The 70,269-nt window shown below is 38.6% G+C and overlaps 6 protein-coding genes and 2 pseudogenes across 9 annotated transcripts in view; 4 read left to right on the top strand and 4 right to left on the bottom strand.

Moving 5' to 3' along the window:
* Window positions 1-1,190, bottom strand: part of LOC149391599 (synaptotagmin-4-like) — a 4,084-nt gene extending 2,894 nt beyond the window's left edge. Inside the window, exons 1-6 of the mRNA XM_089620125.1 lie at window positions 944-1,190; window positions 746-855; window positions 588-633; window positions 387-507; window positions 177-304; window positions 1-79 (exon numbers count right to left, since the gene is read on the bottom strand). The exon at window positions 1-79 is cut by the window's left edge and continues 23 nt beyond it. Coding sequence (XP_089476251.1) covers window positions 1-79; window positions 177-304; window positions 387-507; window positions 588-633; window positions 746-855; window positions 944-1,048 — 589 coding nt within the window. The 5' untranslated portion in view covers window positions 1,049-1,190. The remainder of the gene's footprint in view (window positions 80-176; window positions 305-386; window positions 508-587; window positions 634-745; window positions 856-943) is intronic.
* Window positions 1-16,822, top strand: part of LOC149391598 (putative sucrose-phosphate synthase 1) — a 64,313-nt gene extending 47,491 nt beyond the window's left edge. The window contains exons 1-13 of one of the 3 annotated variants that reach the window (XM_089619030.1): window positions 11,375-11,749; window positions 11,845-11,934; window positions 12,279-12,526; window positions 12,625-12,688; window positions 12,996-13,694; window positions 13,784-13,900; window positions 13,998-14,129; window positions 14,220-14,396; window positions 14,522-14,575; window positions 14,652-14,714; window positions 14,813-15,763; window positions 15,845-15,972; window positions 16,279-16,822. In XM_089619030.1, coding sequence (XP_089475156.1) covers window positions 11,567-11,749; window positions 11,845-11,934; window positions 12,279-12,526; window positions 12,625-12,688; window positions 12,996-13,694; window positions 13,784-13,900; window positions 13,998-14,129; window positions 14,220-14,396; window positions 14,522-14,575; window positions 14,652-14,714; window positions 14,813-15,763; window positions 15,845-15,972; window positions 16,279-16,546 — 3,174 coding nt within the window. In that variant the 5' untranslated portion in view covers window positions 11,375-11,566 and the 3' untranslated portion in view covers window positions 16,547-16,822. Of the gene's footprint in view, window positions 1-11,374; window positions 11,750-11,844; window positions 11,935-12,278; window positions 12,527-12,624; window positions 12,689-12,995; window positions 13,695-13,783; window positions 13,901-13,997; window positions 14,130-14,219; window positions 14,397-14,521; window positions 14,576-14,651; window positions 14,715-14,812; window positions 15,764-15,844; window positions 15,973-16,278 lie in introns of those variants that run through there. The other 2 variants (XM_089619031.1, XM_089619032.1) reach the window with 2 other exon arrangements.
* A 7,588-nt stretch (window positions 16,823-24,410) lies between these two features.
* LOC149391597 (putative glycosyltransferase At5g11130) lies at window positions 24,411-26,674 on the top strand. Its single transcript, XM_089620018.1, has 3 exons — window positions 24,411-24,562; window positions 25,227-25,581; window positions 26,015-26,674. Exons 2-3 carry the CDS (start codon window positions 25,240-25,242, stop codon window positions 26,672-26,674), a joined length of 1,002 nt encoding a protein of 333 aa, XP_089476144.1. The 5' UTR covers window positions 24,411-24,562; window positions 25,227-25,239.
* Window positions 26,675-27,424: 750 nt separating this feature from the next.
* LOC149391596 (putative glycosyltransferase At5g25310) lies at window positions 27,425-36,164 on the bottom strand. The gene is made up of 6 exons (XM_089620017.1): window positions 36,006-36,164; window positions 33,975-34,139; window positions 31,132-31,425; window positions 30,704-30,867; window positions 29,329-29,677; window positions 27,425-28,625 (listed from the first exon to the last, which is right to left on the bottom strand). Exons 1-6 carry the CDS (start codon window positions 36,162-36,164, stop codon window positions 27,951-27,953), a joined length of 1,806 nt encoding a protein of 601 aa, XP_089476143.1. The 3' UTR covers window positions 27,425-27,950.
* Window positions 36,165-39,873: 3,709 nt separating this feature from the next.
* On the bottom strand, window positions 39,874-47,272 carry LOC149391595 (uncharacterized). Of its 2 annotated transcripts, XM_089618979.1 has the most exons (11): window positions 45,706-47,272; window positions 44,640-45,104; window positions 44,254-44,555; window positions 43,230-43,949; window positions 42,874-43,152; window positions 42,513-42,674; window positions 41,492-42,406; window positions 41,181-41,396; window positions 40,530-40,790; window positions 40,283-40,453; window positions 39,874-39,997 (listed from the first exon to the last, which is right to left on the bottom strand). In XM_089618979.1, the coding sequence occupies exons 1-11, from the start codon at window positions 47,060-47,062 to the stop codon at window positions 39,908-39,910; spliced, it is 4,938 nt and encodes a 1,645-aa protein (XP_089475105.1). In that variant the 5' UTR covers window positions 47,063-47,272; the 3' UTR covers window positions 39,874-39,907. The 2 variants fall into 2 exon arrangements, with proteins under 2 accessions (XP_089475105.1, XP_089475104.1); XM_089618978.1 differs by having other exon boundaries at window positions 39,874-40,453; window positions 45,706-47,266.
* Window positions 47,273-53,006: 5,734 nt separating this feature from the next.
* On the top strand, window positions 53,007-55,451 carry LOC149391594 (protein FAR1-RELATED SEQUENCE 6 pseudogene; annotated as a pseudogene).
* Window positions 55,452-56,113: 662 nt separating this feature from the next.
* On the bottom strand, window positions 56,114-57,812 carry LOC149391593 (vesicle-associated membrane protein 711). Its single transcript, XM_089619438.1, has 4 exons — window positions 57,453-57,812; window positions 56,936-57,126; window positions 56,663-56,826; window positions 56,114-56,517 (listed from the first exon to the last, which is right to left on the bottom strand). Exons 1-4 carry the CDS (start codon window positions 57,667-57,669, stop codon window positions 56,430-56,432), a joined length of 660 nt encoding a protein of 219 aa, XP_089475564.1. The 5' UTR covers window positions 57,670-57,812; the 3' UTR covers window positions 56,114-56,429.
* A 9,291-nt stretch (window positions 57,813-67,103) lies between these two features.
* On the top strand, window positions 67,104-67,920 carry LOC149391592 (putative lipid-binding protein At4g00165 pseudogene; annotated as a pseudogene).
* Window positions 67,921-70,269: the final 2,349 nt, after the last annotated feature.

The raw sequence follows: 70,269 nt of genomic DNA, 5'->3' as shown, positions 1-70,269 counted from the left end.
CAGCTCCAAAACAAGGGAACTCGTCAACGAGCGGCTTGAAGATCAACCTGAAAACCCCAGTAAACCCGATATCTTTCACCTACGCAAACAAGCGAAAAATCCCAGACCAATCATCTATAAGTCTATAGCCAATCAAGAATCAGAAGATCAATTTGGCAACTCGGTGATATAAGAACCTGAATAGGCAGTCCAACACCGAATCTGGTGTTAACATCGAGCACGATACTGGGATTACCGTCCCATTGGATCTCGAGCTCCATAGTCACACCACCGCTCTCACTCTCTCCTTCGACGATCGAAACTCCTGTAAGAACATTATTAACCCTTTTTTTTGTGAGCTCTTTGTAAGTATCATTGCTTAAAATGTTCCGAGTTGGACATGTGACCTGTAAATTGAGGAGCCACGGTGCCGAGAGTGAGCTTGGAGAACTTGAGAGAAGAGAATATAACCGGTCTGTATTGTTCAAGAACCGGCTCAACGTTGCTTCTTATCAGCTCCGACGCTGCCTAATAACCAAAAACACACATAATGTATTGCTTGACACACAATCAATTTGTTGAAACTGAGCAAAGTGAATTGTGATTACCACGTTGATGTACGGCCACAATTTGTCGAGGTGGTTATTTAGCCAGTCAAGCTGCAAATCATGAATTGAACATGCATGAGTTAGTGTTATATTATATATGGTTCAAGTACTAGATATAAATATATGTGTATATACATATATTATATAAACTTAAGAGACTCAACTTTTGGCGCTTGGTAAAGACGACCCAGGGCGGGTAATACTCCTCCGGAAGGATTGCTTTCGAGTCTTTCACGGTCATCCTCGCAAAACTCGCTACAGTTTTTGCCTTAAAAACACACAAATTCATGGCATCAAAAACAGAACAGAACCACCAAATTAAATAAATTAAAAAGTGGTATATTTGGTGTTTTTACCAAATCAGAGCGACGCGCGGATCGAGCTCTCGCGGCTCGAGCATAGGCTGCGATCAAAACGACACCGATGGCTATGCCAATGACTGTTCCAATGATAAACGACATGTCGTTTTTATCACTTTCTTTCCACGCCAATAGAGGTGGCTAATAACGTTGCATATATTAGCTTGTCATTGGGTTCCGGTGAAGTGTAAGAACAGAGGCTTTGAGATGCCTGAAGAAGATTATATCAGTATTATTATTTTGCATCGTTGCATTATTGCTTTAATTTTTTATTCAATTATTAATATTAAATTGTATGGTATTATCTACAAGAAAGCTATATGTTCTTTTCTTTCGCTATCTTTTCCTTCCAAATAGTTCTTTGCTTTCTTATGGTTTTGCCTATTTATTCTTTTTATTTGTAACTACGTCCCACCGCAACAACTACTTATCACTTGAGCTTTGTTTTCAAATATCTGTCACATTATTTAAATCGATTTCTAGCCTGTATAATTTATTGACATATAACAAAAAATACAATAAATGAGCAATAACAAAATCGTATTAATCCACTATATATATATTTAGAACCTCAAACTTAAATTTATTATTACATTTCTACAGAAAGTATAACTTTTTATAAAGAGTAATTATGTCAGTAGTTCAATAACACACTTTTTTTTTTTAAAGTAACTCAAATTTGATTTTATTAAAAAAAAAAAACTTAACTATTTAATTATTAATTTACTGATAAGTTATTTTTTTCTAATAAAAAAAATTAGGGAAATAATGCAACAAATTTTTGTTTTTATTAATTTGCGAAATTGCTCTTCATACCATTAAAGCAATGGTAGTTACGTTAATGCGTACAAAGCTTGCAGAAACAAAGTTGGATGGGTTTTAGAGAGCTAATAACAAAATTCTGTAGGTAGGCCTTCAAATGAACTCAATTGAATAGCTTAATTAAATTTAAAGGCATAATCTAAAATATATTTGCTGTTGTAATGCGAAAAATTATAATATTATGATTAGTGATCAGTATTCTTTGATTTGTATGATTTAATTAATATGTGGCGTGTGGACCAACCGAATAACCTGCCGTCCCAAAACACGTTTCACGATGTGACTCGCGTCTCTTCATCACAACCCACACATGATTCTTGCTTTGCGGTGGTATTTATGTAAATCCACCTTTTCCTTTGGAAAAATAATTAGCATATACCTCGTCGTGAAATATCCAATTTAATTTTTTTTTTTTTTTTTAAATGTCGCATTTGTATATTTTGTTTATTTAAAATGACTAAACTATATTTCAAAATAGATTTGATTTTTCATTTATGTTGACTCTGATTTAAGAAATCGATCTCAACCCCAAATTAGTATCCTAACTCTCAAATTTTAAAGTTTGAAATAAAAAATGACCCTTAATCGGAATAGACTAATAAAAGTCACACCTCTCAAGAGATGACTTCTTTCCGTGTTCGAATTGCAACTCTAAGTCTTCGATTTGATGAATATCGACTGTCGATTTTTATCATTTTTCTATGTATGTGTTCTTCACGATTCATCGAGATTGTTATTTGTTTTTTTCGTTTTTAAATAAATTACATATAGGTCGCGAATGAATTAGGGTTAAATGAGTTACATATAAATATTAAAGTCAATATCAATGAAAAGTCAACAAAAGAAAGATTCGTGACATTGCTATCTATTTTAAGTATAATCTCATCATTTTAATTAAATAAAAGATATAAACTCGATATTTTGAAAAATCAAAATTAAATTTCATATTTAACTAAAATACAAAATATATACTTGTCAATTTCTCTTTTTTTTTTCTTATTCGAGTATGGACTCAGAAGTTGTTACTGTTATACTGTCATTTTTCTTATGGTAAAACGACGTCTTAATTGCTAAGACGATGTTACAATTGCAAAAAGAATAACTCACTCAAACGGGCCAAAAATATGTTTGACCAAAACCGAGGACCGGTAAACATGCTTGCAAGCTATTTCATGATGCCAAGCGACAAGCGCCAAGCGCCAAGCGCCAAGCGCCAAGCGACAAGCGCCAAGCGACAAGCCCCAAGCGACAAGCCCCAAGCGCCAAGCGCCAAGCGCCAAGCGCTAATATCCTATAAATAGCTCATTCACAATTTCCAGAAGGTAAGTCATTCTGAACTCAGACAAGTCATTCTCGACTCATAAGTTCTCTCTGAACTTGAAAAAATACGCATATCTCTCACTAGATAAATATTTCCTCTCTCTACGTACCCTCTAGAGACGAGATGAGACCCCCCACCTCTGCTAATGTTGAGCGTCAAAGTGCGCATCGGGGAAAAACCCTCCGCGCCCCCTAGTTCATGTTTCTTGATTCTCAGGTTGAAGAACGCGAAGAACACGAAGAACGCGAAGAATGCGAAGGCCGACTATTGGCGAAGTGACGATGAGCCGGAAACCACTTTCCGACGAGGCAAGGACGACGAGAATAGAAGAATTTCACCACACCTAACCTACGTGCGGTCATAGGGTCCGACCCTAGATCAAACCACAGACGGTTCTGAATGCTAATCCAAAAACGCGATTAACATTTTGGCGCTAGAAGGAGGGGTTCCCGAGAACAACCACGAGCTCTCCACCAGCAAACTTTTTTCCTCTGCGGAAAAATTTCAATACGACGAATATTGACCACAAAATTCACCGACAACAAATGGCTAACCACTTAGCCATCTCCGAGACGCAACCCCACGGGGTCAGCCTTACGAGGCCACGTCCCACGGGACTCAATCCTACGGGATCAGCCTTACGAGGCCACGTCCCACGGGACTCAATCCTACGGGATAAGCCTTACGAGGCCACGTCTTGCGAGACGCAACCCCACGGGGTCAGCCTTACGAGGCCACGTCCCACGGGACTCAATCCTACGGGATCAACCTTATGAGGCCATGTCTTACGAGACGTAGCCCCACGATACTTAATCCTACAAGATCAGTCCCACATGGTCAAATTTTGCAAAGTCGTGTCCAACGAGACATACCAGTGCAAGATACGTCTCTAATTCACAAGATCGGACAACCCAAAGACGTCGACCATCAAACTCTCGAGAAACACAAGATAAATTTCCTGCACGACAAGTCGCACAAGAAACTGGGGGGTTAATGTTATACCGTCATTTTTCTTATGGTAAAAACGACGTCTTAATTGCTAAGACGACGTTACAATTGCAAAAAGAATAACTCACTCAAACGGGCCAAAAATATGTTTGACCAAAACCGATGACCGGTAAACATGCTTGCAAGCTATTTCATGATGCCAAGCGACAAGCGCCAAGCGCCAAGCGTCAAGCAACAAGCGCCAAGCGCCAAGCGCCAAGCGCTAATATCCTATAAATAGTCCATTCACATTTCCAGAAGGTAAGTCATTCTGAACTCAGACAAATCATTCTCGACTCATAAGTTCTCTCTGAACTTGAAAAAATACGCATCTCTCTCACTAGATAAATATTTCCTCTCTCTACCCTCTAGAGACGAGATGAGACCCCCCCACCTCTGCTAATGTTGAGCGTCGGAGCGCGCGTCGGGGAAAAACCCTCCGCGCCCCCTAGTTCATGTTTCTTGATTCTCAGATTGGAGAACGCGAAGAACACGAAGAACGCGAAGAATGCGAAGGCCGACTATTGGCGAAGTGACGATGAGCCGAAAACCACTTTCCGACGAGGCAAGGACGATGAGAATAGAAGAACTTCACCACACCTAACCTACGTGCGGTCATAGGGTTCGACACTAGATCGAACTACAGACGGGTCTGAATGCTAATCCAAAAACGCGATTAACAGTCACATTTTAGATGATACGAGTGGGAAAAAAAAAGCTCTTTGTTTTGACCGTACATGCAAAAATAAATAATAAAAGTAACACTTCTTGCTCTACATATGCTATGGTATGGACCCGTCCCATCAAAAATATATTTTCAGAAAATGTCTCATAAAACTGAAAGATATCACATTAAATGGGCCAATTTAAAATAGCAATCTAGTAATTTACTCATTTTTGTTTCGTTTAAAGGAATAACAACTATATATAATTATTATTTAACACTCACCAAATAGAGTCTAATGATTTAAAATACCGCTGAGAAAAATAATTCATATTTTCAAACAATTCATATCAAAGTATATCAACAAGAAAAATGCTAACTATCCCGAGATTTTTATTAATGCTAAATTCACGAGTCAATGTGTCTCATGACATAAACCTTAATTAATTTTTTTTTTGTTTATTAGTGGAAAATCTTTTTATGTTATCAATGTTAACGGAGAATATTAAAAGTTAGGTTTCAAATTTTAGTACAACTACAAAGGGCCAATGGTCCGTGAAAAGATGACGCCAAACGATGGCTATTGTATCGCGTTCGTATTATATGGCCGGAGAAGATGAAGACCTCGCCGGAGAAGACGAAGTTGGCCCGTGAAAGGAAGCCGCCGAACGATGGCCATAATATAGCAGTTGTATTGATTTCTCACGCCCGTTGTATTTCCTAGGTCGTGTCGTCGTTTTCCGTCGAGTTAGACATCCATATCAACAACCACAATCATTTTTCATATAAATCTCTTTCATACAATATGGACGCATACATCTGAGATACAACCGGGCATTTTCAGAAGTATCTAGACCGCATACAAATATCACCACCATCCTCTGGTCACCGCCACAAACCCTGACGATGTCCTCTCCTTGCCGTCAAAGTGCCCCTCCAGGGCTCGCTCACTGTTTCATCATTGTTGTCATATATCTTGAGGATTATGGTGTAAGAAACTAAAAGATATAACAATTTTTTGTATGCAGGAACAATGTCAATGACGTTGAAGTCTCGCATTGCTTCGACAACAATGTTGAAGTCTCGCCTTGCACGCCACCGTTTCAAACACCCTAATTTTTCCTCAGAATGTTTAATTAGGTTTTTAAATGTTTCGGGGAATTTCGAAAACGAGAAGAAATTAAGTTTTTTGTTTTAAAAAAACGTCCTATGTGCATCTCACGTGTTGTTTCCGTTTATAAATTAACGATAAGGAGGCAAAAACATAAAACCATGGCGATGATTTTGCTCCTAAAAAAAGCTAAAACAAGGAGCAAATGAGTTAAAAAGCCTTTTTTAAACAGCATCAACGATTCTAATAAATGTGCCTAGCTAATTCCGTATGAGTTTATTACAAATGTGATGAAGATAACTTTTTGTTTTTTGTTTTGAAGGAGTGATGGAGCAACTATGGCTAAAAATATTCTACAACTTTATAACTCCAAAGTCCAAACGCAAAATGTACAAATAAAATAATATAACCCAAAACATCCAAGTACGTAACAAGTTGTTACCCTGCTTGTGAGCTTATTCATTGCATCTCAAGGTTCATTTGGTTGTGTGAGATTGTTGGCCATCTGGGACATGGTTGCCTTCCCCGATTGAGGACTGAAGCGAAGGTTTTTGTAAGATCCGTTCGCATGCGCATTAAACCTTTATCTTGTTCTCAACATCAGGCAATGTCTCCTTGAGCTCTGGTTTAATGCCGACTTTTGTGACTTAATAAAATGAAACTTTGGCTAGAATATTAAAAGAAACTAAGGGATTGGCTAGTTGTAACAAATTTTATTGATTTAGTATTTGTTTCTTTCTAATTTGATCTTTGTTTTTTCCTACCAGCAACCGAATCCACCGCTATATTCCGTCGGAGCTTCGTGATGATTCACAAATGATCACCGATAAATTGTCTTTTACGGTTTGGTTTCTTGATTTATGTGAGTTTCCTTTTTATTTCCTTCGGTTGGTCCTAAACTTCATAATCATTGACTTTGTTCTATCTCTCCTTCTAATTTAGCTCAGTGCATTTATATATAAAAAAGTTTGTTTTAGCTCTTCTATACCCTCCAATAATTTTCTTTTTCTTTTTTATTTATTTTTTCAGTCCAAATCAACAAGAAAATACCCATCATTTAACTCTGTTAAAAAAAGGAAAAAAAAAAGGTTATATAGCTAAATAGCCTCCCAATTTAAACGGTTTTGGATTTGGCCAACATTTGATTAAATTCGGGTTAATAGCCAGCCCCATTTATTTACATAGATCAAAATACCAAAATAACCTCTCAACTGTTCCCGCCCATTAACCTCCTGAAAATAAAATCATTTAAACCAATATATTCGGATATTAACTGCCGCGGTTATCAAGGAGCCTCATTAAGATCATTAATTAAGATCATTAAGAGAGAAGAAAGAAGAAAGAGAGCCAAGAGAGAGAGATCGAGGGAGTGAGAGCTCGAGGAGGAAGAAAACGCTCGACCGGACCACCACCAAACATCGCGTCATGAGCGGACGCAATACCCACGCGTGCTCGGACCAAACATCGTCTTCTTCTCCTTCTTCTCTTCTGCGCGCGGCCACCAGCACCAGCCCGAGCCTGAGCTTCTCTTCCTCACGCGCGCCATCCCGCTGAGACGGAGTGCCGCCGCGAGCCGCCGAGCGCGCCGCCGACGAAGAGATACCAGAGAATAGGTGGAAGGGCGCTGGAGAGTTCAATTCTACCAGAAACAATGTGAGGTTTTGTTTACCCAAATTGATTTCGAAAATTAGGGTATTGAAGATTGAGTTGGGGGTTTGAGTTCTCAAGAGGAATTCCGTGGTTTTGATGTTCTTTGATGCTTGATTATGGCTGATTAATATGATTGGATGCTCGAAATTGTACATTGAATGTGGGTTGTGGCTTCATGAAAGTGTTTGGCCGTGTCTTTGATTTTGAGTTTTGGCCGAGTGGTTTTTCTTGTATACCAAATGAAAAAAAAATTCTAGATTTGCAAGAATTGTTTGGAAGAGAGTAAAGACATTTTTTTTCGATGATGATTGTATCGTTTTTGCTTGGTTAAGCTTTGTCGTTGATTTTTTTTCTCTCGTGCTCCCTGTTAGGTCTGACGGGTTTGGATGAATTGAAGCTGTTGAATGGATTACAGTTACAGTATGTTCGTGTAAATAGAAATCATATTTACAGTATATTCGTGTAAATACGAAGCTTATTTACAGTATATTCATTGTAAATACGAAGCTTATTTACAGTATATTCATTGTAAATACGAAGCATATTTACAGTATATTCGTGTAAATAAACTGAAAAAAAATTCTTGAAATATTTTGGGCATGAAAATTCTGGAAATTATGAATATATGGAAGACAAAATAATATCAATAAATGAAGAATATATTTACAGATTTTATCCATAATGAATTGCAACGAAAATAGAAACTAATTACCTAAAGTCAACACTAAAATTTCCAAATACATAACAATTAATGGGCTGAGAACTTTCCAAATCTGCTGGAAAATTCAAATTTCAAATTTGAAAACTTCCCTATTCGGTTTCAATATTTGATTCGGAATTTAAAAAAAAAACTGCCTAATTAAAATAGCGTAAGGGCAAAAATGTAAAACTAATTCAATTAATAAGCTGCTACGTAAGCAAGATGGCTATTTACGGGACATTAACGAAAGGTTGGCTAAAACCAAATTGCTAATGTTTAAGATGGCTATGCAGCCAATTATTTGAAAAAACAAAACAAAACCCTTATCTCTAAACGCTGGTTCTCGTTCTTTCTTCGCCCTGGTCCCCAAACAACTCTTTCCTACACGCTTAAACCCCGGAAAACGCCATGGTCCATCTTCATCTCTTCAAATGACAGAGAACCCCCAAACAACATACGACTCCCACCTCCTCCACCCTCGCCAAGGCTCTTCGCCACCCCAAAGGTCATATTTTTATTATTATTATTTTTTTTTGTTACATCAATGTTGGGTATCTATGTTGGGTATCTATGTCAATGTTGCTATACATTTTTTCGGTGTAAATTTTGGCTTCAACAATGTGGGTATGTTTGACACAGAAAACTCCACGAAACTGAACGAGTCCATTGTGTGGCATCGATCAATTTTGGTATAAATTGTGGATTCAATCAGTTACATTATTATTGGGCTTGGAAAAAAAAAATCTGATTTTAGAGTCTCAAACTCGTGTACTTGATGCTTGAGTTGTGTGAGATTATTACTTGTATTTGAATTGTATGTGGGTGTGTGAACCTTGATGACAATGCGTGAATATTTTGTTAATTTGTATCGGATGGTGGATGTTTTTTTAGTTACTCTAGTGAGTTCGAGTTTTTGCCAATCCATTATAGAAGCGGAAAAATAACAAGATGAAAACGAAGAAGAACTATACATTTTTTTATTAAAAAAAAGACCTATAGTGAACTTGTAGTATTCTCAGGGAATGGCATGTACATTTCCAGCCCGCGATCAGAAATGGCCTTTGTCACGTTCTCGGGGAACTCCCACTCGGACGCGTGGAGTTCGAATCTCTGGCCACACCATTGATCGTGCCTTCCGAGGCTAGTTTCGTCTCGGGGGCGAAACACCAGACGATGAGGACAGGTACGAGGATATATGTGTTGATATATTCGTGGATCTCAAAAAGACGTCGTATGGAAATGAAAGCTAAACTCAAGACAAAGAACTCATAAGAAAAAGAGAACAAGGACGAGTGTATTAATCCGATCACAATTACAAATGTCGAGCTCAATAGTTCGTACTTGATTGGCGAGCTCATAGCTACAATTGAGAGATAGAGAGAGATATGTGTGCGGTTATAGGCAAAAGAACGTGCAAATCTTCTCTAAAAGAGAGACACGTGCTAGCGATTTCACCCTTCTTTGTGCCTCTCCATCTGTCACGTCACTCCCTTATTCGAATTGGATTGATAGAAGTCGTCAACTCTCCGGATTTCAAGGCGAGATCGCATCTCTTGTGCTGACTTCGACCTCGTCGTAATCTCTGGTGAAGGTGCGTTGAATTCGTAAATGGATTTGGGCCAAGCTCAAATGATTCTTTTAAGTGTTTAAGTCAGTGAACAATAAATGACAGATATTACGTGTCGTTTTATTGAATGAGCTTTGCTAATTATCGGGCTTGACGACCCAATGTCATTTGGTAAAAAAGGGAGCCGAATCCTACTCCCACAATATGTCGCCGCGCATATGGGCTGAGATTGGACCCTCGTCGGCCGCGAGCACTATGGCGACAACGATGAATGCATACAAAACCAAGCAGTGTCCCTCGGCGTCACGACGGGAGAGATTGGAAAATTTGATTTGAGTTTTTTTTTTTTTTTTTTTTTTTGTGTATTTTGGGCTCTCGTAAAAAAGAGAGAGAGAGTGGGATTTTAATTTTTTTTAAGAGTTATTTTTTAAGGAGCTGACGGAGAAGAGAATGGAAGAAGAGAGAAATTGAAAGAGTAGAATAGTCTTTTACAACTAATAGATGTGTCAAATTGAAAGTTTTAATTGATTTTTGATAAGGCATGCATCCAATAGGAATTGAACCTACGAATTCGCCAATTATGAGTTGGGCGTTTTAACCATTCAACCATGAATGCTTAGCGGGGATCCTCGTACATGGTGAATAATTTTATGATGTCATATATATATATATATATATATATATATATATATATATATATCTTGTTATTAGCATAATTTTGTATTTTCAAAACAAATAACAATGATATATGTAAAATACAAATAACAATTCACATACAACGGCTATGTGTGGCTCAGCTTATTAAGTTTGATTTTAGTTTTTCCTAAAACTTAAATCATATTTAAGTGTTTGTTAAAATTATTTTTTTTTAAAACTAAAAAGTGTTTTTGAATATTTTAAGTAAAAAACTAAAAACTACAATTTGAATATTTCGTAGGTAGCTTTAATTTTTAGTTTGTAGTTTTTCTCTCTTAAGTTTTTTTTTTCTCTTACATTAACTTTTAATTCTAATTATCAAATAATTTTTTTTGAAGTCACCAAAATTTATAATTTATTTTTTACAGACACGCACTTTGATATATTTTTTATATACCAAAAAATATATTATTATTATTATTAATTATATTTTATATAAATAATTATTACTTATAAATATTAATATATTTTTACGAAATATTAAATCAGTTTTTGCTAACAACTACAACTATTTTACAATAATTTATCAAAAGCTCATCTGTTTTTAAAATATAGGATTTTTCGTACAACTATTTTAAAGTCATTTTTTTAAAAGCAAATCTACGTACGCAACCAATATCTAGAATGCCTCAAAAAAAAAAAAAATCAAATCTAGAAATACTAAACGTCAGCCTCAGGTCACGAACTAGTTAAGCAAATCCACGTGTCGGGTACTCGATAAAAGGCCTACTAATTCGGGTCTACAAAAGAATCCAAAACTTTAGTTTGGCAGAAAAGTAAGCCTCGAAAAGTGCTATTTTAACAAATACGAAGAAAAATTCCCAGCGACACGTGTCAACACTGAGCACATATTCATAATTTCATATACTCCTCTCTCTCTCTCTCTCAGTCACATTAGTCGTTTAGAATCGAATGGAACAGTACAGAATCAGTCAATCCGCAACTGTCATTCCATTTCTCTCTCGACAGCACACAGTCGACATCTATCCATGTTAATTAGAAGAAAATACAATAATAAATAAAAAAGCGTATATATTCATATTTTATAAACGACGCACAGACGTGATTTCCTCTCCAAGGCAAAACAGAGCAAGAGCCAACAATGGCGGGAAACGACTGGGTGAACAGCTATCTGGAGGCGATCCTGGACGTTGGACCGAACATCGACGACGCCAAGTCGTCGCTGTTGCTGAGGGAGAGAGGCCATTTCAGTCCGACGAGATACTTCGTCGCCGAGGTCATCACCAGCTATGACGAGACCGATCTCCACCGGTCCTGGGTTCGAGTACGGACGCGATGCAGATTCAATTCACTTTCGTTTCGTTTTTTTTTTCTTTTCTCTTTCTCGATTCATTTATTTATTTCCGGTGCCGGCGATAGGCGGCGGCGACGAGGAGTCCTCAGGAGAGGAACACCAGATTGGAGAATATGTGCTGGCGAATTTGGAATTTGGCTCGCAAGAAGAAGCAGGTTTTTTTTTTCTTCTTCTGATTCTTCTTCCAATACTTTCTCGGTTGGTGTGAAAATGTGATCAATAAGCAATTTTATGGTGCTAATCTTATTTACTTCTTTAAATTTGTTACGATAATTAATATTTTTTATTTCGCTTTTATGCAAATTTATCAGTTTCGGAAGCATTTTCATGTTTTTTTTTTTGCTCTGCTAAATAGAATTGCGATTGATTGTGTGATATGTTATTATTCTGGTGCATATATGAGATTTGAGCATGTTTGGTATCTGACTTGATTTACATCTCTACAAAGGTATAATTATTATTTTTTTTTTCCATTTCTTAATCGAAATGTATGAACCAGTTTGAGGGAGAGGAATCGCAGCGGATGGCGAGGAGGCATATGGAGCGGGAACGAGGCCGCAGAGAAGCGACGGCGGACATGTCGGAGGACTTGTCGGAAGGAGAGAAAGGAGACACAGTCAGTGATGTTTCAGTCCACCAGTTCAGTGACAGCACCAGAGGAAAAATGACTAGAGTTTATTCCGTCGATGTCATGGAAAACTGGGCAAATCAGATCAAGGAAAAGAAGCTCTATATTGTCCTCATAAGGTATGGCATGCAAACGAACTTCCATCTGCTTTTCAACTTTATGTTAATTAACTAACTTTCTCAGCTTATGATTATGTTTCCTTGAACCGATGATACAGTCTTCACGGCTTGATTCGTGGCGAGAACATGGAGCTCGGACGCGATTCCGATACCGGTGGCCAGGTTTAACTTTTCTCTATTTTAGTTGTAATAAATTGATGACGATGAAACACTAGAGTACAAAAAACTAAGAACACACAGATATGCGTGGAAAATCCGAGACGAGAAAAAACCATTAGTAGATGAGAGAAATCCACTAATTAATACATTTGAAAGCGGATTGAAATGCTTGGCGAAAAAGCCGTAAACCAAGTCCTGTGATTATCAATTCTTTTTGCACCAAGTCCATGTCACCAAAACTCGGATTAATTAGTACTTTTGTAGTGATTTCCTTCTTATCTTTTGGGATCTAAGCCTGTTTTTACTGTAGGTTAAGTATGTGGTAGAGCTTGCCAGAGCATTAGGCTCGATGCCTGGCGTTTATCGAGTTGATTTGCTGACAAGGCAAGTTTCGGCTCCCGATGTGGATTGGACTTACGGCGAACCGACGGAGATGCTGAACCCTCTTTCGTCCGAGAATCCGACGCAGGAGCTCGGTGAGAGCAGCGGGGCTTACATCATCAGAATCCCATTCGGCCCAAAAGACAAATACATTCCCAAGGAGCTTCTGTGGCCTCACATCCCCGAGTTTGTTGACCGTGCGATCGGCCATGTCATGCAAATGTCCAAAGTCCTTGGCGAGCAGATCGGCGGCGGTCAGCCTGTTTGGCCCGTGGCGATCCACGGCCACTACGCAGACGCCGGAGACTCCGCGGCTCTTCTCTCCGGATCTCTGAACGTGCCGATGGTTTTCACCGGCCACTCGCTCGGGAGAGACAAGCTCGAACAGATCTTGAAGCAGGGCCGCCAATCGAGGGAGGAGATAAACACGACGTACAAAATAATGCGGAGGATCGAAGCTGAGGAGCTCGCTCTGGATGCCTCGGAGATCGTCATAACCAGCACGAGGCAGGAGATCGAGCAACAGTGGCGCTTGTACGATGGGTTTGATCCGATACTGGAGCGCAAGTTGAGGGCGAGAAACAGACGGGGTGTCAATTGCCATGGAAGGTTCATGCCACGCATGATTGTAAGTGTTTACACCTCTAACCGAAGAGAAAAAAAAAAAAAACTGATCATATTAAGCCTTGTATCTAGTTCTGATATAATCTATTTTAGGTAATTCCTCCGGGGATGGAATTTCATCATATCGTTCCACATGACGGGGACGCAGATGGTGAGGCAGAGAGAGGTGATGATCACCCGGTTTCTCCCGATCCGCCCATTTGGTCAGAGGTTAGTGACCTTTTGTTTTCTTCTTCTTCATTTTATGGTCCTTTTATTTTATGGTAGCATTACAGAGTTAACAAACAAGCAAATGAACTTTGTGCAGATAATGAGGTTCTTCTCAAATCCCCGCAAGCCTATGATACTGGCACTTGCAAGGCCAGACCCGAAGAAGAATATCACCACTCTAGTCAAGGCTTTCGGAGAGTGTCGCCCCTTGAGAGAGCTCGCTAATCTTGTATGTTATTTGTGTATTATGCCTCAGATGTCTTGTAGAATTAATTTCTTTATGTACCTTAGTCATCCTTTTATTGTTTGATCTGTGCAGACACTAATAATGGGGAACCGTGACAATATCGACGAGATGTCTGGCACAAATTCCTCTGTGCTTATGTCGATTCTTAAGCTAATTGACAAATACGACATGTACGGCCAAGTAGCTTATCCGAAACATCACAAGCAATGCGATGTACCTGAAATCTATCGCCTCGCTGCAAAAACAAAGGTACAACTTTTTAGCTTTTACTCATCCATAGTGTGAAATGTAGTTTCTCTTCGACGGCCAGTTTCAGAAGCTTCACGTTTTGACAATCCTATACTTATCATTGGAATGAACACTTTTATTTCTAGGGTGTCTTCATCAACCCAGCTTTTATCGAGCCATTCGGACTTACTTTAATTGAGGTACTTTAAGTCAAATTTTCATTGCATTTTCTTTAGTATCAATTACTACTAATTCTAATATGAGCTATTTCAACAGGCAGCGGCTTATGGTTTACCTATGGTTGCCACCAAAAACGGTGGTCCTGTCGATATTCATAAGGCGAGTTTTTCTTATACTTGTTCTTCTTTTACAGAATATATAATCTCATGTTCAGATAGGAAGTTGCTTACTTTATTATCGCGACTGAAAACTTACAGACTCTTGACAATGGTCTGCTGGTTGACCCTCACGATGAGCAAGCAATCGCCGATGCTCTTCTGAAGCTTGTTTCAGACAAGCATCTCTGGGCAAAGTGTAGGCAAAATGGTTTGAAGAACATTCACCTCTATTCATGGCTCGAGCACTGCAAGACATACCTATCCCGGATCACGAGTTGCAAGCAAAGACAGCCTCAGTGGCAGAGAAGCGAAGACGAGTACGAAAGCCCACAAGACTCGCCCAACGATTCGCTGAGAGACATCAAAGACATCTCTCTCAACTTGAAGCTCTCCATGGACGGAGAGAAGAACGAAGGAGGAAGCGGCGGTCTCGACACTCTAGACGCCGAGGATACCGAGGCCGGAAGAAAGAACTTGATAGAGAACGCGGTTTTGACTTTGTCAAAAGGCGTTCTCTGTGGATCCCCGAGGCCCACATCAGCCGAGAAAGAGGACCAGAACTCAGGCTCCAATAAATTCCCAGCGTTTCGGAGGAGGAAACACGTGTTTGTGATCGCAGCCGATAGCGATTCTGATTCGGAACTTCTCGAAATCATCAATAGAGTTTTCGAGGCCGCAGGGAAGGAAAGAGAATCCGGGTCAATCGGGGTCATGCTTTCAACTGGGTTGACCATCTCGGAAGTCCACTCTATTCTGATCTCAGGCAGTTTAAGTCCAACTGATTTCGACGGGTTCATCTGCAACAGCGGAAGCGAACTCTACTATCCGTCGTCAAGCTCCGAGGAGGACAGTCCTTCGGGGCTCCCATACGTCGTTGACTTGGACTACCGTTCACACACCGAGTATCGCTGGGGCGGCGAGGGTCTCAGGAAGACTCTGCTCCGCTGGGCCGCCTCGGTGAACGAAAAGAGCGGAGGAGAAACAGTGTCAGAAGACGGATCATCGTCAACAGCGCATTGTTACGCGTTCAAAGTGAACCAACCTTCACTGGTATGTCTAACCCAAAAATTCCCTTGCTCCGTGTTTCAGATTTTGGATGTTTTTATCTCATGGTTGTTTGTTTGGTGCCAGATTCCTCCGAATAAGGAGCTAAAGAAAATGATCAGAATCCAGGCTCTCCGATGCGTTGCCGTATACTGCCGAAACGGCACCAAGCTGAATGTCATTCCGTGCGTAGCTTCTAGAGCTCAAGCCCTCAGGTAACTAATTCCCCGTTTGACAATCTTTTCTGTGATATGAACAATGAAATGGTTTTAGAAAACACAACTGTCAAGTATGAGTTCCCACATTTCCACATTATATAAGTAATGCTAAGTCCCCTTTGATCTATTTTTGGTGTGGGATTTATAACATGCTCTACATCATAATTGTGGCTCTTTTTTACCTCATTCATCTCGGATCGGCTTGACATTGTTATATATGCGTATCATAGGATCCCATCTCAAAACCACTTAGCAATAAGAAAATGAGTGAAAGAGAGGTAATGGTAACGGGGTTGTGTTCAGGTACCTGTACATGAGGTGGGGAATGGAGATGATGAACGTGGTGGTGTTTGTGGGAGAGTCGGGGGACACGGACTACGAGGCACTCCTCGGTGGGGTCCACAAGACTGTTGTCATGAAAGGGCTCTGCAACGCCTCTCGCAAACTCCACGCCAACAGGAGTTACCCTCTCGACCATGTCGTCTCCCTCGACTCTCCCAACCTCGTCCACACCGACGATCAGAGTTGCGACGCAGCAACGCTCCTCAAACTCGGGGTTCTCAAACACTAGACTTATTTATTACTTACTGCTTTACGTACATGCTTTGCTTTTTCTTTTTTGTCAACTATATGAGACCAACGTGTGTGTTTGAGATACAACTTTACTTCATATTTACATCCTTTAGATCCTTGTCAAGTATATGAGCAATTCTTGGCTCGGTCTTTTTTTTTTTTTTTTTTTTTGCCTTCCCTAATCATAGAGCATTGGCTCTATAATCCCCTTGTTCATCTTGTCTTAGTTTTGACACAAATGTTACTTTTTTAACATAAGCGGACAAAGTTATTATCTGGCTTGTGTTTTTATTTATTTATTTAAATATTCAAATTTGAACGACCAAGCAGAAAAATGTGACATCAGCGCTTTGAAGACTCTTGCATTCAAATCCTCGAACCCCACAAAATCATCAATTTCAAGATCATGTACTCCACCATCACCATATGAGTTGGTGAAGTCCATAAATAGAGAATAAAAAGCATGTGAAAAATGACAAATGAGTGATTAAAGAAATGGCAGTCTGGTTTGGGGAAGAGAGATCATCCTGGCTGGCACGAGATGGAGTATTGGGGATGGTGAGTCTGTTATGGTCATGGGGGATAAGTGGATCCCCAGACCCAGATCCTTCACTTGGATTGACCCCCCTCTGATTCCCCCTGATATGAGAGTTGCTGAGCTGATGAGGATGGACGGTAATTGGGACGAGATGCTCATCCGCGCTATGTTTGTGGAGGAAGATGCCAGCGCTATTCTGTGTATCCCGTGCGGTGGAGAAGGGGTCCCCGATAGACGTCGTTGGCACTACACAGAGGATGGAGAGTACACGGTCAAGAGTGGGTATCGGGTGGCTATGGATTCCATATCTGAAGCCAGTTCATCTAACCAGTCTCTGATGGAGGAATGGTGGAGAAAACTATGGAAGCTTAAAGTTCCTCCTAAGGTGAAACTCTTTATCTGGAGAGTGTGTAAGGGACAGATTCCGACTCGCTCACTCCTGGTTAAGAGGAAGATTATCACCGACGATCGGTGTCCTATATGTGAAGGTAAGGTGGAGACTGCTCATCATGCCATTTGGAGTTGCAAGTGGAGTCGAAAGGTTTGGAAAGAGGCTGGTTTCGGGGGGATCCTTCCGCCGCAAGGGGATAGCGAGGCCTTTGACACCATTCTCCGAGCGGCGGACTCTCTCGAGGTTAGTAAATTCGAATTCTATATCACCATCATTTGGGAATTGTGGAATCACAGGAACAACGTCGTCTTGGGGAAAAAAGCTTGGAATCAGACGGAGCTTGTCCAATGGACCGGGAGTTTCCTCGAAGATTTTAGAGACGCGAATACGAAAGGTGTTCGAGACCAAGATAAGAGGACGACCAAGCCTAGGTGGACCCCTCCGACGCAAGGAACAATCTCGGTGAATGTAGATGCTGCGCTAGATCGGGACCAGGGAGGGTTCGGTGTGGGGTGCATTGCTCGTGACCACACCGGAAGGGTGTTAGCCTCGCAAACGCTTTCCCAAGCTCGGGGATTTACCCCCCCAGCTTGCGGAGGCGGTTGCGGTCCTCCAATGCGTAGTTTTGGCTAGTAGCATCGGCGGGTCGAGATTGGAGCTTCATTCGGATTGCGCGGAGGTGGTCAAGGCGGTGGCCGGCGGAGGGAGCCCCACGACTGAGCTCGGAACGATCTTACACCACATCAAGAGAGAGGTAAGTAATTTGATCGAGTTTAAAATTTTTTATACACCTCGCCTATGTAATACTGCGGCTCATAATTTAGCCCGTTTTGCTGTAGTTCGAAATTCGAACTCGAGATGGATGGGGCGTGTCCCTCCTTGCTCGGAAGAGGCTATTAGGGCCGATGATAGGGAGTTGCGTTCGCACGCCCCGGATTAGAGTTCTTCTTGTTTGAGTTGTTCCGGTGGCGTGGTTTGTATGTGTTCTTTTATATCCCTTGTAACCACGGTTTTCCTCCGCCATACGTGAGGGCTTTAATGAAAGCTCCGTGGCACCGACCACGTTTCTCAAAAAAAAAAATGGCATAGAAGAGAAGAGATAAAAGATTCACTTTTAAAATAAAATAAAAAGGTGAGCTGTTCTAAAGCAAAAAGACTCTTCTCACTCCAAAGCTCACTTGAAATAAAATAAAAAGGGGAGAAATGTACAACAAAAATTGGGAAAAAAAAAGAATGTAAAATCAATCTTAAAAGCTTAGAAGGAAAAATGAAAGAAAGGAAAAAAAATATATATGAAGGGAAGGCAAAAGGAGGGGGCTCACCATCAATGCACATCAAACTGGAGATCGAAGGCGGTCGGGGAACCACCGAGCAAGCAACAATGCACCTTGGAAAAACGAGAAATTTCTTGAACAACTGAGTTCTCTAAGAAACTGATGGTTAATGTTATGAGGGATTTTCTTTGATCCAAAAAACATCGAAGCCCAACCCAAAAACAAAGAAGCATGGCGAGCCCAACCAAAGAAACAAATTGAAGAGCCCAAACTCAAGACAAACTAGGCTCGCCTCCATCCCCGCAAAGGCGACGCCCATTCCTTCGTGGCAACAAGGGTTGACCTCTACCCCCGTTCCATCTCGGCGACAAGGGTCGACCTCTACTCTCGTTCCATCTGGGCAACAGAAGTCGACCTCTACCCCCATTCCACCTCAGCGACAAAGTTCGATCTCTACCCTCATTCCATCTAGGCAGCAAGGGTCGACTTCTACCCTCATTCCATCTCGACGACAGTGGTTGACCTATACCCTCATTCCATCTGGACAACAGGGGTCGATCTCTACCCCCATTCCATCTCGGCGACAGGATCGACCTCTACCCTCGTTCCATCTGGGCAACAGGGGTCGACCTCTACCCCAATTCCACCTTAGCGACAAAGTTCGATCTCTACCATCATTAGATCTAGGCAGCAAGGGTCGACTTCTACCCTCATTCCATTTCGGCGATAGGGGTTGACCTATACCTTCATTCCATTCCATCTTGACAACAGGGGTCGATCTCTACCCCCGTTCCATCTGGACAACAGGGGTCGATCTCTACCCCCGTTCCATCTCGGCGACATGATCGACCTCTACCCTCGTTCCATCTGGGCAACAGGGATCGACCTCTACCCCCATTCCACCTCAGCGACAAAGTTCGATCTCTGCCCTCATTCCATCTAGGCAGCAAGGGTCGACTTCTACCCATATTCCATCTCGACGATATGGGTTGACATCTACCCTCATTCCATCTCGATGACAGAGGTCGACCTCTACCATCATTCAATATGGGTAACAGGGGTCGACATCTACCATCATTCAATATGGGGTTTTTTCATTGCCATGATGAAGAGGGTCGGGTTTGGGCCGAGAGTGGTGGGCATCGTCGCTGATTATATTTCCTCCCCGACCTTCTCCGTCGTCATCAATGGGAAAACCGGAGGGCCGATTGTTCCGAAACGGGGCCTCCGCCAAGGTTGTCCTCTCTCCCCATATCTCTTCCTCTTATGTGCGGAGGGCCTATCCGCTCTCATTCGTGGTCAAGAACGGTTAGGCCTCCTAAGGGGGTACGCTTGTAGACCCGCAGTGCCGTCGGTTTCTCACCTCCTTTTCGCGGACGATAGTCTTCTTTTTTGTGAAGCTAGTGAAGAATGTTGTCAAGCGGTGTGTTCGATCTTGGAGGTCTACGAGAGGGGGTCGGGGCAAGCGGTCAACATGGATAAGTCGGTGATGTGTTGCTCCCGCAACATTGTGGGAGAGAAGGCTTCCTTTCTCTCTAACTTGCTCAATATCCCCGTTGTGGAAGATCTTGAATGCTACCTCGAGATGCCGGTTCATGTGGGGAGAAACAAAGTGGAGGTTTTTAGTAATCTTACTAGCCGGGTCCACAAACAACTCCGTTCGTGGAGAGCGAAGATCTTCTCGCTGGGGGGCCGGGAGGTTCTCATCAAGGCGGTGGTTCAAGCAATTCCGTCCTACACTATGAGCCTCTTCAAAATCCCGTCTACGCTTATTCATGAGCTCCATAGCCTCATTGCCCGGTTTTGGTGGGGAGGGTCGGAGGATAAGAGACCGATTTTTTGGAAGAGGTCATGGGAGCTTATCGCTAGGCCGAAGAACGAGGGCGGGCTAGGCTTCAAAGACCTCGGTGACTTCAACCGGGCTGTTGTGGGCTGACTCACGTGGCGTATCATCCAACATCCGGAGTGCTTGATGGCGAGGGTCCTTAAGGCTAAGTATTTTCCCCACTCCTCGGTGCTTGAGTTTGAATACGAGAACCGTTTCTCCTTTTTGTGCAAGAGCTTGTGTTAGGGGAGAGACTTGGTGCGCCGAGGCATCCGATGGCAGGTAGGGGAAGGTAACATTCGAGCTTTCTCACAGCCTTGGATTCCGAGAGCAGGTGCTTTCTCAGTGTTAACAGCGAAACCGGAGGATGGGTTTCCGTGGCGCGTGGCCGACTTGTTAGAGGGGAGGCAATGGAACCGGGACCTTATCGCCACAGTCATGTCCCCCTATGACGCCGAAGCTATTCTGAAAATCCCGTTGGGTAAGGAGAGCTGTCGAGACAGATTGGTATAGCACTATGAAGATAACGGGGTGGTTATGGGTCCGACAAGCTCGAACAATGAGGAACCGAGATGGTGGAAGACGGTGTGGAGTCTCCGAATCCCGCCAAAAATCAAACATCTAGTGTGGCGCACTTGGTTTGACACTCTGCCTTCTCACGGTGCCCTGCGGCGTAGAGGGATCTCGTGCTTGCCTTTTTGCTCTTTCTGTGGGGCGCTCCCGGAAGACGCTCTTCACGCGGTCTGGAGCGGCGAGCGAGCGCGGGCTATTTGGGAAAACTCTTCCTTGCAGCGCTGGGTGGAGAAGACTGGTACACTCCCCTTTCCGGAGATTTGTTTCCGCGCTTTGGAGAGTCTCCCGGAGGACAGCCTCGCCCTCTTTTGCGGGCTGATCTGGGCGGCGTGGTCGGACAGAAATCTACGTTTGTTTGAGAACTACGCCAAGGCTCCAGAGGCTTGGGTCAGCGAGGTTGCTTGTTGGCTCCAAAGTTTCAAGGCGGCCACTGGAAACATGAAAGTTCAGCGAGCCACCAGCTCCGTGAAACAAACACATTGGATTAGTCCTGAGCCGGGGGAATTCAAGCTTAATGTCGACACTGCATGGGATGCGAGAACGGGTCGTGCGGCCGCGGGGGGCGTGGTGAGAAACCGCGTCACGGCCTCGGCTTTTGACGGTGTGGACTCCGCTCTCACGACTGAGTGCAAAGCTATACGGTGTGGGCTTCTCTTTGCTCAGGAGCGGGGCTGGCGGATTTCGGCGGTGGAATCTGATTGTCTCCGGGCTACTCAACTGGTGCGGGGGGCTCATCTCAGCGGTCTCCAAGGTCCGATCATTGCTGATATTTTAGCTTTGGCTAGAGGGGTAGTCTGTACCGAAATATGCCGGTGGGTACCAAGGGTGTGTAATAGGGTAGCTAACTGTGTAGCTCGAACCCATCTGAACTCCTCAGAGTCAGAGTTTTGGTCTGATTCTTGCCCTGCGTGGCTTGAATATTGTATCACTCAGGATGTTCATTCCCTGAACTTGGTTTAATGAAATATCCTTTGTCCCTAAAAAAAAAACAGGGGTCGAATTTTATCCCCATTCCATCTCGGCAATAGGGTTCGACCTCTACCCCCATGGCAACCGGGATTGACCTATACCCCAGACTTGAAGGGAGGACCTCAGTGAACGACGATTTAAACCCAACTCATCACATCTCTATAAATACCTTCAATCTCATCATTTGGAGGTAAGTTTCTCATAACTTAAAAAATCTATGATTATCTCTCATCTGAGACCCTCTCTCTCTAGAATTCTGAAGCATACCATTTGGACTTATGTTGAACGTCGAAGTGTCCGCCGAAGAAAACTATTTCGTGCCTCTTTAGCTCATGTTTCTCTCTTTTTTAGGTGAAGAGCCACTGAAAACCTCTTTCCGGCACGACAGAGGTGACAAGTGCTGAGACAACTTCATCTTTCGACCACCGCGGTCATAGGGTCCGGCCCCAGACCGAACCGCGGACCGGCTTAAGTGTTGATCAATTTTCAGGCATTAACACATACGACAAAATAGAACTAAACTCATTTAAAAAAAATGTTTCTCTAGAATTTGGATCACAATCGTAGCACCCAAAATCTAAGATAAATTTAGATGAAGATTAGTAAGAGAATTAGTTTCTTTGAGTGTGACTTTTTCTTTCTGACACATGTGCAACGAGAATTTTTTTCAGAAAACATCGGCGGCGTGGAGCTTGAAGTGATCGCAACATGGTAGTATTCATCTCTCTTGGAAGCAGTCTTGTCTGAGATAGGATCTCCACCAAATTTGAAATAGACGTCCGCCTAATTTAAAAGAATTGATATTTATTGAGATAATTTGATGCCCAAAATCGAAATTAGCTCCTCTTTTTTTTTTTTTTTTTTTTTTTAACTTTATTAAAGGTAATGTACATTCCTAGAATTCCAAATACAATAAGAAAGACATGGTACGGAGAAAACATGTTACCGGAATAAATATTTAAGTTGTTAAAGAAAATATTTGTGTAGTTCAAATAATTTAACCCTTTGTTTAAATAATTTTGAATAGATAATATTCTAACTCAATATAAATAATCTGAGATTAATGTCTAGGCGAAAAATTATATAAAATAGTTATTGAAACTAATTACTAAAAACACTTTAAAAAAATTTGTCAAAGCTATAGCGTCATTAAAAAAATTTAAGCTGCATATGTAAAGCAAATTACGACTTTTAAAAATTAATCACCGTGTCAAATAATCGAAAACCTAGAACTTGCGGTTTTTTTTTTTTTTAAATGGAAAAATGGCATGAACTAGCCAATTCAAACTATGGCTTTTGCAAAATAGCCATAGTTTCATTAGGTTAACCAAAATAGCCATTACTCTCATCCCTGGACTAAATTAATCCTGCCTGGATTAAATTTAATCCCGATATTTTGTGTGGATTAAATTTAATCCTGTCTGGATTAATAATCGCAGCTTGGCTATTTTGCTTATACTTGATAAACTTTGGCTATTTTGCAAATCCTTAAGTTCTATTTGGCCATTTAGCCGCTTGACCCTTTTTAAATTTCGACTATATCACTAGCTTTTAACAAATTTGACAACTTTGTATACATTATTTTAAGAGGTGGCTACAACAGGTTAATATTCCGAGTTCTCCTTCAAGTAATTTTATTTCTTTATTGGGATTCAAGTAATTTTTTTTTTCCAAGCAATAATGATATAGGGATCCAACTTAACTTTAAGCAAAAAAATAAAAAAATAAATAATAATAATAATAATAATAGAGAACGAGGGCTAATCACATTCCGTCGTCGCTACCCATTTCGCTTACGTGGACCAATAAAATTGGCAATACCTCAATCTTAGTGAGTCAGAATGTAGACAATTCACAATTCTAACGGAATTCACCACAAACTCCCATAAATCTATTCAAACTCCTTCCAAACGAGTCACAGTGTAATTCTTTACAGTCCAAGAAAGAAAGAAAGAAATGACAGCGAAGAAGTGAATTCAAATGAGATCGACCAATATGATTGAACAGTTGAGTTTTAGGCGGGCTTTTGTCTACGTGCCTATCGTTCTGATCATTATCTTCTCTGCGAACTACCATCTCTTCTTCTTCAACTCCATTCCCTTCTCACCCAACGACAACAATCATCACAATGAGACCGTTCTTTTTGGACGAAGAAGCCCTAGTAATATTGTGAGTATTGATTATTAATTAATTAATTAGTTCGATGATCAAAGAAGTGTACTTCTCAATATTATTGTTGTGCCAACAATTTTTTTTTTTTTAATTTCTTCGTTTGTGTAACAGACTAAGAGAGAGCGTGGTCAAAGGTGGCGAATCGAAGAGGGTTTGGCAAGAGCTCGAGAAGCGATATTAAAAGCGAAGAGAACGAAAAGATACACATCATACAAAGAGGAGACTTATATTCCAAGAGGACCGGTTTATTTTAACCCCTATGCTTTCCACCAGTTAAGATCCTTCTCTTTTTCATTATCATTCTTTTTTTCTTTTTTTTTTCTCCTTTTTCTAAAATGGCTTTGAGTCATCAAATGTGATGATCCAATTAACTTCATTAATAGTGATAATAATGCTTGATCCACAAAAGGAAAAGCATTTTCTTGATGTACCAAAAAAGAAAAACTTTTTTCTACTGTTAGTAGCTTAATAATTATTTTCTTGAAATAATAGTTTTTGGACTTGCACAATCAATGTAAACCAAGATAATAAATTAAACTATGTAAAGTAAGAAGCTGATAACTATGTGTTAGAGTAGTTCTCAGTACTTTGGCCGTTTTTAATCAAGCAGATAAATAAAATATTAGCTAGCTATATAGCAATGGGTTTTTTTTGGCCTTTCTTGTGCCAACACCTCCGTTTTTTATTCAGTCTTAAGAGTACTCAAACAAACTCGGAATAGGTTAGTTCATGAATTAATAATATATCCAATATTCTTCTTCCTATGAATCGACAGCTTTAATTCCCTATAATAACTGCATATTGAAACTAGAGACGTCATGTATCAATTACTCTAGATAGGACTCTCAGTTTCAATACAATAAATCGACGGTCCCAAATGATATGCGTTGACATTAACTCGTGATTAATTAACTAATGTGATTAAATGATGATCAGGAGTCACATTGAGATGGAAAAGCGGTTCAGAGTGTGGGGTTACAAAGAAGGAGATCTTCCAATATACCACACCGGACCAATGAAAAGCATTTACTCCACCGAAGGAATATTCATCAACGAGTTGGAGAACGAGTCGAGCCCGTTTCTGGCTCGGAAGCCGGAGGAAGCGCACGCGTTTTTCGTCCCCGTCAGCGTCGTCAACATCATAAGATACGTGTACTTGCCGTACAGGAACTATTCCCGGGAAAGGCTTCAGAGGATCGTCGAAGACTATATCTCCGTCGTCTCCCACAAATACCCCTTCTGGAACGCAACTAGTGGAGCTGACCATTTCCTAGTCTCTTGCCATGATTGGGTACATTAATTTTTTTTTTTTTTTTTCTTTTTAAGTCTTAGTGTCTGTGTTTGAACGCGGAAAATAGCATGGAACTTCCTTTCTTTTTTTTTTTCCTTGTTATTTGGAATTTGGATGTAGTGAAAAAAAGGAAAAAATATATATGAGAAAAAATTTATTCATTCAATTTTGTACATGTGGGTCAAATTCATTCAAATTTGTACATCTAGCTAGGGCTCACAGTTACGTCTCTCTTCTAAATATCCTCTATTGTCCTTCATATTTTTTTTATAACTTTTAAACACAATAGATGATTCTAATTTTTCACTCATTTTCTCTTATATTTTCCTCGTATTTTTTGGGCTCCAAACTATAACATTATGAACGTATATTTAATTAGTACTCGGTTACAATAATTTAATATTATACTTGGTTTCGTTTCGTTTCTCCTCAGGCTCCGGATATTTCAAGAGCTCACCCGGACCTTTTCAAGAACTTCATTAGAGTTTTGTGCAACGCAAACTCTTCGGAGGGTTTCAAACCATTCCGCGACGTGTCTTTGCCCGAAATCAACCTCAAAAACTCCGATTCGGGTCTCCTCATCACTAAACCGTCGCAAAATCGCTCGACGCTCGCCTTTTTCGCCGGAGGACGACACGGGCGCGTGAGGGCCGAGCTATTCAAGCACTGGAAGGACCGGAACGACACGGAGATCACGGTCCACGAGTACCTACCCAAAACCCTAAACTACGAGGAGGAGATAAGGAAGAGCAGGTTTTGCCTTTGCCCTAGCGGATACGAAGTGGCTAGCCCGAGGGTCGTCGAGGCCATCCACGGAGGCTGTGTCCCGGTCATCATCTCGACTTCTTACGTTCTTCCCTTCAGCGACGTTCTCGACTGGACTAGGTTTTCGGTGCACGTCCCCGTGGAGAGGATTCCCGAGATAGAGGAGATCTTGAGAGGGATTTCTGAGGAAAACTACTTTGAAATGCAAAAGATGGTGGGTTTAGTGCAACGCCACTTCGTGGTGAATCAACCTCCTCGGCCTTTTGATTTCATGTATATGGTTATGCACAGCTTGTGGCTTAGGAGGCTTAACATCATGTTTTTGTAGTAATAAACGTTGTCTCAGAAATAGTCTATACTCTATACATAGAGTAAATGTTAGAATGAAATTAGGAGTGGTTTGAAACAATTGTTTTTTTAATATTTTTTTTTCATGATACAACATGTATATATAAACTACTTTTTTTCTTCTTGGATATAAATCTGATATAAATTAAATAAATGTCTTGCCTTTATTTTCAATGAATCTAATAAAATGTGTAACTCGTAATTTAGGTCGTAATTTTTATGAATCTGATTTTGATACGTGTCAGGAATCTCACATCGAAAGTGAATGGGAACTAACGAGAGCTTATAAAGGTCATGAGTTACTCCTCTCGTTTCCAATTGATTTTGAGATGAAACTCCATGATACTTTCACATGGTATCAGAGCCCATTAAGTCTAAACGGGTATCCGATCCAATCGTTGGGATTCGGCTCAAGATGAGCGAACGCAAAGAGACGCCATCTTAAGGGGGCGTGTTAGGAATCCCACATCGAAAGTGAATGAGAACTAATAAGACCTTATAAAGATCACGAGTTACTATTCTCATTACCAATTGGTTTTGAGATGGAACCCCATGATACTTTACGAAGGTCTCTTAATTAAATAAATGTGTTGCCTTTATTTTAAGGTAATGATTGCCCATTGCCTTTGGAAGAACGAATTAATTAACTATTTTTTTCATAGTTTTTATTAGCTTTATATAATCATGATTCATAGCTAGTATATTTACTATATTCTTGGCCGTACGTTGTTCTGTTCCCCACACAGAAAACACAAAACTGAGATGACATATAACAATAATCAATTGCAGCATAATCAATACGAGCACTAATTAATAGCCATTAACCGAATGTTTATACAGAATATAATTGCATGCATAACATTCATCCCATAATATATATACAACTAGTAACGTACTACATATTATAAAAACAAAACTCAAGTGCAAAATTTAATGATATTACAATTAAAAAAATTAAATATAAAAAATAAAAAAATAACCCTAATAATATAAACCTAACAACTAGGCAGCACTAAAGTGTCGCGGCTTAACATTAACAAAAAAAAATTAAGTAACTAACCAACTAAAATGTTTGGGATTGCTATATAGCCAACGTTTCATAAATCTTAAATAAATAGCCACAAACATGTCGTGACATTCCTGATTTTCCCCTTCACTTCAATTTACGTGTGTAAATACATGGATGTGACTATTTATCTAATATTTGCGAAACGTTGGCTACATAGCAATGTGAAACTATAAATATGACTATTTACCTAATGGATCCTAAAATTAATCCTCCGGAGCCAAATAGAGTGAAGCAGCATGTGAAAGACGTCGAACCTCTTCGCCGGCTGGTTCAGCGTGAAGTGTTTCCTGACTTCCCTGAGGCCTTCCTTGAGCCTCAAGTACTTGTCTTGCGGGACCCGGCTCAGAATCTCCTTGAGATTCGGGATATCGGAGACGTCCACGGTGATGGAAAAGGCGTCCCAGTTGAGGACGTCGCTGAAGGGAAGGACGTAGTTTTGGGAGAGGATGACTGGGACGCACTCGGCGTATATGGCCTCGACAATCCTCGGGCTCGCGACCTCAAAGCCGCTGGGACAGAGACAGAATTTCGAGTCGAGCATTAGGGAGTGATAGCTCACGTTCTCGGGGAGGTACTCGTGGACTTGCATGGCCTCGTCGACGTCGGTGCGGTTCCTCCAGTGGTTGAGGAGGATCGGGCGGATCGGGCCGTGGAGCCCGCCGGCGAAGAACGCCAGGTGGCGCCGGGAGTGGTTTTCCGGCGGCGGGGAGAGGAGCTGCGTCGGGATTTCTCCGGTGAGGAGGTGGATCTCCGGGAGAGACACGTCCTTCTGGGGGTTGAAGCCTTCCGACGAGTTGGCGTTGCAAAGGACTCGGATTGATGTGTTGTACACCAGAGGGTTTCCTTCTGATGCATGAGGACCCTGTAAAAGTTTTTCCATGAAATAATTAGTAAATATATTGATTAATTATGATGAGGTAATAAAGTATTTGTAATGTTACGTGAGATACTATCATGAAATACGTAATATATTGTTGCTTTATGAATAAATAAACAAGTAACAGAAACAAAACTAAAAACTATAGTTCTAACTTATTGGACACGCCTATATTATTATTATTATTGTTATTCACTTTTTTAATCATGTGTACTTTTTTCGACGTTATTTGCGGTTTAGAATATTCGAGTTAACTTCTTAGAAACTTTTATGGGTTTGAAAATGTACAACTTTAAGATTGTCTAAGGAATTTCTTTATTTTATTTTAAAATAGTCCTTAGAGAGAGAAGAAAACTAGGTAATAATTTTGTTATTTTCCGTTGCTAGCTATCTAGACAAGACAAATATATATGGCATGTCACCATACAGCATTTAGAACTTTTCTAAATTAGACAGCATATATAATATAGCTAGATGTCAATTAAGTTGATTCATACCAAAATAACATGTGATACAAAATAGCGCGCAAACTTAATAATTAAAGCACCTATCAATTTACGACCTACCCACTTATTTTTTTTTTCTTTCTTGTGCACTGAAAACAGCACTTATTTATATAGCAACAAACCATGCCAAAAAAGCTGCACAATGCGTAAAAGTAGCGAGACATAGAGAGAAAGAGAGTTACCCAATCATGACAAGCGACCATGAAGTGGTCAGCCCCGGTGGTCCTATTCCAAAAAGGGTATCGGTGTAAGATCAGTTCGACATAGTTTCGGACGTAATTTCTGAGAGGGTTTTGGTCGTGAGAGTCTGGCTTGTACAGGTACTTCACCATCCAAGTCACGCTAAAGGGCATGAAATAAACATGGGCTTCTTCGCCGTCCGTGGTTCTGAATCTTGCGTTGTTCTCCATCTCGGCGATGAACCGGCCCTCGATCGCGTAGATGTTCTTGCACGGCCCGTCGTGGGCGATCGGAACTTCTCCTTCGTTGTACACGTACACCTTGAATCTTCTTTCCATTTCCCTGTAGCTCCTGTGCATTTGTAACAAGGGTTTACAATTAATGATGCTTTGTGCATATGAGACTTCATTATCACTCACTCGGACAGTCCTTTCACAATCTAAATTTATCATGTTGAGTGATTTGGAAGCATGAGAATATGAGAAAACTACTTCTAATTATTAAGCTGGCACAATTGACTTTAAAAAAAATAAAAACCATGTTCAGGTACTAGTTGATTTATAACAAGTGCAGATGTGTATATTTAGCATTAATCATAACTGGGTTTATATATCTCTTCTGTAAGGATATTCTGACTTCATAAAGTACCAAATCAGAGAGAGAAAAGATATACTTAGTATATCCTAAGCAAGATTGTCTAATGAAAAAAATTGCAAAATAAATAAGTAGTAATTTACTGTAATGATGATCGTGTAGCTTCAGCTTAAGAGGTGTTTGATAGTCATCACTCTATCTAGTAATTAATAATCATCTTCAACAAATAATGTGTGTACCCCTGTAGCTTAAAACCTAAAACTAATGTAATGATTAAGCAACTCATTATGTAATCACTCTCTTCTAATCTTGATCACAATAAGATTACTCATACTCATTAAGCTGGCTAATATATTGGTCCCGAAGAAAATCGCATGAAACTTAATAGTCCAACAATATATAAATATATACCCACATGGATGAAATTATGGAGTCCAAAATTAAGACTGCCAAGCACATAACATAATAAGTGAACACGGTGCCTTTTTCAGTGAGACCATCGAGTGTGTGTGAAAGTAAACTTTGGGGAAAGTAATAAAAGCTAGTGAGTGCGAAACATAGCGTCACTTGAAAGAAATTCTCTCATCACTCGTTCACATAAATAAACATCATCAAACTCAAAAATCAGATAAAAGCATAGCAAAAAATAAACGATTTATATGTTGACGATGACTTGCAAATAAAGTAGTCCCCACAAGTATTAAAATAAATATAATATTAATATATATAAATCAGTTACATGCAAAATAAAATTAAAAAAAAAAAAAAAAACGAAGAGCTTACCGGTAAAAAGCGCCTGGATTACGATACACGAGTTTGTTAGGATTGAAATCGGTATCGTTGATCGTCGACGCGAAACTTTTATTCGAAGCTGCTCTGAAAATCGCTGCTCTCGCTCCTCGCAGACCTCGTTCCACTTTTTCTCGTCCTACATACTCGATTTTTCTCTGCAAACGCGACACATAGATTTATTGATTAAATCAATAATCACTGTAGCTACATACTGCGATTTAAGATTTTCACAATTGCGATGATTGAATCTGAATTTGCGCCGTAATAGTAGCAAAAAAAAATCGAAGTCGATTTTGAAGTTCAACTACTAAAACCAGCCTAAAAATTATACTAAAATATAAAAATAAAATTAATCGAGTTAAAAAACAGAGATCGGAAGAAGAAAAAAAAATAGGCGAAGCAGAGTTTGAGTGTATTACCACAACAGTTCGGTTTCTGAGCTCTGGAATGTGATCGGAGCGAAGGAATTCCGTTTTCAGGTCATTCGGAGGAAAATACAAGTGGCTTCTCAACCCGACCACACGATTTAATCCTCTGATTTTCTCGCGACGAATCAAATCGGACGTGAAAATCGCATATGTCAAGCTCGTCACAAGGATGCAGAACAAAAGCGAAGAGAGAATGTTCAACCGGACGAAGCGTCTGAAGAACTTATTCTTCATACCCTGGCTGAGAAGACCAGTCTCCATGGTGATCGATGAGCTTTTGGGTTTCTGTTTGGTTGCCGCGAAAATTTGCAAAGAAAGAAAGTGAGGAATAGTCGACGTAGAAGGGCGAAATATAACGTGACTTTGAATGTATTTATAAGATTTAAGCCAAAAATAACGAGGATCTATGTATTACGATTTTAACCCTGATTATAGTTCCCAGGATCACATAACAACGAAGGGTAAATTAGGAAATTGAATTCCAGATATCTTTTGACTTCGACTCTGATTTCTAATAAGACTTGGACTGAACTTATCAATTGTATTTTTTTTTTTTTGGGTTTTTTAATTTCTTATATTGTGTTCGCTCCAAATAACAAATTGAGACTTTTACTGCTTTTTTTTTTTTTTTTTTAATTAAAACAATAATTGTTCAACTTTTTTTAATAAACCGATACTTTTAAAGCTTCAGAAAATTAGTCGTAATTTTCGGATTTAAATCTTTAGAACTAGTATTCATGTCTGTTCTCAATATTCAAACGCCATTTTTTTTTTTGTAAATATTCAAACGCTATGTGTTTATGTGATAATATTCAAACGCCATGTTTTATGTGCGCTCTTGGGTCTAGAAACATATTCTTATTTTGGGAAAATTATAGGAAACGCATTTTTAAAGAGTTAAAAAAACTCAAATAATATTCTTCATAATAATAAATAGTTATTGAGATTATTTTCTTTATAAATAGAACTGTAAATAATGAACAAAATTAAATAGAGTCGAAAATAGTAAATAAATTTTACCAAAAATATGTAATTATTTACAATTAAAAAAAATACTATTTTGCTATAAAAATTACAGCTATTTGTGCTTTTATATTCGAAAAATATTATCACATAAAAATTTTACTTTCTATTTTTTATTTTCATTTGAATCGGAGAAATCAGGCAGATGTACAACCAACGAGGGTACAATTTTATTTTCTTGGGTGCATTTTGGTTTTTTCAACTTAATAATTAATATAACAAAGTTAACAATTTTCAATATAGACAAATTAATTTTTCTTGTAGTTACAAATTATATTATCATAATCCTAAGTACTTATTTTTGGCGCTTTCAAATTTTGTTGATTTTTACCCCAGCTTATTTATTTAACAATATTTTAATTTTATTACTTATTTTTTCTAGTTACAAAATACATTGTTATAATTCGAAAACTTTTATTGTTAACCCCTGGCACCGCATAACAAAAGTTGGCCATATGGAGCCTAGAAAATGGGATCTCTTGGTCTCGTCTTATATTTTACGGGAAATGGGACTCCCGAAACCGTAAAAAATGGTATCGGAAAATCCCGGAACCACATTTTTCACGGTACCATATTTCGTTGTTCCGGGATTTCCATATTTCCCATATTATTTTTTCTTCTACTTTAGTCATGAATGTAACTAAAAAAAATCTCATATTTTCAATTAAAAAATACAACTTAAAATAAATTTACTAAATGATGTTGAACGGGGATCCAGTTTTGTCCCATTTTTCAAGATGGTTCCGGGAAAAAAATTTCGATACCACATTTCATAATATGATTTTTTCTCATTTTCCATATGGTACCAATAATATAGGAAATAGGGTCCCGCGAGATCCCATATGATCAGCTTTACGCATAACACAACACTCCAGCAACATTAGTGTATATTTATTATAGTTTTAAGCTAATTAAGTAGATGGTGGAATGAATTTAAAATATCACTATTCAGAGTGTTTTTTTAAATTGTCGTAGAATTTAAGGATGTTTTCTTAATGAGTAAATGTGATTGGCTCCATGATATAAAATTTAAATGAAAACTAGAATGTAAAGTGAATTAAGGAATGAGTAATTGTTAGTGTAGAACTACGTCCTAAAAAAATATGAGCCAAAAAATAGCCAGGGCAATAACTAAGGATGAGAATTGGGCCAAGAATGAAAGTCACATTGCCCACCTTTCAACCTGGCTTATTGGAAATTTCGGCCTTCCAATAAGCCAATAAGGACGGCTTAAGGGCTTAACGGAAATTTTCCTTCCGTTAAGCCATTAAGCCGTTTCCGTTTCTTTTTTGGAAGCCATTATTCCGTTAAGCCAATAAGCCGTTTTGATTTCAATTAAAATGTAAAATCAAAAGGACTAAAATGTTACGTTTTTAATAAAAAGGGTTAATATGCAAACTAAATTTTATCTTTACATACAAACTATATAATGAAAATATTTTCGAGACGTTTTATTTTAAGTAAGAAACGTGGACGGAACCACGAAAATTTTATTAATGAACCCTCACTTGTGGCGGAGGAAAACCGTGGTTACAATAAATATCATAAAACGAAAGGATTACAAAAATAAACCGTGGTACATAAACTATATTTTAGAAACTATATTATATTAAACTATATAGAAAATTTAATTTAGAAACTATATTATATAAATTGCATAGAGCTTGATGAGGTTGTAGAGAGAATTGTAGAGAGAATTTGATGGATGATGTTGTGAAAAATTGGATTGAAATGAGTTATATTTATAGAGAAAATGATTAAAGTGTAAAAAAATTAATAAATCCGTGTATAAACAGTAAAATAACGGAAACCTCGGAAGCCGAATTTCCGTGTAAACGGTTCCGCGGAAGCCTTCTTTCCGTATAGACAGAAGCCGCTAAGCCGTTAAGCCGAGCCACGCGCGGAAGGAAGGACGGCTTCCTCATTTCCGTCTCCAACAAGCCAGGTTGACCCACCTTGACCAGAAGCACGGAAGTCTGCAAAATTAGAAGTAATGGACAAAGTTAATAAAGGCGTTACAAGATCTAGCAATTGTTACAATATGACGTTTTGATTATGTATTTAATTATGGGAAATTGCCACAACTACTACCTATATGATAACTTTTTACTATTTTCCACCAAATGCATAATTTAGACACCAATGTCACTAACACCTATGCAAAACTACCTATTTACCCTTCACTTCTTACAATCTCACCAACACAACTCTCTCTCTCTCTCTCTCTCTCTCTCTCTCTCTTTCTCTCTCTCTCTCTCTCTCTCTCTCTCTCTCTCTCTCTCTCTCTTCGCATCAGTCTTATCTCTCCTCTTTCTCATTCTCTCTTCCCGTCAATCTATCTCTTTCTCTCACTCTCTCTTCTCTCTTCTCGTTCTCTCTGTCCCCTCGTCGGACTATTTTTTTCCCGATCTCTCTCTCTCTTTCTCTTTCTCTTTCTCTTTCTCTTTGTTTACCCCAAAGCCACCAGACTCAAGAAACCCAGGAGCCCGAGGACCAGCTCTCTTTCTCGCACCAGCTCTCTAAAACCCGAGGACCCAAATGCCCACGAGACCCAAACGCCGACGAGATCCAAACGCCAAACTCAAAACTCCAGATTTAGTCCAAGACCAGGTCGCGCACAAGGTTCGTTTCGCTTTTTCCCTAAATTTTGTGGTTAAAATTTTAGGATATTGTTTGGGTATGTTAAGAATCTTCAGAGTTCATCACTAATGTCAACAATGGATGTCAACTGTTGACATCTAATGTCAACAACTGATGAGAGAAATTGACTTCTAAAATCTACAGAGTTCATCAGTTGTTGACATTAGATGTCAACAATGGACGTCAATTGTTGACATCTAATGTCAGCAACTGATGAGAGAAATTGACTTCTAAACTCTACAGAGTTCATCAGTTGTTGGTGTGGTCTGCGCGGGCTGGTCTTGGACGCCGAGGGTTTTAGAGACCGACAGAGAGAGAGAGAGAGAGAAAGAGAGTCAGTGATTAATGTGAGATATGAGCGGGATATGGAGAGTTGGTGTGGGTTGTAAGAAAAATTTGAGTGGATGATAAAAAGGTAGTTGTACATTTGAGTTAGTGGCATTTGTGGCCAAATTATGACTTTAGTGGGAAATCGGAAAAAGTTAGTGATTTGGTAGTAGATGGGGCAATTTCCCTTTAATTATTGTAGTATTAATAGTTGCTTCTAAGGCTTAAAAAATCCATTTAATCCTTCGAACTTGACAAATTCCTTTTGTATTCACTAAAGATATTGTTAATCGCGTTTTTGGATTAGCACTAAGAACCGTTCGTGTTTTGATCTAGGGTCGGACCCAATGATCGTACGTAGATTAAGTTTGGTGAATTTCTTCTCTTCTTGACTCTTTGTTTCTTTGAGTCTTCAACCATTTGAATCTCTCTCTAAAGCCTTGCTTTCAACCCGTAATCTCTCTTGACCTTGCCTTCAACCCTTTGATCTCTTTCTTCGAGTCTTCACGTCATTGTGTTCTTCACGTTGCTCATTGTTCTTGGATCTTCAAATCCTTCGAGTTCCTTGTTGGGTCTTTGAATCTTCGTACTTTTACCTAAGCACAAGAAAACATGAATCTAGAGGGACGCGGAGGGTTTTCCCTCGGCGCGCGCTCCGACGCTCAATATTAGTCATTTTGTATTGTGTTCTTGGTGAACGATTTATACTCGACTCTATGTTTTCTAGAGAGAGAAAGTCGTTGTGTGATTTTTGTAGAGTTTTTCCAAGTTGAGAGAAACTTACCTTGAGAGAAAGTTCAGAGAGGTATTTATAGAGGTTTGAGGCTTGTCTTGGTTATGAGTTATAGGAAAGAGAGGCTGGAGGCAAGTTTTGCCTTGTGACAAGTGGGGTTGGCGGCAAGAGGCTTTGGGCAGGTTGGCGACAAGAAGCCCTTGGCAGGTTGGCGGCAAAGAGCCTTGGGAAGGTTAGCGGCATCATAGCTAGAGGAGTTGGCGACCACTGCCTCTAGGTGAATTTTTGGGGTTGGCGGCATTTTGGGTTGGCGCTGTCAGCTTGGCGTCACCTCAGGTTGGTGCCAGCATCAGGTTGACGCCATCAGGTTGGCGTCACCTCAAGTTGGTGTCACCATCAAGTTGACGGCATGGCAGGTTGGCGACACTATCAGGTTGGCGACGTCATCAAGTTAGTGGCACCATCAGGTTGACAACGTCATTAGGTTGACGGCGTCATCAGGTTGACGGTGTCAGCAGGTTGACGGTGTTATCAGGTTGGCGTCACTTCAAGTTCGTGTCACAATCAGATTGACGGCATGACAGGTTGGCGATACCATCAGGTTTGTTTTGTGCCCAAAATGAGTTGGCGTCAAGAGTCAAGGTTGACTCGAGGTTTGACCAAAAGATTTCTCTTGTGAACTTGAGATTTATGTATGGACTTACCTTGTCGTTTTTGCTCTCGGGGTGTCATTTCTACCTTGCGAAAATTTGACCCAACAGATATCATGCTCAATTGTTTCTTTATTTGTTCCATAGTCAATTCATTTCGGTTTCGTCGATTCTTCATACGCATATGTTATTTAAACCATATATAAATAGTATAGTTTCTCTTTTCAATTCGCAAATCCAAAGACAAGTACTCAAACCCTTCAAATATCACCAATAAATCAAATTTAAGTACTAAATTCACGATTGTTGATTGAGAGAAATCTCATGTCAACAATCACATTTTTTTTCACGTTTGAAAAATATATATCCAAAGAGAAGTGTTTCAATTGTTATTAGGCAAAGTAGACCCATTCGTGAGTAGCGCCGCTAACACATGTACGCACTTTCAATAACTATTTTTCGTTTTCAAATATAACTATTGATTTTTATAGATCATCTAGCTAATTAAGCTATAGTATCTTTAGCAAACTAATCAACGTCTTCATAAGTGATAGCGTCAACAAGCCCATTTTGATACTAGAAATTAAAATCGGCTAAGAATAAACTCAGAAAAAGCATACCTTATGAGAAGAGAATCTGACGGGCTTCTTACTCAATGTACACTAGAACAAATAAGGGTATTGGATGAGACGTTTGTCGCATCCAATACCCTTGATGTCTAAAACTAGATTGTTTCAGAGAAATTTGACATGCACAAATTTTTTTTGTGAAGATAGATAATCAAAGATAACAAACTTCGGATGAATTTTTTATATAAATTGATAAATGTACCTGTGCTATTATTGCTACCCAAAACTTTTGGTACTCTATACTTGGAAATTAGAGGAGTGAGGAGATGGTTTTGATCAATCCAAGATGTGAATAATTGATGAAAACTCATATGAACCAATTGTTTTTTTGACTCATTTATCTTTTTTTTGAGACTTGGTTAACATACTTGGTGACCCTCCGGCGTCGTCGTTTTCGGACTCGTCCTTGATCTCTCTGGCGTGATCAAGGACGCCAAGGATCTTGAGCAAATTTGGATGATCTAGACCTAGACAGGTTTTTATATTGTTGTTTAAAGTTTTTGCACTAATTTTTACCCTCGAATCTCTCTCGTCTAAGTATCCTAAAAACGCTTCTAATGGGAGACCGTATATTTGACTGGAATTCCAAAGATTTTTTCTTTGTATTCTGCTTCGGCCATGATAAATGAAAAAATGGTGAACCGAGGAAAATATGGAAATGAAAATAGTTTTGATAATACATGACATATATACGAGAAAAAATTAGTCTTAAATATGATAAGAAGACGATGAGACTTTTACTCAGTGTATCATAAAGAAAAAACGGTAGAAAGAAGCATCAACAAGCCCATTTTGATACTAGAAATTCAAGTCGGCTAAGAATAAGCTCAGAAGAAACCCAGAATAACTTATGAAAAGAGAATCTGATGAGCTTCTTACTCAATGTACACTAGAACAAATAAGGGTATTGGATGCGACGTTCGTCGCATCCAATCACCCTTGATGTCTACAACTAAATTGTTTTCAGAGAAATTTGACATGCACACATTTTTTTTTGTGAAGATAGATAATCAAAGATAACAAACCTCGGATGAATTTTTTATATTCCGAGGGAATGAAATTGGTAAATGTATCTGTTCTATTACTGCTACCCAAAACTTTTGGTACTCTATACTTGGAAATTAGAGGAGTGAGGAGAAGGTTTTGATCAATCCAAGATGTGAATGATTGATCAAAACTCATATGAACCAATTGTTTTTTTTTTCACTCATTTCTCTTTTTTTTTTACGAGACTTGGTTAACATACCTGCTGACCCTCCGGCGTCGTCGTTTGCGGACTCGTCCTTGATCTCTCTGGCGTGATCAAGGACGCATTGGGTCTTGAGCAAATTTGGATGATCTAGACCTAGACAGGCTTTTATATTGTTGTTTAAAGTTTTTGCACTAATTTTTACCCTCGAATCTCCCTTGTCTAAGTATCCTAAAAACGCTTCCCATGCATGGTAGTACGTATATTTGACTGGAATTCCAAAGATTTTTTCTTTGTATTCTGGTTCGGCCATGATAAATGAAAAAAAATGGTAAACCGAGGAAAATAGGGAAATGGAAATAGTTTTGATAATAGATGATATATATACGAGAAAGTACTAAAAGTTTTACCGCAACTATAACACTTGTAATTAATCAACTACTATAGCACACTTAATTAACCCACTATTATTTCGGGCGAAGTTGAGCCCCTCCCTAATAAGTGGAGGGTGGCTGAGGTGGAGTTGGATAGTCAGCGAGCGGTTCAGATGATTAAGACGCGTCTGCTTCGAGGAGTCCAAGGCCCTGTTGTCCACGAGATCTGCGAGTTTTTTGCGAATGTTCCGGCGAGCTGTAAGTGGATTCCGAGAGGGTGTAATGTGGCAGCCAATTGTGTGGCTCGTCACTGTATGGTTTTCAGTACTTCTTGTATTTGGATTGATGATTGCCATGCGTGGCTGGTTGATAGTGTAACTTCGGACCTTGTGTCAATTTTCCCGTTTTAATGAAGTTACTTCCCTCAAAAAAAAAAAAATTAACCCACTATTATAGCAACAAATCATAAACAGACGCACACTCACGCGCGCACACACACAAACACGCGTGCACACGTGCATTTCTATTTCTCTCTCCACCAAAATGATTGTAAATATGGTATTTATATGAAACGTTTGAAGTAATTGGAAAATGCTAACAATATTAATATTCAAGACTTTGAACAATAATACGCAAGTATAAAATTGATGATGTGATGAACAAAAATCAACACGATTGCGAACAGAACAAACCAATATAATGCTTCTAGGGCATAAAATTTTAGTATTATGTATTAATCTGAAAGTGACAATGTAAATATGAACTAGTCAATAGTGGAATGTATGGAAGAAAAAATAAGAAATGAGTGTTAGGCTAACTTATATACTATTAGGCAAACTTTGGCTATTTATTAAAAAAATATATATAATTAAGTAGCTAATCAGTATAAGCTTCCTTCCACCTTATATAAAAGTCCTGCATTTACCAAGCTTGGGTTCGTACTGGATTTCAAAAATAAAAGTTTTAATTTATTTTCTTAATTAATGAACTTAAGTGGAGTGATCATAGTTTAGAATGCACCTGCCAAACCTAGACGTTTCTCTTCAGCAAAAGACACATAAATTATGAAGCAGCTTGAAGTTGAAACAAGTAAGATAAAAACATATATAAAAATAAAAAATAAAAAAAAACCTATATTTGAATTTAGAGAAAAGAACAAAAAGTAGAGTAAAAAATGCAAATCTGTATGGCATTTGCAACTGTTAGTTCTTGTTTGGAACCCCCTTACATTCATAAGCTATATCGCCCTGACCCAACCTCGCTCTCTCTCTTTCCCAATTCTTCCAAGAGTTCTACCAGTCAAAACGCCAAAGAAATAACTTTTTAAGAGAATAAAAATAAAATAAAAAAAATGAAAACAGAAAAAAGAAGGGAAAATTATCGGCCCCAAAGATTCAATTATGTTTGAACCAGGGCCCAACAGCACCACCGTTCACATGGCCGTTGCTGTGGATTCCGACGCCGTTCTGAATCGGCGGCGGCGGAGGCAATCCGACCACCACTTGCGGCTGCGGCGGCGGCGGAGCTTGCTGGTGATACATCACATGGCTGTGAGGGAGCGAGAGCGGTTTGCTAACCTGGCTGTTTTTGTGCTGTTGAAGGGTGTGGATTTGTCGAAGCCCTTCTTCGTGAATACGCGACAGAGTCTCCAATTCCTTCATCGACAGAGCTTCAAGCCCCGCTCCGTACAGTGGTGCGTGTCGCGACATTTCCTCTTGGAGCGAAGCCTCCAGCGTGTGAATGTATTGCTGCACCAAAAAAAGAGACGAGTGTAAAAAAACAAGATTTTTTTTTTTTTGTGACGGATGGGATTAGGAAAGAAACCTGGCAAGCCTGCAATTTAGATTCCATCCCGTCTATGTAAGCCTCGCAGCGAGCGACCTGCTCTTCCTTTTCCCGTTTCTCTCCTTCGGTCTGTCCGACTGTTTGGGTCAGTCGTCGAACTTCATCCTCGAGAGATTGTCGGATTTCCTCTCGGCTTACGTTCTCCGTCGCGTATCTCTTCAGTTCTTCGTCGAATCGTTTCCGTGCACCTTCTGCGTTCTTCAACCTTTCGGCAAGAGCGTTCTTTTCCTTCATCACTTTCTGCCATTTTCACAAGTTTAATTAGATTTAGAACTCATTTGAAGGTACACGATTGTTCCCCCGGAAAGTGCACGCCATAAGATGAGTGCAAAGGTAATGCAATAGTTTGGTAGACGGGAGTCTCCAAATAATCAGTGGTAAACAAAGATCTCAAATTTTACCAGAGAACAGCTAAGAAAGGTCTATACTATGATCACAGAACAAACACAAGCAGGAAAAAAAATAAAAAAAAAAAGAGCAAAATCTATGCAATTAGACGGCCTTCTTACTAGTCCAATTATTTAGAACCAACTAAATTAAGACAGTCTTAAAACTGAATCCTTACTCCTTAACCATGCAGGCATAAAAAATAAGAAAATATGTGACTGGCGAAGATAAGGAAACTAGTACCTTTAGTTCATCCCGTTTCCGAGATTTTAATTGGGATATTTGCGATTCGGCGTCATGTAGACGATCTTGGAGTACTTTCTTTTCACCAGTAAGCTTGGTAATCTCGTCATCTCGCTCAGAGCGAAACCAATCAAGCTGACTCTCGATGTTTTGTATTTGTAATGAAAGCTCCTTGCGTTCGCGGGAAAATCGGTCCATCTCCGCTTTCATATCAGACTGCCATATAGTGATAGGTATAAGTTCTTATATTCTTCTTCAAGATTCAACAACATTAGATAGTTCATATTTCTAACCCTATCAACTTAAAATACCTTGAGACGACTGGTATTGGCCTCAGATTCACTCAATTTTTGAGATATTGCCGCTTTTTCTCGGATAACATTGGCGACTTCAGTTTTGCTTTCTTCTCGGATACGGACAATCTCGTCTTCACTAGCGCACAATTGATGCCAAAGAGTCGCACGATCAACATTTGCAAGCTCAGCTACCTCGCGCATCATGCTCAAAACCGGTCGAATCATTTCTTGTTCCTCGAGCGTCAAAGTAACCAAAATATCCAAATCTAAGTCCACTTCACGGGTGGTATCTGTGGAACTTGTGGCACGATCAACAAGTCTCTTTATCATTCTCCCTCGATAAGACTCGTGGGTATACCATTTGAACAACAACGTGAAAAGGATCTTTACGAACCCCTTCACACACGAGTCTCTAGAGAGAGCCAAAGTCTCAGCGAGACCAAGGACGGAAGTGAAATCGTCACGTTGAACTTTCAACAGCTCATCAGTGTCTCCCTCAGCAACAGCTTCTGAAGGCTGAAGATTGTCGCCCGATAGTCGATCGTGATGGTTCAAAGTTTGAGCAAGGCGTCTTTCCAGAACCATGGCTACAGAATGAGGCACAAAAGCACCTCGAGCTACAGCTCTCTCAAATGTCTGAGAAGCTTCAACAGCCAAACAAGGAACCGATAGCATCTCCACCAAGATATAGATATCAGAAAAATGATGACTGCCAGGAAAAGCCTGTTCATCCGCCGAGTTCAACCGATCAGAAGGCTTGCTGCTATGACTTGTTGAGCTATTTGCAGAAACATCATTATCTGAATCAATGTCTCTAAGCATCGCTTCAGCAACATCACCCCAACTATTAACAGTTTTACTCAAAAACTCCAGGACACAAGGAGAGACATTGGGGCCCAATCCTTTTAGCCTAAGACGAACAGATCTGACCTACAACAGAGATGAAGAGTCTCACTACAGTGGAAGAAAAATATCAACAAAAATATTGATAAACGTATAGAACATGTAAAAAGAATAGGGTTTCAGGATACCGTACTGCTTCAGGAACATGTTGGCACTGAGCTGCAGCTTTGAATATAAAATCTATTGTTTCTGCAAGAGGCTCTTCATTTGAATCTGACAAGAAATCGAACGACTGAAATAAAACTCGTTCCCAAACTTCACTGCCACACTCTAGTTGACTTAGAGCATCAAAAACCTATAAAACCAGATTAGTAAAGTTAATGATATAGGGCAAAAAATAGACATGCATGCATACATACATATAAGTACTAACAAACCATGTCCTCTGGTTATGATACTCGGTAAAAAGAATAGCTGGTATCCTTTATTCCCTCAAAAATAAGATAGCATTTTAGATACAAATAAGAAGATGAACAAATGTAGAAAAATCTTACAGGTGTCCGCAAGGAAGGCTCTGCGCCTGGGCTCTGAAGTCGATCTAGAAGTGCAAGAGCAGCCAAAGGATGCTCTGACTGCTCAACCAATCTGGGCACAAGAGCAACTAATTCAGGTTGCAAATTCTTGGGAGCTCTATCCAGTACTAAAGCAATTTTGGAGGCAGACTGAGGTCTTCGTCGTGGTTCGGGACAGCCTTGTGGGACGGCTCCATCCAATGCTCTCAGAGAATTAACGATCAATCCTATCAGCTCCTCGGATTGTTCAGGCCACTTTGTCTGAAAAATTCAGTTAGTTCAACCACCATCACTGATTACTAACCAGTTTGATTAGAGTCATGTAACAACATTTTTACCTTTGAACGGAGAGAGACATTTTCAGAAACAATAGCAGATGTTTCTGGTGGGCAAGAAGGCTTTCCAGGAATAGTTTTCCCAAGTTCCTGGACCTCCTTGACGTCGGAACTTTGTACAGCAGAAGCACTACTAGTTTCATCAGCACTATATTCTAATCTCTCGTTTATAGGATTTTGAGCAGATTCCGCAGCTCCATTTTCTTTTTTGGGTTCAAGAGAGCCAACTCCACTTCCGATCGGAGTAGACTTCGAGTTCCCATTAGAAGAATTATCATTACAGCTTTCTTCTACGGGTTGACAACACTCGACCATTATATCCAAAAGCATATCAATTATGGCCCGTTGCAACACCGTTACCCCCATCAGCAAATTCATAAAACAAGGAGAGGATTCATCAGTCTTCCCAACTTTCTTTCCATCGGTACTACCAGAGAATTTAGTCGGAAGAAGAAAGCGTTTTACTTTAGCAGGGTCGTCAAGGTAAACACGAAGCCCTGTAAGAAAGCCGGCAATTGAGCCAGCATCCATTAGAAGTTTTTCTCGTAAAGTAACTTGTGGCTGGGAAGGGTTATCGCCATATGTAAGATGAAATCCGGCTCTTGAAAGCAAGTTTCTAAAGATATCTTCTTCATCACCACTTATGCCATCACTATCTTCAGAATCCAAGAGTTCGTCAGGGTCAGTAGTCAAAGCATCTTGATCATCTTCTGACGCCAATACCTGATTTTATAAAAGTTACAGATCACATAGCCTCTTAGGTAAATGAATTAACAACAAAAAGAGACTAATTTCAAAGAGACATATAGATCACACTTGACAGACAGCTACCAAGGCATATAATGTTGAATATTGTTTCTTTCTGTATAATTGTCACAAAGTTATTACATCTTAAGCTAAATTGCCTCTATTTCGTTATGGTATAAATAACCAACATTAGGTGATGGCAGAAGAAACACTGAGTTACAAGGTTATGCTAATGTAACCACAAACAAAATCTACTTATAAAGACTTTGAAAAAACTGACCTCTAGGTCAGAAAACTCAAACCACGGACAACAATCCAAGATTTCGCATACGAAGACAACCGTGTCCCGCACAAGAAATCCTGCATCAGCCTCCAACATATCTGAAACCTTCATAAACTGCAAAACGGAATTATTCCATGTCTTTGTGCATATAGAAGACTCCTTCCAAACAGTTTTGGCAGGGTTCTTTTGATTTACCACTGCCATTCTGTATCTGACCCAAAAGTTTTTGTCGGGATCATTACCAACTGACTGATCACTTTCCAAATAGATGCATATCGTGTCAAAGGATTCATATACACCTGCACAAGAGGAGATGTCAAGAGGATATACAAAGCAAAATCAGTAATTAATTGCTTAAAGTGAATGCAAGAGCATAACCATACCAATTCGAAGCTCACATCCACCAGCTTGAAAGAATTTACTGAAAATTTTACGTGACTCCATTATTTCTTTGAAAGCTAAGAAGTTTTCCACCTTCCAAGTAAAGGAGCTTTGCTTCGCATCCTTGTCAGTCTGAGAACTTCCACTAGCCTCCTGATCAGTAAAATCTTGCCTCACTGATGTTTCTTTTAGTATAAGGACCTCGGCAGAGAATACAACTGTGTCTTGTACAAGAAAACCAGAATCTTGATCGAAGAGACTGGTGAGTGTCACAAACTCTCTCCAGCCCCAGTCTTTTGCAGCTTTGGAGTAACGATTTTGAGATTCTTTGCTCACGGATTTGTCTTCCATTCTCTGGTTCACTACCGAAAGACGATGGCTCACAAAGCAACTCCAATCACTGGAAGTATTTCGTGAATCTGTAACTTCAAGGAACACTGAAAGGTGGCATGGTGGCTGAGACTGCCCTGATACCACCAAAAATTTAAGAATTTTTTGTCAAATCCCTGTCTAAAATATTTTTACGATATTCTTATACACCAGAAAATACCAAATGAAATAACTTCTAACTAAACAATCTGGAAAAGAGCTACTACACTAGGTGTAAGCTAAAGAAGTTTGATCAGCCATGACAAGGATAAACAAAATAACCCGTCATAGCTCAATAATACCTTGAGAAGTTGAGATTATCAATCATATACGAGATCTTTAATTTATCAGGCCATGACGGGAGGTCAATAGAAATTTAGCTCAAAAAAAGTTCACGTGAAACGATTACAGAAGAAGCTGACTTAACACCGCATTTCCATAACAACAACAGAGACAGTACTAGTCCTCAATGATCTGTATAAGAATGACAATCACGCAATTTTAAAGTATCTGAATAATATCGACTTTTAAGTTTTCACAAGGTAGTTGTCAACAGTTATAAGACAACATGTTGAGCAGAATAAAGCTACAGTTATAAAAGATATATATATATATATATATATATATATATATATATATATATATATATATACACACACACACACATATATATATATATAAATTATCCAGTTATTGTACCTCGAGGATAAACAATGAGACGGCAGTCTCGATTTCCAATCTGAAACCTCCTGCTTTTGATGCAAAGACCAGTTATTTTCCTCTTCTTCAAAAGATCTTTAAGCCTGGTGAAATTCTCGATCCGCCAAGTGAATTTTCCCATGTGCCCATCAGATTTCCTCGCCCCACCTCCGCTCCTTGACCCTCCAACCAACGCCCCATTCTTCGAGAAGCTACTGAACTCCTTGATCACATGAAACGACGTGCTGAAAACCGCCGTGTCGTCAGCCAAAAACCCCGAATCGGGACCCACAAAATCCGACATCTTCATATAGTCATTCCAACCCAGGCTAGTGTTGTCGCCGCTCTTGTTATCCGCCGCAAACCGCCCGTATGAGTCTCTATGCATGTGGTTCGACCCGGGTTTCTGGTTCAGCACAGACATCCGAAACAAACACCAACAACTCCGATCGGACATCAGCAGAGTCTTCTCCGTATCCTTGCTCTCCAAGCACATGGACAGATAGTCCACCCCACTCACCGAGCTCTGATAAACACTAATCCTCAAATTACACTCCCCGGCAGGGAAAACCGGGCTCATTATCTTCTGCGTCTTAATCATCTCCTTGAACAAACTGAAATTGTGAACCTTCCAAGTGAACTTCCCATTGGAAACATCCGAAACCGGCCCGGCCACAACAGACCCAGACGCAGCCTGAGAGCCAGACGTGGACTGCAACTCATTGTCCCGCGAGAAGCTCACCGACTCATCCAAAATCAGTATATCAGCGGTGATCAAAACCGAGTCGCTGTTAAACAAATACCCCATTTTCGGGTCGAAAACCGAAGAGGAGGGAGAGAAATCGCACCAGCCGTGAGACTTCTTCTTGGTGGAGAACCTGTGCCAGGAATCCCTGTGAATGGTTTTGGACTCATCGACGAGGTTGACGATAGCAAGCCTATAGCTCGCGAAACAGTCCCATTTCGACGAGGCCGTCCCTCTAGGGTCCATGATTTGGAGGTAGATTGAGATATATCCAGGTAAGGCCTGAGAATCGCCCTTGGGATAAACCAAAAGACGACAGTCGTAACCTCCGACCTCGAAGTACTTGCTCCACAACGCCCTAGCTTTGATTCTCGGAAAATTCTGGAGCGTCCATCGGCAAACCGCCGAGTGAGCTCCGCGCCGATCCACCGTCACCGTCTCCTGCGCCGCGCCGCCTCCGCCGCCGTCCCTCGCCGCTGCGGCTACGTCCTCCACCGCCGCCGAAGCAGCCGGAGAAGACGACGTCGCCGGATGAGATTGGTCGCCCACCGCCGCCGAAGTAGCCGATGACGACGACGCGACGGCCTCGGAAGACGATGAGCTCTGCTTCATTTTTGCCAATCCGTTATCTTTGTCTCGCTCTCTGCGTTTGTTTGTCTAGGTTTTCGAGGGTTTTGTGTTTTCTTTCTCTTATTCTCTCTGGTTTGTTTTTTCCTTTCTAATGATTTTAATTTTTTATTCTTTTTTAGTTTTATTGTTTGTTATTTTATATTTATACGATCAGAAAGAGAGAGAGAGAGAGAGAGAGAGAGAGAGAGAGTGAGGAGAAGAGGAAGGAGGAGAATAGAGGGGAGGTGTGTGTGGTGAGAGGGTAAGAAAAATGGGAGTTTTTTTCTGACGTACTTGAGTTGAGGTACACGATAGTTAGCGTGGAACTTCATGTGGAGTAATAGTTCTATTCAACGCGAAGCTGAAGATGGATGTATCTCTGTTTTGTTTTTTTTTTTTATCAAAAAAGATGGATGTATCTCAACCGTAGATATCATGGGTTCTTTTCGATATCCTAGCGATAAATGTGACACGTGCATTTGAGACACGCACGTGCTCGAGGTGAATTGCCTATGATATGATCTTTTGAGCAGAAAAACGAACGATGAGACTGATATTTTTTTGGGGATTATATAGTATTTTATATTATTGTAAAATCAATACTTGTTTTAGTGTAAAATTATATCATTACATTATTGGTGAGATATTGTTTTAAGAAATTTGAATTTATGTTGTATTCTAAATTTTATGTATTGATTGTAAAATTTGGAAATTGTGATTAAAAAAGTATATGTAACTTAAATATACTATTTCGTGTTCTCTCCAAACAAATTACATTTCTCTCGAAAATCATCGAATCTCGCATAAATATTACAAAACATCAAAGATATTATGTTTAAGAAATATTATTAAATAATTTAAAAAATATTATAAAAAATTCAAAATGAGTCTTATATTTTGGAAATTTTATTAATTGTTTTAAAAGTAACAAATCGCTACTAAAAATAAAACAGCACTTCTAATTAGAAGCGACTTGACACTTTTTAAGTTTGTCATTTTTAAAAGATCATTTTGTAATAGTGAGTACACATAAAAATAAAATAAATGACAAAGCATAACATTTGAGAGTACCACAGTTTCAACATTAAACAACCAATATATTTCGTGGAATGACAAATAACAACCATGTTTGAAAAATGACGACATAAAATAAAAAATAATACAACAAATTTCAAATGCCTTCGATTAGGTTGTGGGATTTTGTTAACGATCTTGAGATGTCACATGTTGATAAAGGCATATAGAAAAAAAAAAAAAAACACAATTATGTCGGTAAGCGTCGTTATTCATTGTAATGTATCTTGTAATGTATCTTATTATGCATTGCATGCACGAAGTAAGCCACATTAAATCCTATAATTTCTAAATTGAACAAAACTTCAAAAATCGTAATAACTTAAGCGAAATCGAATGTATACAAAAATTCTTAATACACATGATTGTTTACTTTTTATTTTCTTAATAGCAATTATATGTTACACAATTCGAAAATTAAGTGATTAAAATTTATATCTCAATTTTAATAGAAGTTTGCATTCATGTTTAAGCGATTTTATATTTTTATTCCTCAATCTTGATCGTGATGTGATGGGAGTCTCTTTTATTCACAAACGTTTTATTTTCAGCTTTGTTTATGGGAAAATTTTGATTCGTTTAAAGTTAATAGTGTTTGATGTGTGCTTGGTCAATATTAACCAATATAATAACTATAAACAAGTTTATATGTATGTTTGCATTTTGGGGCGGCTTCAATTTTAGGTTTTTTTTTTTCCTTTTTTCTTTGATTTGTTGGGTATCTCTCTTATTTTCATATGTTAATTTTCAATTTTTTCCTTGGTAAAATTTTCAGCACATTTTGAAATCTGTACTATTGTGATGTGTTTGCCTGATATTAACTACTATAAACCATTATATGCATATTTGTATTCGTAGGAAGTTTCAATTTGTGTTTTTTTCCGTTCTTAATCTTCAATCAAGAAGAAAAGATGCTGGCGCCTCTTCTTCTCACACGTTTCTTTTTAGTCTTTTTGTTGTAAGATTTTGACTTATTTTAAAATTTGTACTTTCCAATATGTGTTTGAGCCATAATAATTAGTATAACCAAGTTGATATGTATGTTTGTGTTATTGATTTTAGATTTTAGGTTGTTTATGAGTTTTGTGTCTCCCAATTTTTTAGGAATTTTTTAATTTGAGAACCCAGATAGCCATCTTTAGTATTAGGATTAATTTTATAGGAGTTTATCCTATAATATTTAACAGCAACAACAACTTCTTTCAAAGCCAATGTAATCCCTTAAATTTATAATTTTTAAGTGTTTGAAACCGGTGAATTATGATAGAATCCGATAAATTTTAATGAGTTCCAATGAATTATGATGGGTTTAGAGAATTCCGATAGTGTAAAAAGTTTAGTGTAGGTTTGAATGGGTATTTTTGTAAAAAAAAAAAAAAAAAAAATGCGCCAAAAGTATATTTTCGTAAGTTGACAACTATCAAGTCTATTCATAACTTTTTGATAGTTTAAGATTTAGAAGAAAAAAAAAATCTCTGATAAAATTGCTCAATTAAGATACCCAAAATTAAAAGTTAGTACCAATGGCTCTACTCAATTGAGATGATATGAATCAATAACTATATAAGGAAAATAATATTAATTAGAGTTGAAGGTTTATTTTATATCATGATTTGTGCTTAAATATCTACATCATTGATGTAAACAATACATGTTTTTTATATTAAGTTTGGCAATCTTGATAGCGATCTGCGAGATATTTAAGGCGTATACAAAATATTTCTTTGCGAATCACTTACGACCAAGCTCCTTGAGGCTCGAGACGATATACCCGACCGAGACACCCCTCAATTGTGACCATTCATTCGACGATATTTTGACACTCGACATCGTGGGTCCATTTCTCCTCAAATTGGAACCTTGTTTGTCTATGTTGATGGGTCGTCAACAACGAGCCCCTGGGGTCTAAGTGAAACTAATCAGTGAGTGTTCCGAGCCATAGTAAGCTAAATTGTGAACCTCCAAAGAAAGGAACACATTAAACCATAACTCGTTCCCACAAAACCAGTCCAGTCTTTCCTAGATGAAATCCTATTCCGGCTAACTATCAGTCCTAGTCTTTGGATTGTCTCCCTCCTTCTCATCATCGACAATAATCTCATTCTAGTCGCCGCCAATAACCCACGGAACATAAGGGCCCTTGATCAGATATGCGATATTGCGCAAGTGATTCCACAAATTTTTTTAATTCTTTGGATTCGGGTTACCATAAAAACTAGTGAATTTTCATTCCTTGTCGCCAGAGCGAACTAATGAATCGATATGCCGTGAGGAGTAGGATTTAATAGAGACATCACATCGAGAAGAAAAATGGCGGACTCAAATCCATCACCCCCGCGTCCGACACCCCCGCGTCGGAGTCCTCGAATCGTAACTAAAGTCCCGGAGGAGCCGGCAAGTCCAATGCCGGCTCGGAAACGGAAAACAACAACTTCGTCCAAACCCAAACCCCGGACGAAAATCGCGGCGGCGAAGCCCCCAAAGAGGAAGAACATCACGGCGAGTTCGTCCGACACGGAAGAGGAAGAACTGGTTCCCAAAAAACCCTGTACAAGAATGAGAACTTCAAAGGTTAGTGTTGTTGATGAAATTTTCTTGATTTTTCGGAATATTAGTCTCTGAACATGAGAATCGGTTCATCTCTGAATATTTGTTGGTGATTTTGTCTCTGAATACTTGTTGGAATATTTGTCTCTGAACATGGGAATCGGTCTGTATTGTTGTTGTATTTGTCTCTGAATAGATATCAACAATGTTGACATCGATGTCAACATTGTAGACATATATGTCAACATTGTTGAAATCTATATCAACAGTGGACAATGATGTCTATGTTGACATCTGATGTCTGCATTGTTGACATCTGATGTCTACAATGTTGACATCAGATATGTCTGCATTGTTGACATCTGATGTCTACAATGTTGACATCAGATATCTACAATGTTGACATCAGATGTCTTCAATGTTGACATCTATGTCTACAATGTTGACATCAGATGTCTACAATGTTGACATCAGCTTGCCTTATTAACATCAATTGACTACAATTTTAGTAATTGTCTACAATTATAGGTATGAATGTCTACAATCATAAAAAAATAATAACCAAAAATCAGTTTTGCTTGGCATCAAAATGTACCTCATTTTTAGAACATTTTCTCTTTCGGGGCTCGAAGTCGTCATAGCTTGTCACCGAAGATTCAATGGAGTGTTTTTATGACATTTTTGCATATTTTTGACAATATTAGAGTCAACAACGTTCATTAGTTGTTGACATCAGATGTCAACAGTTGACGTCAATTGTTGACATCTAATGTCAACAAGACTTCCAAAGGCTTTCCATCTCACAAGTTCACACCAACATTAAGCAAAATCCCACACTCTGATTCACAGTCACAAAAACATGCAATGTAGAACAAAAACTCACCATCATGTAATGCAAGCAAAGGAACAAAATCTGATTCAAGTATTAATCACAATGCATTAACATAACAGTCACATGTTAGTTCAAGCGGGTTCTTCATTGCCTACTCGACAATAATTCCTTTTTTTTTCTCATTTCATGAGGGTTTCTTAATGTCATCCTTTCCTACTGTTATCTCTTACTTAACCATATACTAGTGTATCCAAGGGGTTTTCAAATTGAGGTGAACTTGTCAGATAAAATGAAATAAAAGAGCTAACCATATAGATTAACAAACTTGTCTACTAGCATTTATGTCAACATTGTTGGTATTTATGTCAACATTGTTGACATCTAAAGTTAACATTGTTGACATATATGTCAACAAATAATGAACGTCATCTTCAAAAATCACATAACATACCCATAACAAATCCATGCTTTTAAACAACAAAAACTTCATTATTTCAAGATGAAAAGCTTTTTTTATACCCGAAAAATGAAAAAAAAAAAAAAAAAAACGAACCTAGGGTTTTATTTCGTGGATTGCAACTTCTCTTTTCAAAAATCACATAACATACCCATAACAAACCCATGCTTTTAAACAACAAAAAATTCATTATTTCAAGATGAAAAGCTTTTTTTATACCCGAAAAATGAAAAAAAAAAAAAAAAAAAAAAACGAACCTAGGGTTTTATTTCGTGGATTGCAATTTCTATTTTTTTGGTCGGAATGCTCCTCCGACGAATTTTTTGAGCTGTGTTCACGAGTTTTCTCAGCTTGGACGAGATGCGGGAGAGTGAGGGAGAGAGAGAGAAGATCAGAAAGACAAACAGAAGAGATGGACGAGAGAAATGGGTTTTGACTGAGTCTTCATTTAGACTGAGTAAACATATATGCCAATTTGTAAAGAAAATAGATAGTGAAGGGTAAACTTGACTTTTTACTCTTGTCATGGTGACATTTTGGGATAAATTAAGGTTTTAGTGGAATGTGGGAAAAAGTTATCAAAAGAGTGACAAATAAGGCAATTTCTCTATTATATTTTGTTCAACGCTCCTCTCTCTTGTGAATCGAACCCGCGAAATTGGGCGCACTATCCTCGTTTCGATCCCAGCCGTGAACAACTTTCTCGTTGATGATCCGATTAACCCGGATATTGTCTTTTCTATCTCAACCCATGTGTCTTCGATTCACATGTAAGATTTTCCTCAAATTCCGACGAACGAAACGATTGCAATTTATTACTTTCTTCACCTCATCTGAGAGCGCAGTCGTTTACTAGCATCGCCGTGATCAAACGAACTCAGAACAATTTAGTCGACGACAGTGATCAAGTTGGAACAGTGAAGGAATTTGAACTGCTTGTTCCATTTTGATTTTCCTCAAAGTTGGTAAATTTCATGAACGGAAATGAGCATGGTTGCTGGATTGAGGATATTTCGTTTCCTAGGTCTCATAACTGTGCAGCTTGAAGTTCAATGCTAGGGTTTCGCGATTGCGGCTTCTTCAAATGGAAGAGGTTTGTCTGAACAGCGTGCCAGTTTTCGACGAGAACGAAGATTACGACCTCGACGGAAACAGCTTCGGGGTCGAAGAGACTCCGGGGAAGAAGGAGCCCCCGAACCCGACGGTGGGTTTGGAGTTCGATTCGTTCGAGGAAGCCTATGACTTCTACAACGCGTACGCGAGAAATCAAGGGTTCGGGATCCGTGTGAGCAATTCGTGGTTCAGGTCGAAGAGGAAAGAGCGGTACAGAGCTAAGCTCAGCTGTAGCAGCGCGGGGTTCAAGAAGAAGAGCGAGGCAAACAACCCGAGGCCTGAGACGAGGACGGGCTGCCCGGCCATGGTTGTGATCCGGCTCGTGGACTCGACTCTGTGGAGGATCATCGAGGTCGAGCTCGGTCATAACCACGATGTGAGCCCTCAGACCAAGCGGTTCTACAAGTCCCACAAGAGGATGATCGAGAAGGCTCGGAGAGTTGAACGCCCCGTCACCGAGCTCCACACAATCAGGCTGTATCGGACGGCCGAGATCGAATCCGGGCGGAGAAACGGGTGCTCCGATCGGCGCTCGAGGCGTTTGGAGCTCGGCGAAGGGGATTCTCAGGCGGTCTACAACTTCTTTTGCCGGATGAAATTGACTGACCCGGGCTTCGTTTACCTGATGGACTTCGACGGCGACGGGCTTCTCAGGAACGTGTTCTGGGCCGATTCCAGGTCTCGGAACGCTTACGGGCACTTCTGCGATGCAATCGCGGTGGACACGACGTGCCTCGCGAACAAGTACGAGATTCCTCTGGTCTACTTCGCGGGTGTGAACCACCACGGCGAGTCCGTGTTGCTCGGCTGTGGATTTCTAGGGCACGAGTCCGCAGAGTGTTTCGTTTGGATGATCGGGACGTGGCTGAAATGCATGAACGGGCTTCGTCGTCCGAGAGTCATCGTCACCGACCAGTGCGAGTTCCTTCGAGCCGCGATTTCCGAGGTCGTTCCTGACGCCCGACACTGCTATTGCTCGCGCTACATAATGCAGAGAGTCCCCGAGAAGCTGGGCGGGTTAAAAGGGTTCGAGGCGATCAAAACACAGCTGAACAAAGCGGTCTACGGCTCGCTGAAAATCTCCGAGTTCGAAGCTCACTGGGGCGAGATGGTGAGTCGCCACGGGCTGGAGGACAACAAGTGGCTCCGGACGCTGCACGAGGAACGGTCCCGGTGGGTCCCGGTTTACCTGAAGGACGTGTTCTTCGCCGGAACGATCCCCACCCGCGAGGACGAGGGATCGGCCGCGTTTTACTTCGACGGGTTCGTCCACAAACACACGTCGTTCAAGGAGTTCGTCGACAAGTACGACCTCGCCCGGCACAGGAAGCTCGCGAGAGAAGCGGCCGCGGATACGGAGCCACGAAGCTCGCTCGAGGCGAGATGTAAATTCGAATCCCAGGCGTCGAAGGCGTACACGAAGGAGATCTTCATGAGGTTCCGGTCGGAGGTCGAGGGAATGTACGGCTGCTTCGACACGAGGCGGGTCGGCGCCAGCGGGGCGGTCCTCACTTTCGTCGTCAAAGAGAGGGTCGGCGGCGAAAACGGAAAGGAAGTGAAGTCCCACGAGGTGTTGTACGACACGAGCCGAGTGGAGATACGGTGCATTTGCAGCTTGTTCAACTACAAGGGCTATCTCTGCAGGCACGCCTTGAGCGTCCTCAACTACAACGGGGTCGAGGAAATCCCGTCCCGCTATATTCTGCCCCGATGGAGCAGAGATTTCAAGTGCGGTCTTTCGCCGCATCGAGAGCCTGGAACGTCTCTGGACTGGTTTAGTCATCTGAATGAGCTCGCCCTTCCGGTCGTGGAGCAAGGGGCTAGGTCTCGAGAACATTACGAGACCGCGTTGAAGGAATTAGAGGCCTTGTTGAACAAGCTAAGTGTTGTTGTAGATGATGATTTAGTTGTAACTTAGAACAAGTGAATACTTTTAATTTAATTCTCAACTAAAAAAAAAATGGAGTGCCTAGAGATGTTCCACTGTTGATTTCTCTCTTTGTTTCGTAAGTATTCTCTCACCCTGCTCATCTCATTAGCGGTGTTAAAAATTCTATCTAGGATGCTCCTTGCAGTACAGTGAATTTTCTATCTCATCGATGGAAACAAAAAATCGAGTAATTTTCTTTGAGGACTAAATGAGAACATGAATTCTCATTATTTATGTTATTTAGTTTTTAATTTTCTTTAATTGATGTTTGATAAGTATATTGATCAATACTCCACATTTAAAACAATTGTTAAAATAGAATTTCAAGTAACTAGTGATATAATATATTGAAATGCATTTGCCCAATTTCAACTGTTAAACATATTCTTCGGGAGATTTGGAATATGAGGAACAAGCTTCTCCACGAAAACTTGAAGACTTGAAGGTAAACTCGAAGCTATTTCGCTCCTTTGACTGATTTCAGTTTTCGCTAGATCAAACGTGGAGCAGAGGGAACAAAGTTGCACATCATTTAGCTTATTTCAATCTGTATGCTGGTTTTACTTTCACTGCAACTTGGTTTCCTAAAAAAACCTCCCTGTATATTTCTCTTTTGAAGGCTGATTTGGCCATTTTCCCAGTTGGGTCTTAAAATAAAACATCTGTTTCCTAAAAAAAAATTGAAGTTGGACTTGATGAGACAAACATTTCAGTTCGTAAATTTTGTTTTTATACAAACCGTAGCAATGACGTGTGTTCTTGTCGTCTCATATAAATTGCTTTGTCTGAGATAACGAGTATTTATAGCCATGACAATGGCAACACGTTGCACAGCCTGTGCCGCTAATGAAACTCAACCAACCAGCGGATCTTCCTTTATAGGAAAACGTAACCGACTGTCATAACCAATCACAACAGAGAGTTCCGTTTCGCGCAAGAAAATATCTGAAATTGATTAAGGGAAAGGAATAATGTAAAAATTAAGAATATACCCCCCCCTTTTTTTTTTTCTTTGTTTCACATCCTAAATTTCATCAACATTTGTCAGCATTGTGTACCGAGGAATCTAATATATGCACTAAAAAGAAAAGTACTCTCCACTAAATCCAAACAAACGAACTTTCTCAAAGATTTTACATTTCACTCACATATTACAGAGGAAGGAATATGAATCAATTGCGGACCTGAAAAGATATTATATGCTACACAATAGCAACACTAAATTTTGAAATGGATGCACTTATAAGCCTCGTTCACCCTCACAAAACAAACATCAATACAGCTAAATCTGTCACTCACGACATAAGCATACCTTGTACCCGAAGAAGGTAAAAGGAAAAAAAATAATATTAATATAGACCGGACAAACTTGGGTAAAACCTGAGAGCTCAGGCTTCGATTTTATACATCGGCCTCGCTACAGACAAGAAGGTAGCGTGATTCCATGGCAGACGAAGGCCAACACGACATAGATGATGACGAGCAATAGAATTATTAGAGCGATCCTGCAAAAACAACCAAATCATTCCTATCAGAGCTACATAAGCCTATGAATGCTTGTTTTAGGCCACAACAATTAGAAACAATGAAGAGGGCTTGTAAAATAAGCATTAATACTATGTGACTACGGTTTTAGATCAGATAACATACGTAAGCTTCACATTTCGCCACCACACTGTGCTTCTGTAGCGCCGAGCTTGCTTTCTGAATCTGAAGGTGTTTCCTTGCATATTTTCAGTTTTGTCAACCAACAGCTCTAGTCGATCACCCCTATCTAAAACTTTGTCAATGTTCTCTATCATAACATTCCGAACCTGATTAAGACGCAAACCACAAGAGAAATGTAGATTCAAAGATCACCAACAAGCATAGCATTAAACGATTCTGAAGCGCTTATGAACTGTTCTTATATCAATTTCTCACCTGACTCATTTCACCTTTGAGCCGGTTTATCCTATCAGCGTTCGGATCATTCGAATAATATTCCATCTGCTGGCTGAGAACCCTCGAGAATTCGTCGTTCATGCCATAAGCCTGGGCGGAATGAACCGCACGGCCATAAGTCCTCACAAATCTCTGATGAATGTCCTCAAGAAAAGCAAACGGTATTCTTCCTGGAAAATGTGGATGCAAAGATATATAATTTGATTTCAAAGTCATTTATTCGTTCTTTAAAAAAATCTATCTCCTAGTAATGGATAGAAACAGAGGCCAGTGATTCCGTACAAGCTACAATACACACAACAATCAATGTTCACCAAAAGCTGTAAATAAAACTGTGTGATGACTACAAAACGCCTAATTTCGATCAATGACGACAAAAAGAAGAAGCTAAAATGCGAAATTAGATTCAAGTAGGTTCAAATCGAAGTCAGGCTTGGAAGAATAAGAAATTGAAAAAACGATCAGGAAAACGGATCGGGAAGGCAATAGTGCTTACTTCCGGCGACTTCGTCTGCCATACAGAGGACGGTGAGGCCATCCGTACGGCGGACATGGAAGATGTAGCGATCCTGAGAGTAAGAGACGTTCGTGTCGTTGTTCCCGGGAATCTTCTCGAGAATCTGCCTGGCGACCACGCTGGCGTTCGTCGCCGTCGCCGAGAACTCGGCGAGCACCACCGAGCCCCTCGCCACCAGCCCGTACAGAATCGCCATCTTCTCCGATATCGGTCGATCGGAGATCCTCGGCAGCCAAACAGATCGCTCGGTTTGAGAATGAAGAACTCTCTCGCTCGCTCGTCTCTTGACTGGCTCTTGATTAGCAAATGGAAAATCTCTATTTTCGTCTTTTCTGATTTTTATTTATTTATTACTTTTTTTTTTTCCTTCCCTTTTCATGGCGCCACTCTGTAAAACAACGAATGCCAACAATGTTCTCTCACCTTTTGTTTTTCAAATTTTAGTCAATTTTCGGCGGAAATAGGAATTTAAAAGAAATTTTATTTTATTTTGTAACAAAATCTTCATTATTTATTGGTATAGAAATATATATTATCACTAGTAAAAAAAAATAAAGTAAATGTGAGTCTTAGGAATATTTTCCTAACCGCTAATTGTGGGTATAAAAATTCAAATATTTAAATATTATTTCGGATGGGCTTTGGCCCGACTAAAGCCCATAATCCATTTAAAGACCGGCCCACAGAATCAATTATGGGCCTAATTCGCTCTCGACAGATCGGCTCAAGTCCAGCAACACTTCCCGGTTCGATGAAGGACCCCAGCTCGACCACGTCTTCCTGGTCTGAAGGATCGGTCAGTCAAAGAGTAGACCACGCCGCGAAGACCGGATCTTGGACAACTTCAGCCTTGACGAGGAGTGTGGATCGACGAACACGTGTCTTCGGCCAGAAGGTTCCATTTCGCCTATAAGTAGAAGAGGAGACGAAGATTTTCGCACATGCAAGCTCCCAGTTTCAGTTTTCAATTAATTCTATTTTGTACTCTTATATTCGCGGTCTTAAGCTCGTCTTGTTGAGCTCGTCACCTCGTCCCATTTGTAATTCATTTCGTGATTAATATATTTAAATTAATACTCCTATATTATTATAATTTATGCCTTCATATTGCTTCTTATACGACGTCCTTCGAAACCCACCTAAATATAATATCTTAACAATCTTTTATTTATTTTTTATTGTTGATCGTTGTAAAAATCGACATCAACAATAATGTTCGAATTGTTACGTTTAATAATCATATACTATATTGTGACAAACCTCTTAAGGATTCTTTTCCTAAAAATATATATATATAATTGAAATCATATTTCGTCGATTAATCATATTACTTCGTGACTGAGTGGTTTAAATTATATTCCATAAATATCTTTTATTTTGTTAGATTGTCAATGATATTCATATTCATTTGTTTGCTACACAATTATATCTATGGTTTTCGGAATCAAAATTGAGATAACTTATTTATAAAATCACTTACGTATTTGTTTAGATTTTTGTGCAACTTTAATCTCATTGTTCTGATTTTAACATAGAACTGAAAATCTAATCTTAGTGGAGAAAATCCCTACATTATCTGTAATTTCATTCAAACATCATTTATAATATGGAATCTATTTCTAAATTTAAAAAGACAAATCATGTATAAAAAAGAATCGATTTGAAATGTTCAATGTGGGCCTATAATTAACGATGGATTGATCGTGAGGAATGGAATTCGGCCAGGTTTATTGACTCAACTCAACCCAACCCATCATTTTCATTTAAGACGACATTTGTTTTCCTTTTATTGTTTAAAAAAGAATCCCAGACGATAACCTATATTAAACAGCAATAGATTAGGATCAAGATGCCTAAAAAAATAAAGATAAGGATCAAGGCAAGACAACGACTAAAATAAATTAATTATAACAAAAGCTGAAATAATCTTCTATATATATGCGAACCATATTACACAGTGGATTAATTCCTGGCATTAGCATTTGTTTTTAGCCCTGTTTTCGCCAATATGTAACTATTTTCAATCTTCCAATGTTAAACAAAAAATAGAAACAAAATAATTGGTTTCCAATAAGCTTGTAGTGCTTTTCATTGGCATTAGGATGCTCTAAATTTGAATTCTCTTGTAAAATTATGATATCATCTTTCTAAGCATGGACCCATCAATAGGAGATGAACTATCAGCTAGCGGTGGAAATTGGGACCGTGGTGCATGATTGTTCGTCATCAATAAATGCAAATAAGAGGAAACAAAAGTCATGGAAATTTTAGATACTTTTTTTTAAAAAAAATATCTATAAGTAGAATACAAGATTTTTTTTTTTTTAATATTGCTTTGGGTTGGGCTTTTGGGGCTGTATTTTCTAACCCATGAATGATATGGGCTGGATACATTAACATAAGGAATGTAACAAAAAAAAAAATTTGCCACAACCAAGAGTAAATAAGTGGCTTATTACATATATTTTTTTTTCTTTTTAAAAAGATAGATCTATGAGTGTTTAGCGAAAAAATTCTCATTAATAGTGACAAACTTGCCACTACAGATTTATCTTTTCTGAAAAAAAAAGTAAGAATCCAAAAAATATTTGAAAACATTCCTAGTGGTAACCAAACCCAAAAAAATAAAAATAAAAATAAAAAATAAATCACGTGATATATAGATTTTTCAAAACTTATACGATAAAATCAGGAAAAAATTTTGTAATCCAATAAAATACCATGTTTTTATTAGAAATAAATATAATTGATATATTAAGCCACTTTAAATATGTGATTTTATTTTAGCCAATATTTTGAAATCTTTAAGGATAAATTACATCAATGCCCCCTCAACTATGTCACTCGTAACGTTTCACCCCCTCTAATATGAAACCGTACACCAGAGACCCTGAAATCCTACAGCGTAACGAACATCTCCTTCTGTTAAATATTTAACAGATTTTATGCTTACGTGGAGTAACATTTAAGAGTAACTTCTGTGTTGGACAATAAATTTACCTAAATACCCTTACTTATTTATTTATTTATTTTATGACAATCTCTCTCTCTCTCTCTCTCTCTCTCTCTCTCTCTCTCTCTCTCTCTCTCTCTCTCTCTCTCCATCTGAGTTCTTTTTTTTCTTTTTTTTTCCTTATAAGCTGTATTTTCAGGGACAGAGGGGTTAATAAAGAGAATCACGAAGAAGAAAAAAATGGACTCAAAACTAAAACAAGAGCGATTTTTTTACAAAGTTTTCACAGTCTAACTCTAAATGTAACCCTTCCTAATTATTTACTTGGCTCCCGCGACTCTAGCTCTTTGACCGCCTCGTTCCACAACCAACCTGTACCATCCCACCTCTGTTTTTAACACCCAAAAAAGCTGGTATCTTTCTCTAAGACATTTCGTCAAACACTTTCTCTGCACAAACTCCATGGACGAGAAAAGCAGCGATTCCCACGACGGCGCTTCTGTGGCGAGCGTGAGCCTCAACCTTCGCAGCAGCCTCGCGGCGGAGACAACCATAAGGACGCGAGCAAGAAGAGCATGTCGAGCAATTCAAACAGCTTCGACGCAAATGAATCGGCGGCGAGTTCCGAGCTTCGTGCCAAATTTGCAGAAGTGGTACAAATAGAAATAAATATTCTAACAGGTAAAGCCGAATTTGGCGATGAAGAAAGAGACCCAAGTAGTCCCACCGAATCACCAATATACTCCCATGGAGCTAATTTTGACTTATAAATTATGGACTCTTCAAAGTTATTTAAGTAAATTTGGATTGCAACAGTTAAAAAAAAACAAATGTTTAAATTCTATTAAAACATAGGCAGGGGGATTGGAAAAAAAAAAATCGGTGGTCTCTCGTCCATGGAGTTCGTGCTTATTTGGATGACTTTGGTTTATTTGATAAAAAGAAAAAAAAAAGCTGGTATCATTTTTTATTTTCACTTTTTTTAATGTATACTTACAAAAAAATACTTTTTTACCCTTAATGATTTCACACCGTCAAGTAGAATTTGACAGAAGGAGGTTGTTCGTTACGCTGTAGGATTTCAAGGTCTCTGGTGTACGGTTTCATATTAGAGGGGGTGAAACGTTACGAGTGACATAGTTGAGGGGGCATTGATGTAATTTATCCAATCTTTAAATAAATAGCTATATTGATGAGTTGACAAAGGAACAAATACATTTTATGTCCTCGACAGCGTTTAAGGAACAAATTCAAATCATATATTCAATTTTCTTTTATAAATTAATAATTGATTTCTTTCCAATAAAATAAGAGTTAGTTATTGTTGAATTGACTCTCTCTCTCTCTCTCTCTCTCTCTCTCTCTCTCTCTCTCTATATATATATATATATATATATATTTTGTAATTGAAATTCATTTTTGCAAAGAAAAATAACAAAGCTACGACGGCCACATCTCGGGTTGTTTTCACTTCATGGTTGGGTTGTATGTTTTTTTATTTGTTTCTTCGTTCATCGCCGTAAATAAGAGTGTCTTCATTCGTGTCTTCATTTATGTTTTTACTCTAGAGAGATAATCAAATCCCTTTTCTTTATCTTAAAAAATGATTTTTTTTTATTATTTTTATTTCGAAGTCGCTTTCAGTTTATAATCGGTAATATTTGTTGATAGGTTGGGTTTGTTTGATTTTATGATTTTTTTTCTTCACATATGTGCTTTTAATAATCAATAACAATTATTAATAATTTACTGGGTTTTCAAGTTTTTTGAATTTACGCACAGTTAGTAATCTTCATTACTGTTAATAGGTGGCCGTCTTCGTTTTTTTTCATGATTTTTTTTTCTGGGTTTATGCACTGTAAATAATTGTTAATTATTGTTAATACGTGGCCGTCTTCATCATCTTCTTCGTAATTATTTTTTTCCTAGGTTTTTCTCGTTTTGATGGATGCTAATAATTTGCGTGTATTAGGGAAGTCATTACCTAACTTGCGAGATTCTAACTATTGTGTTTTCCTTTTTAATTTCTTAAAATAATTAAAACAAAATAGGCGACAACAGTTTAATAGCATTCGGGTAAAACACTAACAAAAACTTTCAAAAAATTGGCCAAATTTATAACGTTTCAATATGGCTTATATTCTTCTTTTTCATTTTTTTTTCTCTTGGGTTGAGTTGGTTGAGAAAAAGTTGTGGACGCTAGAAGCACTGCCGGTCTTGGGCTAAGGCGGGCTAGGCCCAGGCCTAGGGCCCCATATGTGGATGGGTCCCAAAAAATTTACATTTTTTACCCTAAAAATTTACACTTTTGGCCAATTTTCTAAAAATTTTACATTTTTTACCCTGAAAATTTAAATTTTTATTAGTATTATAGGGCCCCAAAATATTGAACCGCCTAGAGCCCCCGATGAGTTTGGGCCGGCCCTGGCTAGAAGTGTAGTTAATATTATGCTAATACCTATTATTGCAGGTTATATTTTATCAATGACTAACTATGATTATCGGTGTAGATAATCAATCTTATGAAGTTTTGTTTTTTTAATAGTTTATGATTTCATGTGGTCGAGAAAAAAATTATCTACGCTAGAAGGAGGAAAGACGTTTTTTAGGAACTGGATAAGAAATATGAATAGCAAACTGGATAAAGATAGAAGTAGAAAGATGGTAATTAATATTATCAAAACTTTAAAGAGAGACGTATTTTTTATCTTTTTTTTTTTTAATTTCTAAAAATATTATTGAAATGCAAATGGGTGAGAAAGTAAAAATTGGGGGCGAAATGATCCATTACTATGAGTTAATTAATTATGATGGCTATTTACAACTATTAACAAAACGTTGCTTATTTTAAAATTTCCGCTTCATAAATTGAAGTATATATGTTGACATGATGTTCAAATCCGTCACAAAATAACTTATTGCATTGTTATCAATTTTACTTATTTTTCTAAAGAATCTATTTATATGCTTATGCGGTAAACCGTTAATCTAGTTAATTGAAGTTGCACCATACTCTTTGGTAGGAGTGTAATCGGGTTGAGTTAGTCGATTTTTTCATGTGCTATCAATCCGAACCGTTACAACTAATTTTTTAGTTTTAAAATCCAAACCAACCCGATTGAAATGTAAAACCAAACCAAACTAACCCGAAAATAATCGGGTTGGTTTGGGTTGGTTTTTTCGGATTATAATTCTCGACAAATGACTTTATAACTCGAATGAAAATCATATACGTATATTATATCTAAAAAGTTTTGTCAAATAAAATCAAAATTTTACTTATCTTTAGAAAATTTACATATTAAAATAAAATTTACGCATATTCTTAACTACCCAATTTTCATGTAGTCACAAATAATAAAGTATAATACTGAGTATTTTTATTTAATTATAATATTATTAGAAAAATGATATTTTTTATTAACAATAGTACATATAAAATATTTGCAATCTTAAAAAAATTAAAGAATTAACACTATCGAGTTGGTTTGGTTCAACTCAATCTCACAACTATAAAAAACCAAACCAACCCGAAACAATTACGGTTTGGATTGGTTACAACTCAAATTTCATCGGATTTTAATGGGGCGGTTTAAAAAAGAGTGTGGTTTGGTTTGGATGATCGGGTTGTTCGGTTTGACGATTTTGATGAACACCTAGGTATCATCATTTACATATGTATATTTTCATCCTACGTGGCAGAAAATATGAGGATTTCCAAGTTTGGAGTGTACTTCAGAACTTGATGATCACGAGTCGAAGACCAATCAAACACTACCCTGACCCTGGACACTTGCATGGATAAGATGTGATCCAAAAAGATTTTGGATGTAAAATCTTCAATTATTAAGAATAAATATTGAAACACGCCAACAACAACAAAAATTCTACACTAGAAGAAGGAAATACATTTTTTTAGGAACCGAAGAAGAAATATGGATAACAAACTAAATAAGGAAAGAAATAGAAAGAAGGTTACGAGTAAATGCTTTGATATTTTTATTAATTTATATAATAATATTCTGGAAATGCAAATGAGCGAGAAAGTGAAAATTGGGGGAGGGCAAAGTAGTCCATTAAATACTAGTTAGTAAATTGTGATGGCCATTCATGACTATTGAGAAAACATTGGTTATTTTAAAGTTTTCACGTTTCGAGATTCCTATTTTTCTACAATGCGCTTAATAAATTAAAGTATATTTTTCGGTTTGTGTATATCAAATCCGTCACAAAACAATTCATTACGTTGCCTATGCAGTAAGCCGCTAATTTGGTTAATTGAAGTTGCAGCATACTCTTCGGTATCAATATTTTTCTACACGATCGAGTCGGAGACCAATCAAACCCTAGCCTTGACAGTTTTACATGGATAATATGTGATCCAAAATGATTTTGGATGTATATTAGGGTTTACCGTTCTAGCCCTAATCCCGATCTCGACCATATTAAGAAAGCTTTACCGTTCCAAAATAGTGGTATATAGTTTAGCTTAGAGAAAATGCATTTCCACAGAGATTACATATGTATGGGGTTCCTTAGATATATAATATTACAAACATAATAAAATTGTTATAGCCAATTTTTCGTTTTATAATTAAATAGCCATACTTTTTATTAACATGGCTAAATTTACGTAAATAACTATATTTACGTAATACACAAATGAGTATATATAGAATATTTGAATTGTCCACATGATGACACATCATCCGAATAACTATTTACTTATAATTTACAAAAAAAAAATAACTATTTAGCAATTATCAAACTTTTAGTGGTTTAACTACTTAGAAATCTAAGTGTTTTGTTATTTCATTCAACATTTTCCACTTAAAATTCGATTACATTTTGTGTTTCTAATGATATCTTCACAATCGAGCTTATGCACGCAACTTTTAATGGATCATTTTGCCCCCAATTTTTAATGGTATTTGGGTAAAACACTAACTAAAAAAATAGGTTGCGTGCATGAGCTAGAATGTTAATGACATTTTAAAGAGTCATTTAGTTACTGTATTTGTCATGCAATAATGAGAAATATTCACAGATTGGTCATAGTTTTCTAAATCTCGGTGAATTGTTTAGAAGTGAAAAGTCACTTTTAAAGGTGAAAATTTGCTTATAATTAGAAGGGATGAGTCTTTTTTTTTTAAACTTGGTGCTTCCGAAGTCATATATATAGTAGCGTCTCCCAGAAAAATTCAAAAAAAAAAAAACTCAGAAAAAACTCAATATTAAAAAATCCTTTACTTTTTCGTATTTATAGTTACTTATATGTGTTAACAACTCGTGTATATTGATAGGTCTTGGTCGATATATATCACATCGCAACCTTTTTTTGATTAATTGGCTGATAAAATGTACTAATTAATTTTATGTTGGCTAATTTATAAAAATTTGAACTATTGGATACTTTGTCATCCTAAATGTTGATGTGCCTTATAATGAATGATTTTTCTAATAATTTCGTAGAGTTCAATTTTTTGTTTAATTAGGTACACACACTGGTTGGTTTGAATTTTTTTATATATGATAAATTAGCTTTTCATAAATAATAAATTGAAATATCCTTAGATATACGGTATATTCAGTCCGCCCCAAAACAGTTTATTGAGTTGGTACAAACTATAACGTTTTAAAATAAAACTGTAGTTTTTCAAATCGTAAATATTATTTATGAAGATAAGAGAATTTCCGTCGTTTGGAGTGTAGCTTAGAACTTGATGGTCACTATTTGGAGACCAATCAAAAACTAGCCTCGACAGTTACATGGATAATATTTAATATGTGATCCAAATTGATTTCGAACGTATATTTTCACATATAAAAAAAATATTGAAAACAAGCCAAAATAAAAAATAAAGACAAAACGACAGTAAAATTATATATGTATATGTAAAGGTGACTTGTATCTGTCACAAGAAGCTCACAACACACAACTGGAAGCCATTAGCTTTAGAACTATATACTCGACAAGTTGCGAATTTATGTATTTATTATCGTCCCTACAATGCAGTACTAAAGATCGAAATTGATTTAATTTTTTTATCACGCTCGTCAACTTGTTTGGTTCGTCTTTAATACTATTGCAATGGAATCCCCAATAAGATATTTTTAATTAAATATTAAAGCTTTTTTCAAATCACAAGTCTTATCCTGGCTAGGTAATATACTGGTCACCCTGACTCTTGAGTATAATTCATACATACGTATGTTCGCGACATGGATATGATCTATTTAAGTTAATGTTTAGCTCAAGAAAATAATAATATGTAGCAATTTTTTTTAGGAAATATATTTGTTTTCAAATTACTAGTATAAAGTACAAACTAAGGCGAAGGAACTTTCGTTTTAGGGTAGCTGCCAGCAAATATATTCGAGGAAAATGAAGTTTTATAGTAAGCTATATTAAAGCTATTTTATCTTTATTAATTAGCATATTACACAACAAGAACGATATTTTCATATATGCAGATTTCTAAGTCTGTGACTGTGAGTGCTTGATCAATGACAATCACAAAACCCTAAGAAATTATAACTAGCAATAACCAAACAAAAAAGAAAAGAAAAGAAAGAAATAGTCAACTATACGACATACGTCTAAAAAACCAGCGATACTATAATAACATGTCCATATTATCCATTCACGTGAGCTCATATACAAAAAAAAACACAAAGTGAGAGATAGAGAGAGAGGCGAAAAAAACAAGTCATAATAATGTAAATAAATCGAGCCATCTTCCGAACTAGCAATCTCTTCCACTCAAACCAAACCCTTGAATCTGCACCTCAGAAACACCCTTTATAAGCAAACACAGTACTACTACATTCAAGTCAAACCAAAACCGAAAACCCTAGCTAATAACACAGAGAGAGAGAGAGAGAGATGGCTGGTATATCATCCACCAAAGTTGTTGCCCTAATCCTGATCTCGGCCATCTTGGTGGAGGCGGCGGCGGCGGGGGGTTCGTGCCCGACCCCGAGCGAGCCGAAGAAGAAGGAGAAGAAGACGAAGAAGTGCCCAAGGGACACGCTGAAGCTGGGCGCGTGCGCGGACGTGCTGGGTGCGGTGAGCGCGCTCGTGGGGTCGCCGCCCTCGGAGAAGTGCTGCGCTGTTCTGTCGGGAATCGCCGACTTGGAAGCCGCGCTGTGCCTCTGCACGGCCATCAAAGCCAACGTCCTCGGACTCAACATCAACATTCCCATCGCCATCTCCGTCCTCCTCAGCGCCTGCCAGAAAACCGTCCCCCCCGGCTTCACCTGCTAATAATTCAACTACTATCGTTCTACGTACGTCCCTGCATTGCATGGGCTATTAAAAGAGTGTCGAGTCATGTTGTGTGAATTGTTTTGATTGGTATGTCTTGTCCCAAAGGGATTGGTATTTTAATTTATCAGGTTCTCTCTCTCTCTCTCTATCTCTCTCTCTCTCTTGTATCTCTGTTCGTTCTGTTGTTGTTTGTTTGTTGTTGAATATTGATATTAAATTGTCGACGTTGTTGTTGTTGTACTGCTTGTATTGTCATGAATTTGACTGTGACAGGGGAGGAGACATAAATCAAATCTGGGGGATATGTTAAAAGTAAAGACAGAAAGTTTGTAGGGGCGGTAAAATTAATTAAGTTTAGGACTAGAGTATTCCGAGGCGGTAAATATTAGAATGTCTTGCGTTGATTTGGTACTTTTAGCAATGTGTTCTTTATAAGTGCGTGACATTCCTCCACTCTTGAGCTAACTTTTGAGCGTGAGTTAGACTTATATTTTGAGTATGATATCAGAGAGCGAGGCACAATAATTTTGATTGTGGAACCACCCGTGAATGTTTATTCTCACAAACTTCACGTTCCAGCGGTCTATTTTGAGCATGATTAGAATGTTCATCCTGGACTATGATAGATAAATTGATTTCATGGGGTAGTCGTAGTGTAGTAATTTTTTTTGTTTAGGGAAACGTAGTATAGATGTAGTAGTATACGTGAGGTAGAGTACTCCAAAGGAAAGAGATCAAACGCGTACATTTTTATAATTAGACGTTTTTATGAATATTTTTTTTACGCAAAATTTTGTGCAGATTCTTTTATCCATCTAAAATTTACATAAATTTTATACATATTTATATTAAATGCATAAAAGACAAAAGACGCTAACTCAGTTGGTAAAGCACCATGTCCCCTCTCTTCAAATGAGGAGAATAATTCAAATAACCGTGATAGCAATTTGCTCAAAAATATATATATATATATTTTTGACAGTTGAGATTGAACCCACGACCTCCACACATGAGGTGATGTGGAATTACCACTAGGCTATTCTAGGTATCATCTCAAAAAAAAAAAAAATATTAAATGCATAAAATTTTATGTACCGTCAAAATCATCTTTCGTCAATTGTAGGGCAATCTAACGAAAATAACAATTTAATTTTCGAGTAAATAAGACAACCTTTGGAAGAAATAAAATAGATAAAATAAAAACACGTTCTAAATTATTATTGAGAAATAAAGAGAAACGTGAGCAAATTTTTTATTAATAATTACTTGAACTAAAAACCAAAATTAGGAAATAGTTTCTAAACAATAGTTATAAGAAAAACTAATTTCAGAAACTATAATATATAATAAACCGATAACTAAATTATGTAGATGAATTACGTTAGAAGAAGAAAAAAAAATGTTGAGGACCGTTTGACGGTTTCCTTAAAGCAATATTGCTCTCCCACGGGTGTTTGGAAATAGAGCAATTTACCTCCCAGGATACAACAACGTTATCAGAAGAACAAGGCACTAGAATGTGCTTCTGACGAGCAAAACATAGTAACCGAACCAACCAAAGAAAACAGACAGAATATCAAAAACGCTGATGAAGTATAGAGAGAATGAGTGAGTAGTACTTCTGTTTTTTTTAGTGTTCTGAATGAGAGAGGAGAGCTGTATTTATAGGCTGAAGCTCATCACCCATTTGAACAGCCAAAAAACGTCTCCTTAATGGCTAATTGATGCACTTTATTTGGCTGTTACACAGCAGTTCAGATAACATTTAATTGGCTGTTACACAGCAGCAAAAAAAAAGTTTTGATCAGGGGAAAACCGTAGGTTTTAATGCATGGATCTGCTTGCTATTTAATTAGAATATTTAGCAAATAAAAAATAGGGCACTGTAGCAAAATAGCTAGTTTGAAACTATAGATTTTGTTTTTAGCCTATGTTTCATAACTTTTAGGGAAATAGCCAACATGCTTAGGTGTCAATAATTAATAGACTAATTTGCCCTTTTACTTAATCAAATGGAAATAATGAATATAATTATATTAAATAATAGGCAATAATAATATAAAATAACAGACAATTTCAAAATTGTTATACGTAGCCTTTAACCTCTAACAAATCTCAACAAAGTATTTTATCAAAGATATCATTAATCACGCGGCGCGCAAATCTAGAACGGCTTCACCAAGACTGACGTTACTGTTGGGAACCTGTCAACACAGATAATAAACGTAAATTACTAGAAATTATCTCATTCTCCACATTTAAGTAATTTGAATGGAAATAACTGTAAATAAATCAGCTGTACCTCTACATTTTTCCAAAAAAATGACATTCGAAAATCTTCACTGTTAAAAAAAAAATTAACAGTGAGAGTTGGGCCACCTCTAACCAAGCTCCGATCGTCTCTCCCGCCAACCACCGCCGTGAGGCTCGTCGCGACCCCCTTCCGGAGCGCCGACCACGGCCTCCCTCCGGACTCCGAGAACACCGGCTCTCTCCCCTACGCTCTCGTCAACTGCCTCCTGTGGGCGTTGATCTGGCTCCGACGAGCCTTCGCCGACCTCCTCCGCTGTCGG

This window comes from Urtica dioica, chromosome 7 (genome assembly GCF_054948205.1).
Source record: "Urtica dioica subsp. dioica isolate 48M chromosome 7, U.dioica_male_clone48M_v1_H2, whole genome shotgun sequence".
Taxonomy (NCBI): Eukaryota; Viridiplantae; Streptophyta; class Magnoliopsida; order Rosales; family Urticaceae; genus Urtica; species Urtica dioica.
The sequence above is the reverse complement of the archived record's forward strand: the minus strand, read 5'-3'. Positions and strand labels throughout refer to the sequence as shown.

Coding starts and splice junctions, on each gene's coding strand:
- LOC149391597 (XM_089620018.1), top strand. CDS start 25,240: ATGGAAAAGCGGTTCAGAGTGTGGGGTTACAAAGAAGGAGATCTTCCA. Junction 25,582..26,014: donor TAGTCTCTTGCCATGATTGG/GTACATTAATTT, acceptor GTTTCTCCTCAG/GCTCCGGATATTTCAAGAGC.
- LOC149391595 (XM_089618978.1), bottom strand. CDS start 47,062: ATGAAGCAGAGCTCATCGTCTTCCGAGGCCGTCGCGTCGTCGTCATCG. Junction 44,556..44,639: donor TGGATGTGAGCTTCGAATTG/GTATGGTTATGC, acceptor CCTCTTGTGCAG/GTGTATATGAATCCTTTGAC. Junction 42,675..42,873: donor AGCCTTCCTTGCGGACACCT/GTAAGATTTTTC, acceptor CTGGTTTTATAG/GTTTTTGATGCTCTAAGTCA.
- LOC149391596 (XM_089620017.1), bottom strand. CDS start 36,164: ATGCCGCCAACCCCAAAAATTCACCTAGAGGCAGTGGTCGCCAACTCC. Junction 34,140..36,005: donor CCAACCCCACTTGTCACAAG/GCAAAACTTGCC, acceptor CTAATTTTGCAG/ACTTCCGTGCTTCTGGTCAA. Junction 30,868..31,131: donor TCAGAAACCGAACTGTTGTG/GTAATACACTCA, acceptor TCGCGTTTGCAG/AGAAAAATCGAGTATGTAGG.
- LOC149391593 (XM_089619438.1), bottom strand. CDS start 57,669: ATGGCGATTCTGTACGGGCTGGTGGCGAGGGGCTCGGTGGTGCTCGCC. Junction 57,127..57,452: donor GGCAGACGAAGTCGCCGGAA/GTAAGCACTATT, acceptor CACATTTTCCAG/GAAGAATACCGTTTGCTTTT. Junction 56,827..56,935: donor TCAAAGGTGAAATGAGTCAG/GTGAGAAATTGA, acceptor CGTCTTAATCAG/GTTCGGAATGTTATGATAGA.